Consider the following 71,402-nt stretch of genomic DNA (forward strand, 5'->3'; position numbering starts at 1 on the left):
ATGCACCAAAAGCTTATACAATTTGATTTTCATATGAGACATTTTCATAAACACTTGTGGGCAACTCATATAGAAATTTTATCAAACACCATGGATACAATACTAATCATAGAATTATTATATTTTTTTGACAAATGAAAGGGGAAACATGACAATAGAAAACCCCAAACAGAAAACTAATCAAAACAACACAAAAACTCAACACAAGACTTCAAACATCAAGAAACTCATTTGGTATTATGAAAAACACAAGCAAAAATTACCCAAAATTAAACGAAAATGAATTTCAACATGAAACATGGTGGGTTATGATTCGGACTCCACAAAGAACACAAAGAAACATCAATACTTGAAAACTGATAACTCTACAACAATTAAATGGAAATAACCGAACTACCCATGAAGAACATGATGAACAAAGAACAAAACACCATATGTTCAGTTCAACTAAGAACAAGAAATAGGGCAAATAAAACAACCAAGAACTTATCTCTTTTTTATTTTTGATGAAGAAACCGAAGCTATGAGTACCAACTAATGGAGTTCTCCTTTTCCTTTTTTAAGGTCTTCGATTGTAGATGGATTGAATGTGGAGAAGACATGACAATAAAAGATTTCATTGAAAATGGGTAAGAATATGAATGTGTTTGGGTTTGGAGAATGGTGCTAGAAAGAAAGTTAGACCAACCTTCTAGCTTTTTCTAAGGCTTTTACACTTAGAGAGTGAGAGCAAAAAAAAGTGAGACTTAAGAGGAATTTTGAAAACTATTTAGGCAGAAATTCTTTACTCAATTCAAGTCTTATTTTTACAATAGAAAAACTCTTTATTTATATAGCCAAAAGTGACTAATGAAACTAAAAAAACTCTCCATTCATGGAATGACATGTGGCACCTAAATACTCTCCATTCATGAGTTGTCATGTGGCAATCCTTGCACCTCAAATCTTTCCATTCAATATGTGACAAGTGGTATTAGGAAGAGGAGAAAAAAAGTAGGAGGTGCCTCTTTGCTCCATGTGGAAGAAGACTAGTCACTTTGGGAAAAGGAAGGAAAAGACTCCATGTAGGTGTCCATGTGGTGCCTATATGGATGCCATTTAGACTTCCCTTCAAGTTCTTCTACTTTAATCTAAAAATTGGCCCAAAATACAAGGCTAAAAAAGTTTAATACAAAATTTTATAAGACTGGATTAGAAAATCCTAAATACTCTATACAAATTTACAACACTTCAGAAAGAGAATCTTTTAAAAAAGAATATTCTATTCAACAATTCTTCTCTTCTAAGCCTGATGATTTAGGTAGCTGAGATGATCCTTCATCATAATCTTTCTTATTCATGGAAGGATCTGTAAATGCAGAGATGAGTAAGGGATAGGTTTGTAAGTTGTTTGATATCAGTGTTCTATTACTATGTTTTTCTTTATTCAAAGGGCATAGCCATATGGTTGATATAGAGGAATCCTAGTAATCCAACAAAATTCCAAACAAATTTTAAGGTTATTTATTTTGATTCAGTGTTGGAAAGTTGACCCCAAAGGTATTATATCACATGCAATTGAGTGATTTAGTTGTTGTATAATATCGATTTAGATGGGCTACTCCTTTTAATTCTTAAATGTTACCCCTTTGTGTACTCGGTAATGCTTTAAGCTACACTCATGTCATGCTTATACCTAAAGGCAAGGGAAGGTACTGATGTTTTGTTTTTGCAGGCAAGAAGCGTAAAGGGAGGTAGCAATACCACTTGATGTAAAGGAGATCTATTGTGCAACATAACTCATAGCTAAGGCTGTATATGGGACAACATTAGCAAAGTTTTTAAGGCCACTAGGTTGTGGCTAAGTTATATAAGGCACAACTTATCCAGTGCATGTGTAGTAGGGGTGGTCATGGATTAGATTTTTTCCAAATCCAAATAAATGAATTGGATTTAAAATCCATATTCATTTTAACTGATCAAATTTATTTGGATTTTTTCAAATCCATTTAAAGTGGACTAAATCTAGATTAAATTCACTTTGTCAATTAAATTAAATCCATTTTAATTTGGACATGGGCTAACCTGACTAGACGTAGACCTAAATCGACTCGATCTGGACATCGATCGACTCGGCTAGATCTATACCCGACACCACTCGAATAGACCTGGACCCGGGCCGAATCAGATCAACCTGGACCCGAGCCGACTCGACTCAATATTGTCCCGGACTGACTCAGCTCGACATAGGTACGACCGACTCGGCTCAACATCGGCTCGGTCCAACTCAGCTCGACATCGGCCTGGCCGACACAGCTCGACATCGGCCTGGCCGACACAGCTCGACTTGACTTTGGTCCGGATTGAATCAGCTCAACTTTGGCCTGAACTAACTCGGCTCGACATGAAGTCGAGCTGACGTTGCTCGACTTGAGCCCAGATTGACTCACATCAACCTAGGTCGAGGCCAAGTTAAAATCCAACCCAAAATTCATTTTGGGGAATCCAAAAATTGTATCCAATCCATATCCAATTAAATGGATTGGACTTAAAATCCAAAAATATGGATTTTGATTGAGATAAATCTATTTAAATGAATTAAAAGTAATATGGATTTGGATAATTATGGATTGGATTTAGATAATTATGAATTGGATTTGGAATTTGAATTTTTTTTGCCAAGTATCAAAAAGTTTCCATGGGAGTAAATTTCACTATTTGTCTGCTGCTGCAAATTCGTATGGGTAGAAAGTTGCAAATTGGGCATTGCATATATAGCCATAAAATCAAATGGTTGAGAGTAGCCAGGTGCAGAATTCAACACCTTTTGTTGGACCAAGGAAGGTCAAATTCAATTCTTTGCTGATTGAAAAGTGTTTTAAAAGAAAAAGAAGGTCTTCTAATGGCAAACATAGGTATCGCCCTACAACATTAATTCTGGGTCAATAGGCTTAAGGAAGGTTTTTTGGCCGTTTTATGCAGGAAGCTAAGGAAGTTAATCATTAATCACTTCTATATTGCTATGCTAACAGAGGTATGTTGTGCCATGAGAGAAGGGATGATAAGGTACATTGCACAGCTGATAGCTGAATGGTTGCAAAGGAAACGATGTTTAAACATATGTCTGGTGGGTATGCGTGTGAGGCTCTATGTTGCAATAACAGGAACAAAACAGACTTCATGCTGGAAAGTTTTGACTTACAATGCCAAAGTATAAGGGTTGGAAAAGCTAAAATGTAATTAAAATTCACTTGATATTGACATTCTCAAACAAACTAATACATCAATGAATTAAACAACTTTAGTGGTCCAAAGTGAAACACATAGTGAACATTTATTACTTTGAAGACTCATTTAACCATGATGTGAAGATATAAGATAAAAAGGAAAAACGTGATGAAGTAGATAACTGAATTTTCTTAAAACTTGGGAAATTGAACTTGTTCACCACATTTGCTCCTTGGAAGCAAAGGACACTGAATGAGATCTGAGCCAGAAGTGTCCACGCACAAGTAAACTTGGTAGAGTTGACTGTTATGAGCTGAATCTCTGTTACACTCTATCCCTGGGGTAAACCCAGTGCCCTCTTTTATAGCATTTGTTATGCTATTTAGGCTGTAAAATTCATCATCTGCTTCAATCCCTGAAATTCATCAATTGCTATTACAATTATTGCTCTAATTATATTTTTCTTTTCATCTACTATTTAAAACAAATCATTTCTAACAAATTTGAGTGATAAAATCTATAAAGTGGTGGGAACTCAATTATAAATATACAACAAATTTTTAATGAAAAAAAAATATAAGCAATAGTATAGAGTGTCACATTAGTAAATAAGATGAATGATAGAGTAAAAAATTGTAAATAATTTTAATATAAATTGAGAAGGTTAATTACTTATAAGAATAAGATGTTATAACTAAGAGTCTTAAAAAATTGAATTGAATCAAATTCATACCAAACTGAAATGAAACTATTCTTTTGTTTTAATTTAATTTTAAAACACTGAAATGTTTCTAATATAAAAGTTTGAAATAATTGGGTATGATTCATCTCACACTCAAGTTGTAACATCGGTTTATCTTTTACCATTTAGTTGGGTTGAAGTACTTTTAAAGTTCAATTTAATTTTAAAATATTCCATTTTTGTTCATGCAATTTTTGAAAGTCTAATTATAACTTCAAACAACATATATAAGAAATGAAGAAAAAGGTTGTATATACATGTACCTGCATTCTTGAGGATCTGAAGGAGGTTTACTTTTTGCTTGAGTTTGAGAGTTGCTTCAAAGTACTCACTTTGATCAAGCTCAGATTGTGCACAAGTGCCATGTTTTTCCCATTCGTGTGACCAGAACCTCATTCCATTGCTACTTGGGCAGCTCAGGGATGGCCAATTCTTCTCCATGCTGCTTATAAGGTGTGAGATCTGCATCATATATATGCCATTAATGAGTGCTTCAGTTCAGAAATATTCACTAATCAACACACCATTTAGTAAAATTATCAAATGTATTCTTAGATATATTGATTATTGATTTGGTATTCAATTTGCTGATTCAATTTGACGAGCTGTTTAGTGTTCCATTTCCACCACACTAATGAAGTCGGTTATGTAAAAAAAATGTCTTAACCAGAATAAACTAAGATATTTATAAGGGTCGTGACATGACATGTATATAAACAATGTGGATTAACTCTTGTCATGTCTCTTCCAACACCAATGTTTTCACATGTATGATCTCAGTTTTTAATTAATCTATTGGTTAACGTAGTTATAAACTTTTAAATAAAACGAAAACCTTATAAAACTTCATGATTTCAACTCACCAAATAACTAAATTCATTTTTTATCATCAAACTTTCTATACCTGAGATTTATCAAAGACACTGTCAGGGTCACAGTTTGAGGGCCATGAGCCATCCTTGTAGTTAGGCCAAAGTCCATGGATGCTGAAATCTGCTGTAGGTTTCCCAGTCTTAGGATAACAGCAGCTCTGCTTTGTGTCACAGTATGCTCCTGGCCACTGCATGCAACATACGTCAAGAATATCATAATATGAAAAATGTGAACATTAATTCAAAGAGATGTGTAAATGAATCCAAGTAGAAAAAAAACACATTATATTGCAGAATTCATGACTTACCTGCTGAACAAAGTAGAAGAAATCAAAGTCCTGAGAAAGGCATGGAACTGAAAGACATTGCAGTATCAAAAGCTTGGATAAAATAGAAAAGTTGAGTTTCATCTTTGATGCTTCCTTCAATGAAGGATGTTGACAAAGTAATGTTTTTATAGGGCAGAAAATATTATATGTTTACAATAAAATGATGCTTGAGCTTACAAGGCATGTTATTATGGAATATGCCAATCATATCACACTCTTTCTCTATAACTTCACGTACTTGTATAGTGGATGGAAAGTGTACAAGGGTTTTCCTCCAAAACGTGCCCTCTAAGCTGTCACTTGTTAATTAATCAATCAATTAATTAATTAATTAACATGGTTAAGTTGACCTAATGAAAATATATATATCCACTACTATTTCACTTATACCTACCAATATTTATCAAATGTATTTATCCACAAACTTCCAAACCTAATAAATATTTGATAATTCACTTTGAACCATAATTTATTTTTATATCTAATATTTCATTTTTTATATGTACTTTCTGAAATCACAAAAAGACCATTTTATAATTTCTGAAATTTCCAAACGTTAATCATTTTAGTTTTTATCATATCCAAATACTAAAATAATATTTTTATTACTTTAAATACTAAATTGACCGATATCTAGTGCCAATACCTAACCTATTACATATCCATAAATTCTGTTTACATTTTCAGCCTCAACAAGTAGAAACTATTACATGTAGAAGAAAACATGTTTGAAATTTTTGCAGCAAGCTTAAACTAAGAAGAATTTAGTTATGGATGTAGATTTTTCAATGTTATTTGGTGGTAATGTTAGAGACGTAAAGTGAAGTTTAAAAGGTTTGTTCATGCAAAGCTTTGTGGCAAGGGAAGTTTGGTGGTGTTGCTTGCAAGTAAGTCAATTTGAGGGGCTGCTTTGGCTTCTTCATTATGATTTTAGCAACAAAAGTATACCAACTACTTCAATCCCTTTCACATTGCAATTTCTTATCAGTCCCTTTCACTCACAACTTCTTCTTAGCAATTATTATTTCCTTGTCCAAAGAGATTTCAGATTATATTTTAAACATTTTTCTATTTTCCAATTCTTCATGTTTTAGATGAATCTCATCATTTCGAACTACTTGATGAAAAAAATTAAAAATACAATTTATAAAAATAGCACACTTAATTATTTTGATGCATAGTTGATTGTACAATACATTACTCAATTGTTAATTCACCTTTGAAACTAAAAAATAATAAAGAAAAACTAAAAAAGTTTTGGTTAGATAAAATTTCACTATTTTTTTTATTAAATATCAACTTATTTAAAAACGAAAAATAATTAGTATTATCCAATTAAGTTAAATATTATTTATAAAAAAAAATAGTATCTAAAATAATTTTTATTATAAATAAAAAATTATAAAGTGATTTTAATTTTAGTAGTTAATGTGTGGAGGTGGAATTTGGTGTGGCGAAAAAGTCTCGTTGAGTGGGAGAAGACAACTTGTCAACTACTTGAGGAGGTGCATGGGATGAGTCTTGTCTCGGGTATTGATGACAAGTGGTCTTGGAAATGTGGTGCGTCTATTGAGTTTCCAGTTAATTTTGCTTACGGTTTGTTAAGGGGATAGATTGATAGGGTGCTCTTGAGTTATTACAATTTTTTTGGAACATTAAGGCGTTGTCTGCGACCCAGGTTTTGGTTTGGAGGGTGCTAGAAAACAAGATTGTTACTAAAGTTAATTTGGCTAGACGAAGGGTGGTGATCGAAAGTGTTATTTGTTGTTTATTAAAAGAGGATTCTACTAACCATCTGTTTTTCAGTTGTAGAATAGCATGATTAGTGTGGAATTAGTGTTTCTCGTGTTTAGGGTTGTTGTCAGTTGTTTCTAGTGATCCATTTTTGTAATGCATCTAAATCTATCAACTTAGTTCTGGGGAGTGTGTGGATCTCAGTGGTTAGGGAAATTTGGAGTCATAGGAATAAAGTCATCTTCATTGGCGAAGTGGTGGATCATTTTGAAATCTTCTCTTTGGCCCAATTGAATGTTTGGTCTTGGGTTACTTCTATAGTTCTCTTTGCTTACTTCTCCCTCTCTGACTGGTGTTTTTCTTTCTTGATTTGTCTGAATTCAATTTAAGTTGTATGTTTATGTTTTAGGTAGGCAAGACTTTATTTTGTTGTTGGGCGATTTGGTTGGGTGTATGCTGACTGTCTGTGAAGTTGGGATGAGTTTTACGTTATAGTGGTATCTATTTTGTTTGTTTGGAAAGTTGAACCTATTGGTTTAAGTTGTGGTAGATTAGTTTAGTGCTTTAGTCTCTCGTGTTAGGTGGTGGTTTTTCTCCCTTGTTGAGATAGGTTGTTAGGGGAGATGTGGTTTATTTTCATGTTTTGTATAAAGATTGAACCATCCTTGAAGTGGTTCTATTTATTAATTCTTTATTGCTGATAAAAAATTATAAATTTTTATTAATAATATAAACTATTTTAAATAATATTTTTTTAATTTATAAAATAATATCTAATTTAATCAATATAATGATTAATTGTTTTTATTTTTAAATTAATTGATATTTAATAATTTTATTGAAAAATTATAAATTGAAAAAATTAAAAAAAAAATAGTAAAATCGATCTTATATATGGTTTCAGACGTAGACATTAGAGATTAAAAAAATCAGTTTAGTCGACGGACTTTGACGTGTTCCAATTGAATGGTGTTTTGTTCATATGCAGGTAACACAATGTGGATCCAGATCTAGAACTTCTCAGAGAATGCAACAAACTTTGTTTTCAACCCTATATTAAGTGATAATAATAAACTAATGATCCCAAAAAATCATCTCATTCAACGGCAATTTTTGCATAAATAAATATAGCTACTTACTTTCATCCAAATTGGTGGGAAAAAAATAATCATATATACTACACTAAACTTAAATATTAGAAAATGTTAACTAATTAAATGTACTTCAAGTGATTATTTAAAAAATTCCTTATCTTTAAAGTTCCATATCAGATCTAATGTATTTTTATATAAAATGTTGTACGTTCGATAGGTTATATTATTTAGTAATCGAGGTCAATAAAACTAGAAATACACATTTCTCTCTTAATTCAATGTTTTTTAAGAATAAAATCATAAGAAAATTTGAACTCCAAACGCACAATACTCTAGATACGATAATTAATTTTAATAATATCTTCCAAACGAACTTGAGACTTAAACATTAACATTGTATGTGGTATCGATACTTAAAGTGTTAAATGACTTTAAAAAAATAGCATTGTTGATTAACATAAAAATTAGAATTTTTTTATTTAATTTTAAATCAAGAAATAATTATATTAGTTGATTTAAAGAAAAAAAATCATTAAGAGAAATAAAAAATAAAAAGAATTACTTTGGTTATAAATGACTTAAAAAAAATGGAAAAGCTAATAAAAAAAAAGTAATTTTTATAAATTAAATGATATATAAATTACTTTAGTTTATAAAAAAAAATTCACTTTTTTCATCTCATGTTTTTCTTTTACAAATATTTATGACAGATTTTCTCCAGACAAATTAAAAAGTAAAAAAGTTATAATAAAATAATTCGTATCCACGATAAAGAAAAGTTCGCTAATTATTGCTGCAATTATCAAACATACTAATCTAACATTTAATCAACAAATATTTTACCAGTCATTGTTGCCAACAAATTAATCAATTAATTACCTTAAAAAACTATATTTGGTGTAATGATCTTTGTTTTGTTTTGTAACTAGTAACTAGTTCTAACAAGGATAGTTATCTAACTTTAACCTATTTTTCCATTATTAACTGTATTTGAACGCATTGAACTAGTGAGTCTACGTTTCAAACTTTTTAATCGTTTTCAAAGTATTCTACAGTATTGTTAGTTCGAAAATGTAAAAAAGAGTTACATAGTTTTATTTTACGTCAAGTGTGTGTGAACATTAATTGGGCTCTTTTTTTTTTTCACTTTGCAAGGTTAATTTAATTTAATATATAGATAGTGTACCTTATTGTTCCGTGTATACAAGGGGCAGCATATACATTTTATTATGATGTTTTATTTTGAATTTGAGATCATTTTGTAATTTTTAAAATAGTTGATGTTGCACACTCTTGTAGTAGTATTTATGCTTAACTTTTTAGTACTTATACTATTTCTTAAGCTTCATCACATCTTTCTTTGAACATATTTTTTTTGTTTGAAGTTAAATGGAGATGATAGTTACAAACTAAATTCAAAGGTTAAAGGGATTAATGATGTTTCAAGAGATTAAGAAAGGGATGATTGATAGAAAGAATGACTAATATTAAAAATAATAAGATTATATAAAAATAATAAGTTTGTCTCAATTTAATTAATTGGTATTTTAATTTGTCTGTTTTTTCTTAGATTTTTTTTTATAATAGGTATAACTTCTTATGTATAGTTTTATCTAGGTTATAGAGTTGTTGTGTATTTTTTTACATGAATTTGATTTAATCTTTTATGTTTATTTGATTTTTTTTATTTAATGAAATATTTTATGTGATAATAAATTATTGTTAAATTCTAAAGTGTCAGTTTAATTTAGATGTAAAATTCTTTAATAATATCTACTAGACTAACTTTTATATAAAAAATATTATATTATTTGTGAATCTGAAAATTTTCATCTTTTGATCTCATCAATATTCAAATATGAAGTTGAGTGTATGTATCAATTGCATAACTCTTGTCATATCAAAGATTTCATATGTTTTAGTTTGTCATATTAAAGATTTCACGTTTTTAGAGCTTTAACTGTTAAAAATTTCACGTTTCTAGAGCTTTAACTGTTTTCATATTAAAGATTTCTATGTGTTTTAGGGACTGAAATTATCTTTTAGTGTATATTTTATATTATGATAACTCTTTGAGTAAATTATTATTGGCAAAATCTTCATAATGAAGTCTTGATTACCGTTACACTAGACTTATGTTTAGCTGTGTAATGTTTCATTTCTTTTCTTATTATACCAAAAAAGAAGAAGATACATTTGTTTCTTTAGGTGTGTGATTTTAAAAACTTTTAATTTATTTATCACTTGATTTTATATTTTTAAATTTTTAATTCTTGATAAAGATATAATGTGAAGGCATATGGGATTAAAATAATACTATATTTAAAACATTTTAAAAGAATAATTCAAATTAAAAATGACTAGGTATAATTATTTTTGTAAATTTTTTGACAGTTTGTTCACTTTTATAGTATAATAACCCTGCATTCTTCAGTTTTAAACAACTAGTTCATCTTACATGAATGTCAATTTTAAACAAACAAAAAATAACAGAGGTGATTAATGTATTATATTTGAGTTGAATTTACTAAAAAATTGTGTGTTTTCAACCATTTTTCATTCAATATCTAAAAAAGATAAAATCTCCAATTCTTGAGACTTATTCCCAAAGAGTCTCACCTGCATATTGAAAAAAAGAAGTTGCAGAACTGTTGGCTATAATTGGATACACCATTTTATTGAGTAAAGCACTTTCATATGAAAATGACAAGAGGTATTCAAATTCATGGTAGATTTATTTCAAGAGTAGAAAGATTTTGTATAAAGTTCTACTCATTCTTAGAAGCTAAAAAGATGGGAACTCAATGTTTGAGCCACATTTTCCCCTGGGGAACACAGAGCAGTCAATGAAATCTGAGCCAGAAGTGTTGACACACAAGTAAACTTGGTATAGCTGGCTGTTCCCAGATGAGTCCACATTGCACTCAATGAATGGAGTGAATCCAATTGCATCCTTTATAGCCCCTTTTATGCTGCTCAAACTGTAGGATCCCCCATTTGGTTGAATTCCTGACAACACACAAAGGGCAGGTTTCACAATCAGAATTTGTGATTAGAATAGAACATATGTTATTTATTGACATGTACCTGCAGTTGTAAGAGCTTGGAGGAGGTTGGCTTTTTGTCTAAGGCTCAGAGCTGCTTCAAAATAGTCATGTTGTTTGAGGACTGACTCTGAACAAGTCCCATGTTTGGTCCATTCATGGCTCCAGAATGTCATCCCATCCCCACTTGGACATGCAAGTGTGGGCCAATTACTTTCCAAACTACTAGTCAGATCAGATATCTGTCATCACAATACAGACAAAATTAGTGCCAAATTAATCATCATACAAACAGAATACTGTTCAGGAATAACATATATTGAGATTCTGAGTTGAGGGCTATAAACTTGGAAAAGATTCCATCACAACACGTTCAAATGACATAGGTTTTTAACAATAGTGCAATACACTGTGTTCTTAAGAAAACATTTGTTATTTGGTGGGTTCCACCAAAGAAAAAACATATCATATTCACCAACATAAAGTTGAACACATTTGTATTGTGAGGGGATAAAAGGCAAAACATCTTCTATGGCTTTTAAATTGGATACAATAATTGTGAGCCAAAAGCCCTTTTGATTCAAATGGAATAAGCAGAAGAGGAGACAGGTAAACAGTGCTTACAACTTGCATATTATATTATGAAAAGAGAAAACTTAGAGAACATCAGAGATGTTATTTGTGTTATTTATAGATTAGGATTGAAGTATCATATCTAAATTTTTTTCGTTAACAAATTATGAGATATATAATGAAGTACCTGAGATGGGTTGAAAGGGTTGTTAGGATCACAGTTAGAAGGGAATGAGCCATCATTGGAATTAGGCCACAGACCATGAATCCCAAAATCTGCATTAGGCTTTCCACTAGTGGGGTAGCAACAACTCTTCTCTGTGTCACAGAATGATCCTGGCCACTGAAAAAGAAAAACTTGAAAGAATGATTAATTAAAAAATTCCTTGTAACACAAAGCATGAATGCATGATCTTCCAATGAAATTTACATTACCTGTTGAACAAAGTAGAAGAAATCAAAATCCTGTGAAGCACAGAAAAGGGACAAATAGTGCAGCAGCAGCAGAAGCTTGACCAAAATGGAATTTTTAGACTCCATTTTCACCTCTCTATGTGATTTTTATGGTTTTGATTTTGAGGGAATGCTACAACTATGGAATGTATATCAAAGATTGATGAAAATGAAAGGCAACAAGAAACCAAAAGGCAGAGTATCAGAACAATAAATTTATATTCATTCTCTTGTCTTGTTTGTCTGATATATATATATATGGTTTACGTGTGTAACTGTTGCAGAAAACCAGTAACATGTCGGCACTCTATTTTTTTTCCATTTTATTAATATCATATATCAACTTTCCAAATCTCCATTCTTAAATGTAAGAAATATTTATATTTATTGGAAGCTTAATTTTATTAATTTTTTAAAATAACTTGTGTATTTTTCCTTAATTATATACATCCTATCCAAGCATTTGAATCTAGTAAACTTATTTAGATGCAAAATCATATATTATATTGAATTTTCTATCATTAATTAAGGAAAAATAACTCTACATTGATTTCATGCATCTAATAGTGATTTATTAATTTTAATATTTATTATTATATTGTAAGAGATTTAAAATTATTAATTATTTTTAAAATTTTCCTTTTACTTTATGTTTTCTTTTTTCTCCAATGTCATCGTTAATTACTTTTAGTTTTTTAAAGTAACTATAGATTGATTTCATTCACCTAATAGTGATTTTACTATTTAATTTTACCATTTAAGAGATTTGAAAATATTGCAATTTTAGCTTCTTTTTACTTTTATGTTTTTTTTTTCTCAAACCTTATCTTCGATTACTTTTAGTTTTATTCCATTTTAAAATTTCCTCTTCACGTCTATGCAAATAAAGACATTAAATCCCATAAAATTACATTATACTCTCTTTTCTTATAAAATCACGTATTCTTTTTATGTTATGACATGTATACAAATTTCCACATTAAATCAAATCAAATTTAAATGACTTCATTTGTTAATTAGCTATTTAAGTATATTCTTAATTTCTACAACATGATATTTGCTATTCGTAGTTAAAACCAAATTTTATTGATTGGAATCGCTTCTGAAATTTTATATGTACTATATTATATCTATTTTCCCTAAAATAATTATTTGTTAATTAAATTAATTTGTATGGTAATTTTAATTTATTTTTCACATTTTTATAGTATTTTCATAAAGACGTTAAAACGGGAAAATTCAAATAATGGTTTAAAAAATGAGTTGAATTGGGGTAAATTTATTTTAATATTACATTTAAAATTCAACCTAATTGGAATGGATTGACCCATCCAAATAATAAAAGCACAAATCATAAGACAATTGCTAATTTGCAGAAACACGCAATTTATGGGGCTTCCGTGTTCACATTTATATTATAATATTTTATTTTCGAGTTAAAATTTAATTTTTGTAATAATTTTTATTATTTTACATACTAATTCTAATATGCTTTGAATTCATATTTATTAATATAGTTTATTATTTTTATGTGACTTCTCTAAATTTGGGATATAGTTAGAAAGATTTAAATTTAAGATGAAATGGTTAAGAAATGTGAGAATATATGAAATGTGAGAGAAACAGTTTTAGCTATTATTGAGAAGAGGAGATGAGACAAGGAAAATGAGTCAAGTGATTTATCTAAAATGGGTATAAATTATAGTTATGAAAATTAATATAATATTACGTGTAAAAATATATGAAAAATATCTATACCTTAACTCCAACTAAAAGTATTTAAAAATTTTAAACATGTTATTTTTATTAAATCGTGTATAAAATGTAATTAATTGGCTAAATTAAGAATTTAATTTTAGGAATGCAAATAATTAAAAGTATTTAAAAAATTTAAACATGTTATTTTTATTAAATCGTGTATAAAATGTAATTAATTGCCTAAATTAAGAATTTAATTTTAGGAATGCAAACCACTGAGTTTTAAAATACTGCTTTAAGTTTTTAAAAATAAGAAAACTGTAGCATATTGTAAATGTAATTAATTGGATATAATAAAAAATAATTTCAGGAATGATTAAAATTTGTGAATAAACCTTTAAAATGAGTATAAATTGTTAAAACCTACGTAAATTTGCTGTATAAATTCATTTTATTTTAAGAAAGATTGTTTAAAGGCTACAACTTACAAAAGAAAAAAGTTTGAACCTGAGAGACAGAAAAAACTTGTAGGCTTTGTTTGGATTAGAAAGTGAAAATGAAAGAATGGATTTGAGATGATTTGAAAAGAAATTATAAAGAAAGTTAAGGTCTTTAGATTAAGGTAAATAGAGGGAAAAGTGTATGAAAAGTTTATAAAAGTTTGTGAATGATGTGATGATGTGATTGAAATTGTATTTTTTTTAATTGATAAAAATGTAACTTTACACATTTGTCCTTATATTTAAAAATTGATAAAAAAATTAATTTGATTGATTATTTGTGAAGTTTTATAAAGTTTTTTACTTGATTTTAGAAAAATTTAAATATTTTGTATACTTATAATTATTTTATAAATTTAAACTGATATTTATAAAGTTTTTTACTTTATTTTTAGAAGAAAAAAAATATTATACATAAAAATATCAGAAAAAATTTAAATATTAATAAAAAAATTTAACTACCAGAAAACTCATTCAAACTTTATGCTCAATAATATACTCATGTGATTAAGAAAAAACTTTGAAATTTCAAAAGGCAGCGGCATTCTATTAACATAAATAAAATAAATTACAAATTTCTTCTTCTCCACATTTCATTCTCAGAATATTACAAACTTTTATAAACTCAGCAGATAAGCCTATTTCACATTCTTCGCTTTTCTTTGCTCTTTATTATCCACAAATTCCCAAATACAAACAAGTTATTTCTTTCCTTTTCAATCCGGGTGAACAGTAATCACCTGGATACCAACAGAGGCCTAAAGAATCCGGCTCGCCTGTTTTTAAAATTTAATTTACTTATTTTCAGATAAAAGGTTATTGGTTATTTCTTCTCCGATTTCTTTTAAAAAAAACTCTATTTATCAAAGAAAAATAGTTGATAAAAATTTGTTCTAAACTTATTCTTACATAAATATTATTTTCTCACCTAATTGTTTGTTGGTATAACCTCTTTATCTTTTAGTTAAGAATGTTTTAGTTTAAAAATAATCAATATAAGGAATATTATAGATTGAATGGAAACTATAGAACAGAAATCAACATTTTAATGCAGCATTCACAAAAAATTCACTATTTACAGTAAAATTCTCAGCAGCATCAGAATATATCTGCTATTACAAAGTTAAATGTACATTTTTATTATTATTTACAAAATCAAACTGTCTAGTAAAAAATAACGGAAATACATGTGTTATATTACATGAAAATGAACCTAACCTTCCAAGGTAATAAATTATACAAACATATGTAACTTGGCTAACTGATTATCCCAATTTGACAATCATGACAATTACCATCCCAACATTTCAGAATAGGCCTTGCTTTGTTTTTCTTCCTCGTTGCATACAGTGGCTATTCCTTCCGAGCACAAGTAGTAGCACTTAATTCTGTGGAATGAATAGACCAGTTTTTTTTTTTAATCTTGATAAAAAAAATGGAGTATTGACTCAAGAAACTCCACTACCAGTAATCCCCACAGGAGCATTTCCCATCTTTAAAATGATGAAATCGCTGGACATCTCTTAGAATAATTTGCCTACCAAAGATCAATGATATAAACTTAGCAGCGTTGTGGCAATCCACACAGACTCTAAGATTCTTGACCACACGAATTGTTGTTCCTGGGGGAGTATTCAGAAGACCATAAGTTATGGCCAGTTTCTCACTGTGATATCTAAGAACAATTTCTTTCTCTTCATCTTCTATGTCTGCATAAAAGACCAGAGATGTGTCAGGTACATACCCAGCCAGCTTCAATTCCTTTACCAATTCATCGAGTGCATGGTGCAGTACGGTTGAAGTGGAATGAACTCCATCCCCGGAGAAGAATTCATGCACTACATTGTTGACCTCTATTGAGCTAACCCCAGGGACTTTCAAAGCTCCTTTGTCTGCCATCCTTTTCCTTACGTAATTCACATCATCCCAGCTTCCATTTCTTGCACACAAGTTTGACAAAATGACATAATCCCCACCATGGGAATCATCCAGCTCAAAGATTCTCTGAATTACTTGCTTTGCCATTTCAACATTACCATGACTGCTACAAGAAGATAGCAATGTCCGCCACAGGATTGGCGTCGGCTTGGTCGGTAACTCATCTATGAACTTATAGGCCTCTTCCAAGCGTCCAGCTCGACCAAGCAAATCCACCATACACCCATAATGCTTGATACTTGGAACAATCCCATACTCATGAGTCATACTATGGAAGTGATCATAACCTTCATCTATCAATCCATTGTGACTGCAGGCATACAGTATACCTAAAAAGCTTATCTCATCAGGCTGCACTTTTTCCTTTTTCATTTCCTCCAACATTGATAAGGCTTGGTATCCATGCCCATGTGTTGCATAGCCAACAATCATCGCCGACCACGCTTGTGTGTCTCTCCTAGGCATCTCCCTGAACACAGAAACCGCATCCTCCAAACTCCCACATTTGGCATACATATCTATAAGAGCAGTATTCACCTTGACATATTTATCAAACCCATTCTTCTTGACATACTCATGGATCCACTTCCCTAAGTCCAACGCCCCAAGCAAAGCGCACGAGGAAAGAGCAACAAGCATGGTGACATCAGTAGGCTTGAGGCCACTCTCCTGCAATTCTCTGAACAAAGCCAAGGCCTCATTGGGCTGGCTACTCCGAGCACAGCTTGAGATGATCGCATTATACGCGACGACACACGGTTCGTCGATTTTGTCAAAGACCCTCCTAGCAGCATCCATGTCATTGCAGGCAGTGTACATGTTAATAAGAGTTGGGCAAACATACATGTTACCACTGACCCCAAGTTTAACAGCAAGGCAATGCAGCTGTTTACCTTCCTGAATCGCTTTGAGCCTTGCACAGGCCTTGAAAAGAGAGGAAAAAGTATAGTCATCTGGAAGGAGGCCAGAGAACAAGACCTGAGAAAAAAGAAGAATTGCTCGGAGAGGGTCATCAAACCTCGCATACCCACGTGCCATAGTGTTGAAAAGAACTATGTCTGGTTGGGGAATTTGATCGAACATTTGGTGGGCATAGTCCATGGAAGCGGTTGTTGGGTTGCAAGTGCAGAAATTTATGAGCTTTGTGAGGACGGTGCCGCTGTTGTGGAGGTGGGTTTTGATGGTGTAGGCTTGGATTTGCTTGAGTTCTCTGAGAGAGGTGCATTTGGGTATAAGAGAAAGAAGGGAGGTTGAAGGTTCAAGTTCAACTTCTGTGTTGAGTTTTGTGGGAGAATGTGAAATGCATTGGAGAATGGACACTGCCATTGTTGAGACGCTAATTGCTTACTAACCATAAACTGTGTCTGAAAGTTTTACACATGACATGAAACAGAGGACAATAGAAAACTTGAATGGATAGAGATAACGGATTGAACCGGTCGTTCAATGAAACATTTTTTTTTATGGGGATGATATTTTCACACCTACAATAAAATATTAATATTTATAATAAAAAAAGTTAAAAATTAAAAATGTTTAAATGAAAATATAAATAAAATGTAAAATATTAAAATAATTTTTAAAATTAAAAAATTAAAAATGATTAAAATATTAATATTTAATGAGGTGTAGAATTAAGCAATGAGGGTCAAACAATCATTTTTTTTTTTTACCACTACATCTCTCAATATTATTATTTTAATACTTTTTCATATTATTTAATTCCAAACTTACTCTTTATTATATATATTTATTTTTAAACTCATCACAATAAATATTGTATACAACTTTAAAAGTACACAATTCTAAAAGTTGTAAAAATATATTTCTTTGAATAAATATGTTTGATAATCACCTTTTCAAATACATTTATTTTACAACTATTTTTAATAATAAAATAATATTTTAAATTTTGGTTTTTAAATTAGTTTCTATTATTATTAAATTGTTTTTAAATTGATATCTAATTAGCAACCAATGTTTTTGTTACCGAATTTAGAATCTAAATAATTGGTAGTTAAAATTTTGGTAGCTAATTAGATACCAATTTAGAAACTATTTAACCATAATAGAAACTAATTTAGAAACCAATTTTTTTTTAGTTTCTAAAATAGTATCTAATTTAGTCAATATAGCAACTAATTATTTTTTGTTTTTAAAATTAGTTTCTATTTCATGATTTTCTTGTAGTGTATACCTAGATCTTAAACTTATAATATTTATATATAACCTTTTCATTAGATATGTCGTAAAATTAGGAATTTCAAGGACTTTTTTAATTGTAATCTTAACATGTGCTTAAAATCAAAGTATTTTTGTTAAAAACTAAACTAAATAAACTATAAATTATAAATCATCATATTTACGAAAATGATTGACTTATAAATAGATATATTTCATCATCATCTGAAATAAGTTGTTGCGTAAAATGATGACAATTACAATGACACCAAGCATGCAAATATTATTGTTGCAAGAACAATAATAAACTGTATATTTTGAAAATTTGTGTAGTGTGCAAAAAATTGTTAGTAGGTCACCACATATTTCAACACAAGTCACCACTTATATTCATTGAGATTAGAGAACTTGACCTTCACTAGGACACTTTATACAAACCATGGGTAAACTATGCTTGGAGTTGGGGATAAAGCAGATCTTTGCCTAAGTAGAACACCCTCAAACAGATAATCAAGTTGAATAAGCTAACAGAGTCTTGATAAGGGGGTTGAAGAGCAAGTTGGAGAAGGAAAAGGGAACTTGGTCAGAGGAAGTCCCCAAAATCCTATGGGCCTATCACACCACCCCTCGGTCAACAACCAAAAAGACACCCTTTAGTTTGGTATATGGGTCACATATGCCATGATACCAGTGGAAATCCAGGAGAACTCCCCTCAGTTCCAAGGTTTCATTGTGGAGGAATCCAACAAAGGAAAGAAGGTGAATTTGGACTTGCTAGATGAGGTGCGTGAGCATGTTCGCATTAACTCGAAGGCTCTAAAGAGGGGGGTGGAGCTGAGGCAAAAGACCAAGACGAGACCTCGGCAGTTCGAGGTTGCCAACCTAGTGATGTGAAAGGCTCATCCCTATCAGTTAGAAAACAAGTTATCTCCGAAGTGGACTAGCCCGTTTCGTGTAGTCGAGGTGCTTAAGAATGGAGCATACAGGCTAGAAACCATAGAGGGGGGAGTTATTCCTCGAACGTGGAACGCGACAAACCTCAAGTTTTACTTCAGTTAAGATGTTTTGTTTAATGCTTCCTTTTTTAACAATATGATGTTTAAGGTGATGCTCTTTTTCCCTTGAAGGGGTTTTTTAACGAGGTCATCTAATGATAAGTTTGTTCTTGGAAGATGGTGCATTAGTTTTGTTGATTTACGTGAATGAGCACATGGTAAGACGACCTAGCTCGGAACAAATAGAGTCATATGAGTATAGGCGCCCTGTGAAGGTGAATTTGTTGTTAAGCACATGGTAGTCGACCTAGCTCATAACAGACAAAGTTAACCGAGTATAGGCGCCCTGTGAGATTAATTAACCGAGTTTGTGTGGCAAAGTATTTTTGCATGTATTTATACATCATAAGCAAGTCTGTTAACGCTCTAAAGGCACGGTAAGACGTAACTCGGTCAGCCGGGTAGGCGCACTGCATTGACAAGCAATAAGGTATGGTAAGACGTAACTCGGTTAGCCAAGTAGGCGCACTACATTGGCTAGCAATAAGGCATGGTAAGACGTAGCTCGGTTAGCCGAGTAGGCGCACTGCATCGACAAGCAATAAGGCACGGTAAGACGTAACTCGGTCAGCCGAGTAGGCGCACTACATTGACAAGCAATAAGGCATGGTAAGACGTAACTCGGTCAGCCGAGTAGGCGCACTGCATTGGCCAGCAATGAGGCATGGTAAGACGTAACTCAGTTAGTCGAGTAGGCGCACTTCATTCGTAAACAATAAAGCATGGTAAGACGTCCTAGAGTGAATAGATTCATCTGAGCATAGACGCTCTGTGGAGGTAAGGTTATTGGAATTCGTAAATTGGTAAGTCGACCTAGCTCGGTATCAGTACGACTACCCGAGTATAGGTGCCCTGTGCGTGTAAATGGGTTATTTGGTGTCAGGTAAGTCGATCTAGCTCGGTGTAAGTATGTATGCCCGAGCATAGGCGCCCTGTGAGATTACTTTGTTTGTTGATCCACTTGAGTTAGTGCAGGTAAGACGACCTAGGTCGGTGTAAGTATGATTACCCGACTATAGTGAGATGAATTATTTGGTTTGGTGCTTAGCTCAGAATGAATAGTCATATGAGTATAAGCACCCTGTGAAGATGAGTTATTCAATTTGGTACGTGCTAAGATGATCTAGCTCGGAATGAATAGAGTCATTCGAGTATAGATGCTTTGAGAAGATGAGACTACTTGCTACATATATGATTAAGATGATCGAGCTTGAGATATGTGCAACTACTTGAATGGGCACCCTATGAAGTTAGGCATCAAGAAATCGATGCAGTAATCAGTTGAGGTAGAGAGTTGTTCTAACCACGAAGGCGTCGCTACTTAAGGGTAGACGTTCAATCAAGGTAAATAAGTTATTACTTTGACGCTTAAGTTAACAGAAAGTTGTTATATTACTATAAGAAACTAAATTAAGCATTTCGGCAGGCATTCATAGAGATGTAAGTAAACTCCTCACCTACTCTATGTGGAAGTGTCATGTCAGTTGCCAACGCTGGTAAGACTCTTCGCCTAAACAAGCTTGGCTCGAGCCTGGGAGACTTGTGTATTGGACAAGAGTGCTCGTGTGCTTGGGACCTCGGTCTAAATATTTGGGTATGGTCAGCTCGGCTTTGGGCCCAAAAGCGAGTCATGGGCTCGACCCAGTTTCGTTGGTAAGCCTGGTGGGAGAATAATTAAAATAGAGAAAATAATAAGTTTGGTCATATATTAATATGAAGCTGTTAGTTAAATATATATGTTGGTATTTATTAAGCCGTTAAAATATGTGAATATACACAGAGATGTTAGTTAAATAAATATATGCAAAAGTTGTTAGTTGAATATATAAAGTTGTTAAATAAGTAGAGAGCACCCGAGAATAAAGGTGCATGAAATTCTTTTATGTTGTTAGCACTGTGAGTTAAGGTGTCCGTGGACAAAATGTTTTCCAGTTGTTAGCACCCAAACGTGAAAGGTGCATGTGAGCAGGTGATTTTCTGTTATTATTTTATGCTTTCAGTAGAGATTATATTCTCGTGAGTGGAAGCTGTTAGAGGGATAACTATAAAAGGGCTTGAGACCCCGGTAAAAGAGGTTGTTTCTTTAGAAACTGAAACTGATTATTATTTCGTATGCTCTTATTGACTTGATCGTCAGAGTGTGATCAACAGGTAGAGCCCCCTCTGTCTCAACGTAGTGTTGTTCCAATGCACCAAGAAGAGGCAAATTAGAAGCAGAGCTTACGCATCCAATCAACCCGAAGGTCAACCAACGAGAACACTATATATATTAATAAAAATAAACATAATGATAAACTAACTTTATTAAATAATAATTATTTTATTTTATTTTATTATTATTTTTTATTTGTTAATAAATATTTAACAATATTACTAATAATAATAATTAATAAAAAAATTTAGAATATAACAAAAATAAATATAATTATTTATATGAAAAAATTATATAATAATAATATTAAATTTTTATTTTTAGTTCAAATAAAAAAATTCTAATAATCTTTTACATAGTACTTTTTTCAAAATCAACTCTTACAGTATTAGAAAAATATTTTAATTACAAATAATTAAAATATATAAATAAATAAATAAAATTTTATTTTTAAATATAAAGTTAAATTTGTAATCTTACTCTTTTTATTAATTAAAAAATTTAAAATTAAAATTTCAATCATAACTATCACGAACCATCATAAATTTTCTCTTCATTATAAATTTTCTCTTCATTATGAGTGTATTTAACTTAATACCAATACTCTCTTTTTTCTCACATATTTCCTAAAATTAACTCCCTAAACTTTTCTCCTACACTTCACTCTTTAATCCAATCAAATGAAGTAACCAAGGACCCAAAACTGAAAATATAAAATACTCTCAGAAAGAACAAAAATCTTCTAGCCACTTTTGTAATTTGGAAAATAGCATTTAATATTACATCATATTTAAAACAAGAAAATAAGTACAAGTTTTTTATTATTATATTAATGGCGTCGCTATGGTTGGGGAAGCTTTCTAAAACCCAAACCGTTGAATCTCAACATTAATAATTACTTTTTTTTTATGTCAAATATTTAATTATTATTAAGGACATTCCTTTTAAACCTGCCCAGTTACCCCACTTCTGTTTTTTTTATTTCCTCGGAGTCTGCGTTTAGGGTTGTTTTGTTTCCCTTTATTTATTTATTTTATTTTCAGATATTTATATGTTGTCTTCATCTCAATAACCACCTTCTACCCGTTTTCATTTCACTCCATTTCCCTACCTCAAGAAGACAAGGTACTACACACGACAAAAAAAATGTACTTGTTTTTTCTGGTACTAAGTGTTACTACTCTGCAACTCCCTTGTCCATGTCTCTAGGGTTTTCTCTATTTTTTTTGCTGTCATTTTCATCCGTGTGTCTGCCCTTTTGTTTTGTTGTGTGCTTTGGTCTCCTCATGCATTTTTTTACTGCTTTTCAGAACTTTGCCAAATTTATGGGTGTTGAAGTAGATTAACTGATGCTAAATCCACTGTGGCGAGGTTACAAATTGTGGTATGGTAGTTCAAAAAATGTCACACGAACGTGTTAGCAGAATAAATGTGGATGGTTAGTGATGCTACCTTTATTGAATTTTCTCGTGCTTTGTGCACTTTACCATGCCAATGTTGGAGTAGTTTGATAGTTGTATCTGTATTGCTTCCGTTATTGATCATAGATTATCAACAGTTTGCTATGTAAGTAGTTAAGAGTGTGGGTTTTGTTGTGTAGTTACCAGAACTCGCTTAACTCAAATTCGGAAGCAAGCTAGACGTAAGTACCTTTTATTGGATGAGAAGAGGGGTGACGATAGCCATTCACAAGGAAAAATAATCCGCTTGAACCAAGTAAAGCATCAAGCAAGGTCTAAAAGTAAGAATGCTTTGTCACAGAAAAGAACTATATCCGAGCCTGAAAATGAGCAACCAAATGGTAGAATACTTCGCTTGAGCCAGATCAAACGTCAGGCTCGGTCCAAAAGCAATTCAACAGTGATAGATGTGACAGAGAAGCCTATGGATCAGAGTTTGCTTTGCAACAGCTTTAAAGGTGAATAGTAAGGAAACTAATGGTGTGAAGAGAGGGACAGTTCTTGAACTTTTCACAATTTGATTTTCAATATGTTAGGTACTTATATTCTTATCTTTTATGTTATTTTAAAGTTTAGTTTCTATGGAATAAGCATGAGGAAACTAGTTGAAGAACTTATTTGTACTTGCAGTCAAATTAACTGAGTTTGAACAGTGAGCGAGCATGTTTGCCTTTATAGTTTGCATTGGTTTTGTTTGCAACCTAGGATTAACTGATTCATATCATTGTTACAGATAAAGAAAAAGTGGTTGCAGGGCAAGCTTGGAAGAAAATTATATGTCGAGGGGGTAAGGAATTTCCTTCCATAAATGTCATTAATATATAACAAGACTATGACTCCTTGACTTTGTTCTATCACGGTTACTAATGGAAGGAACATTGGTTGTTGCTCCATACTATGTATTATAGGCTATTTATAGTTCTCTTCAGTCATGTAATTCCTCAATTTAAGCACATGGTGAAACTGTACTGCATAAGTCAGCATCAAATTAATATATAAAGTAAACTTATTAGCTATTAGTTTTTTTTATGAGCTTTATTTTGAAGGTGGTAAATAGGTTGAAGCAGCTTCTGGAAATGTCAAGACAACAACCAGCCTGATGCTGACTTGATTGTTATGTTACTGTAAATTGTAATGATACATTATTATCTTTCAAAGTAGTAATTGATATTGACTTTCATGCTATCTGGATTTATCTTCCAGATTCCAATCTTTCGGTTGAAGGTGTTCCTGCACATAACTTATACAGAGGAGCCAGTCAACCATCTGATGGTATGTTTCATATAGGTTCTGTATATAACATACATGTAAAAAAACATCAGAAATTTGGTTTTAAATGAATTTCATTATAAAGAAATTAGGTTATGAATTGGAAGAGCTATGTTCTCCTTACCTAATGTACAAAGAGTAAGCTACAATCAATTGCATTTGTACTTTAGTTTCTTATTGTACTTGTCATTATCTTATGTAAAGTTGTAGGTCATGGATGTCTGTACGTTTCTAATTTTTAACTTAGTGTAACTATTATATATGTAGTAAGATTGAATTTTTCTAGGGTATTTAGTACTGGCAGTTTTGGGTGGACTACAATCCATAAATAATCTTTCATCAATTTGCTGCAGTATGGTGGGATGTTGAAAATCTTAAGGAGCTTCAACGTACTGCAAGGAGATTAAGGGTATTCAAGACTAAAAGGCTCAGACAACAATTAAGGACGGAGTGTAAAAGAAATCTTTCCAGTGCAAGTTTGCAGGTGCTAACAGCAGGTATGACTAAAGCACAATAGTTGTTACTGAAATGTAATGATTACTTTCATGTTCACATGAACCACCTGAAACTGGTTGATGTATTATGTTGGGATCTAATTGCAAGGTATGGTACTTGAGTCCAACATTGGAATATAGGATTCTTGTGTGATGTTTATTTGGCCTTGGGCTCTCCCACTGGAATGGATAGCCTTTGTAGTGTGGTTTTCCTAAGGTTCTTATCGATTGTTATTAGAGCTTTTCATTATGAATGTTTCTCAATAAGTGGCTCTGATGATGATATTGTTGCAATGTTTGCCCAGAATAGCCTGAGGGCTAGTGCATAGCCAGTCCGCATGGGCATTGTGGCTATGGAACATGGTGAGATGTTAGGCTCCTATAATGGAAAATGGACACACGTCACCTACAATACTGCTACCAAATCTTACTGCTATTGCCTCGACTAGTAGAACTATATCATCTTCCACCATTTCATTTCATGCATCCTCTACCAGCTATCACTTTAGATTGATCCATTGTATCGCCAAAAGTTTATCTCTCCTGTTGAACCACCAAGGAAGAAACACGATTAAAGATGGAATGGGTCCATCAGCATGATTTCTGATTTTATAATAGAATATCTATCATTCGGTCCTCTAAGAAACTTGATCACCTGATCTTGAGTTTTATACTTAGTACATTGACAAAAGCACTACAAGAACATTTGGTTTCACAACTACAAACCGGTAAAGGGTGAAAAATGTTTAGCTCGTCCCAGAGAATTTTCAATTCAGTTAAATAGTTAGTAAAATTGATCTCTCCTTGCTTGAGAGATGAGAGATACTGTCTTGAAGAAAACCTTTCTTCAATATCTGACCAAATACTTGAGGTTGTATCTCTCCATATAACACTTTGTGCAATAAAAGAGATCAAATGAGTCATTATACAACCATCATGTTGGCTCTCTCTCCCAAGTTGGGTATAGAGCACTAGTGCAAGGAGAGGTTCAAATCGTGCCATCAGTGAAGTTGAGCTTGTTTTTGGAAACAAGACCCATATGAAAAGATCGTCATCGGTGATGGTAATTTGGTCCATCAAGAACAAGAGAAACAAGAATCAATGATGGGTTTTTTGATGGACAAAGGTAGAATAGTGAGGTGGGATCTTGAGAAGGATCATTCATTATTGAATGTAGCAACTAGAGCTTTGAGTTTCAGAGCACTCATACCATAATAAAAAAAAGTAGAACTGAGGTAACAAGACTTGTGTGTATTAAAGTTTTCTATATTCGTCCTCTCAAAAAGAGTGTTATGTTCCTCAATATACACAAAAGAGGGACTACCTATACTAACAAAATTGGTTACAAATTAACCAATGGAATTAATGCATTATAGTTGTACAAAAGAAACAATTGTATAACCAAATAACAAAAATGAAAAAAATCTTCAAATGATTGCTAGATGGATTATGAAGCTCAGATACGCTTCTTCAATGGTGTCTCCTTGTGTCCGACATGTATCGGACACCGACATTCATACAACACGTATCCGATTTGCTGAGATGTCTGATTTAAAAAATGTTATTTTGGGTCTTTGACATGGCTATGAGGGAGACAATATTTTCTTTATAAGTTAAAAACTCAAAAACTTATTGTGTAGGTATTTATTATAATTATGGAAACAAGAAGGCCTATATAATCAGCAATATTTAGATTATATGTATTATTAGGATTGTTTTTATTTATTCTCGTATGTGGAATTCTTTGAAGTTGTTAACTTATCTTTAGATGAATCTCGGCTAGAATGTCTTTTTCAATAATGATGATCAAGAAATGAGTGAAATGTTTTAAATGAATTCAATCCACTTTACATTTTTTGAACTTGAGATAAATTAGATTCATTTTTGTATTAGGTAATAACTTTCTTTAGATGATTTTGAAATATAAATCTTGATTAATTCAGAATGATGTTCAATATATATATCCATCCGTGTCAGAGTGTTCAAAATCAGACTGTCCTACATTTTGGAGATTATAAGTGTTGTAGTGTTCATGTTGTATTGTGTCATATGTTTGTATTGGTGTGTCCATGCTAAGTTTATGAGTCCCACATTGGATGTATAGGATTCTAGTGTGAGAATTATATGGCATTGGACTCTAATCACAATAGTTATTTATGGCATGGTTCTCTCAAGGTTCTAATTGCAATGGGTATATTTTGTGGCGGTGGTTCTCTTAAGATTCTTATCTTAGTGAAGAGCAAATTTTAGCAAACAGAAACTTCAAGGATAACCTAGACCAAATCATTCAGATGCAAATCTCTTCACGATACTCCAAATGAACTTCTAGTGCAAACAAACCATATACTCTTCCATTGTTTCATACCAACAATAGAGTTGTTTAGGTACCACTAGAGAAGGACAAGAGTTCAACACTTGTGAGACTGTGATATATTTTTTAATTTCAAATTATTATTTATAATGTTATTCTTGAGAACCATTTGAATGTCCGTGCTGGTTGCTGGCTCAGATGTAAGTGATAATCTTCATGCCCTTTCTGGCAAATCACACATGATTTTTTGTTTTCAGATAATTTGAATATGTGCATCAAAATGTTTTTATCTCAGAAGTTACAAATTATTCATTCCAGTATCAAATCCATGCGTATCTAACAACTTGATGTATCAGCAGCAAACTCAGAAGCACGAAAGGGATTTATACCTATTAAAAGATTAAGCTTAGCTCAATTGAGACGTGAAGCTCGTTTAGGGAATCACTTTCCTTCTATGCAAGGACTGCCAGGAAACTAGAGGTATTTATTCCTTCTGATTGGATGAAAAGTTAGTAATTTAATCTCATGACAGGAAAACTGTAGCAAAAAATCATCTGTGATCATTTGTATTTGTTTCTGTAGCTATAGGAAGTATTTGCTATGTATCATGTGTAATATTTGACAAAATGCTATTTTTAGTAAGTAGATGCTAGAACTATTTAAGATACAATCATATGCATGAGGCTGATTTTTAGAATTGATATTATATATTTTATTTCTCCTCCTTAGACATGCTTAAAATTTACCACTGCATAAACATGTCTGTAAACATATATGAGCATAAATCTTACAATTTACAAAAATCTTTTTTGTTAATCACTAAGACATTTTTGACTTTCAATTGTATAATCCAAAAATGCAAAATGGAAATTTTTATGTTTATGGGGCGCAGAAGAAATATATGGAGGTGCAAGAAGATTAAAAAGCTGGGGGTTACATTAACTGGTGCAGCGGTTCGTACATTTTTTTAAGAAAATATTTTTTTATTAAATTTCCTTTTATCTTTCTTTTAAACTGTTCAACTAATTTCTCATCAGGATCTTGAATAGGTTTTAAAAAAAAAAGTTTACTCAGTACAAGATTCTTAGAACTTTTATTAAGTTTTACAAACCCATCATTGGGTTCATCTACCTTAATCTCGTTAGAAGAAATATTTGTATCCACTTTAACATCAATATTTTTACCCACATATTCATCAAACAAACTATCAAAAGAGTCTATGGTTCAATAATTAAAATTGAAATAATTAAATTAATAATTAACATATCATAAAACTTATAAATTGATTACAAATATTAAATATTTTAATTTGAAAACAGTCAAAGTTAATGTTTTATGTGTCCTTATTTCATCACGTATCCAGTAGCATATTGTTAAACCCGTAAACGAGAAATTATCATAATGTTAATAACTCGAAATAGTCAATAAATTTTCTAAGTTTAACCCTGAAATAGAAGATTATCATACTATTAAAAGCTCAAAATGGTAAATAAGTTTTCCAATTTCAACTCACGAATGGAAAATTAAAGCTCGAAACAACAGTTTTCCTTAGGGCCAAATTTATTTTAAGCAATTTGAAGCTTGTCATATTTACACATTTGAAGTTGGGTTTTTCCATTCATTCCCATAATTTTAAACATACAAGTATGCTAAAAATGTATTGACTAATCTGCCCTGTTTGAATATTAAGTAGCCAAATATATACATATATACATTGCGGTGATCTAACAAATCCAAATACATAATATTTACACAAATTAAAGTCCATTCTACGCATTGAATTTTGATTATAGTAAAGAATCTCTACGGGAGTGATTTTTGTGAGGCTTGAGAGTTCATATATTGGGTCTTATCTTGAGTGTGTGAGCACTTCAAGTGGCGGCTCCTTCACCACTCATCTTGGAGTACCTCCTTCTCCAAATGGTGTGACAACCTTCTTCTTCCAAAAGCTTTCTTCATCCCTTCATCATTTTTATTCTTTTTTTGCGCCACTTTCCATTTCATATATGCCTTTCTCTACTATTTGATTGGTCTTTGCTTTGGTATTGTTCTTTATTTGTTCCTTGTCTTTAATTCCACACCGTTGCATCATCCACATCATATAATTGTATTTTTTCTCTTTGCCCTCTAGAAGTGAACTTTCACACTTACTTAACCACTTGGTTAAGTTCGTGTCTAGTGGGAATCTTCTTTGGGTTTCTCACCATATTTTGCTAATCCCAAAAAGCTAATCAAAAGAGAAACCTCTAAAAATGTGTCAATCTAAAATCAACCAACTCACATCAAATGTGCAATCCTAAAATCAACTCACATCACCCAATTAGTATGAGGTTTGAGAAAAGTTTATCTGAGCTTACTCTATATGCCAAACATGATGGTGCATACATTCTAATAATCTCTCTTTGTGTAGATGATTTGTTACTCACTGGAAATAATCTTGATCAGGTCAATTAGTTCAAGTTAAAAATGAAGAAGGTCTTTGAAATGACAGACCTGGCCTGATGACTTACTTTCTTGGGATGAAAATTTAGCAAAGTCAAGATGAAGTATTTATCTGTCAGAAGAAATGTGAAAAAGAAATACTTAAAAAGTTTTAGATGGAAGATTGCAAGGCAATGGGCACTTCCATGAATCAAAAGGAGAAACTGGTCAAAGAATATGGATCTGCCAAGTCGATGAAGTTGAATTCAGAAGCTTGATAGGATGTCTAATGTATTCGACAACAACCAGACCTGACATTCTAAATGCAGTAAGCATTCTATTTAGATTCATGCATTGCCTAAATGAGACTAACATAAGGGCTGCAAAGAGAGTCATCAAATAAATCAAGGGAACTTGGAACTTTGGAGTTAAGTTCTTGAAGCATAGGGAGTTTAAGTTAATTGGCTTCTTTGAAAGTGATTGGGAAGGTTCAATTGATGACATGAAAAGTACATCTGGATATTGTTTTAGGCTTGGATCAGGGATGTTTTCATGGAGCTCAAAGAAGCAAGAAATCGTAGCTTAATCCACTGTTGAGGCAAAATTTGTTGTTGCATTGGCTACTGTGAATCAAGCTCTCTAGTTAAGGAAGATCCTAACTGATTTGAATCTAGAACAGAAGCAAAGCTTAGAGATTCTTGTTGATAACCAAGTTGTTATTGCAATCTCTAACAATTTGATTTTTCATGGCAAAACTAAGCATTTTAATATCAAGTTATTCTTTGTAAGAGAAGTGCAAAAGAATGGTGATGTGTCTCTTTGTTACAGTAAAAATGAAAATCAAGTTGCAGATATCCTCACCAAACCATTGTCACATAGTAAGGTCGAAAGCTTTAGGAAGAAACTTGGAGTTTGCAGCATCTAAAGAAGGAGGAGTGTTAAGTCATGTGTTTAAGAATGTTGTCACTTATTCTTTTTCTATTTTGTTAATATTTGACTGATTCAAAGTAGTGCTCCTTGATTTCAGGAGTTAGTTATTTTCTTTCTTTAATCATGTATCTGATTTCTTTGCTTATTTTTAGGATCCAATCCTTGTTTCAGTTATGCTTAAGGTTCATGGATATTAGTATTTAATTTTTGAAGTATTTTAAGTAAATTGATTCTTCTAGAGTTCAAGTCTTTACTCGTAAAAACTTTCTTTCTCTTCAATACCTTCTAAAAAGTAACAAACTTTAGTGTGCATTCTCTGTAAAACACCAACACCTGCAACTTGATAATCTCCCAGAACAACCAAGCAGGCTTTGAAGCGTTCAATACTCTCATCGGAGATGTACTTAATGTGATAAATCCTCTTGAACCTAAGGGCTTTCTTTTTAGGGGGCAAGGTGGTGATATGTCAGGTGTCGTTGTCTTGAAGAGCCTTGATTTCATCGTCCATGGCTACTCGCCAGCGTGCGTCACAAATAGCCTCAAAAAAGTGTTGGGGTTCTCGTTCATCCCCGATTGTTGCAAGAAAGGCACGGTGCTTGGTAGAAAATTTGGCATAAGTTACATGATTAACTAAGGGTAGGATGCACCCTCGAGATGTGACGGAGGAGGAGAGCGGAGCGATGGGCTTATCAAGTGGAGGGCATTGGTAACATACTCACAAAGACACACAAAGGGGTGTTTTACTCGATGCCCTCAGCCAAGTGTACCTTCAGATGCGGTTTCATTAACGGTGGAGGAGGACAACACATCATGGGAAGGAGGGGATGAATTGCATATGTCATCTTGCATGGGAGTGGCTATATGAACTTGGTCTTCAGTGGGCATTGTACCGTTATGCACGAGTTGCACATCGTGGGCCATGGAGGAACTCCCCTTGTTACTGAAAGTAGAGGCATCACGCGAGTTGGGCCTAGGTGGAAGGTTGTCGCATGGACTAGGCTCAAAGAAAGTCACCTCAGGAAGGCTTTGTACTTGAATAGTGGGTGCATCTGAATTGGGTAGGGAGACAAGAGGAAATTCACTCTCCACGAACTTGACATCATAAGATATGAAGAAAATATTCTTTTTTAAATCATATAATTTTCATCCTTTTTTCCCAAACGGATTCCTAACAAATACACACTTTCGGCTTCTACTATCAAATTTTTCTCCCTTAGTGAGTTGATTGTGTGCATAACAAAGGGAGCCACATACCCTTAAATGGTCATACCTCGATGGCTTTCCATGTACTATTTCATACAGATGAAGGCGTCAAATTGATCAAGTATCAAGCAGTTAAGATGCATTCTCCCTAAAATATAATGGGTAGTCCCCCTTGAAATTGCAGTGTTCGAGCCACATTAAGAATGTGTCTATCTTTTCTCTTTATCCGTCCATTTTTTTTGTGGCGTGCCAATGCAATAAGTTTAGTGAATGATTCGTGTTGCAATAAATATGAGCTTAAACATATGAACTTCGTTCCATTATCACTTCGCACTCATTTGATTCGTTTGTTGTACTATCGTTCGATGAGATTAAAAAAATTAAGAAGAACTTTAGAGACTTCTTTCTTTTCAGACAACAAATATATTCACACTACTCAAGAATAATCATCCACTATTCTTAAAATAAAATATGAGGTTTCACAAGATGGGGGGTTCTATAAGGTCCCCATAAATCACAGTGTATTAAATCAAAGACAGTTGTGGCACGATAATTACTTAGAGGGAACTTTTCTCTCGTTTGTTTTGACCTCTCACACACTTCACACACCTTGGTCAATTGTTCAAGGTTACAACTACTACTTATTTCAGGCGACATTTGAACTACTTTGTAGGACGAATGTCCAATACACTTGTTCCAAAAATCAACATGTTTCTCCACACTAGTTTGACACACTATTATTTTGCGAGTGCCACAAAACAAGTAAAGCCCACCCGCTCCAATCAACATCCTCAAAGTGAGGTCCTACATCAGACATAGTTTATTAGTAAATAACACTGAATAATTCACATCATCAATTAATTGCAACACTGAGATTAAATTGCATCTCAATTTTGGCACGTATAACACATTCTTCAGTTTGAGCCCGCCTTCAAGGATCATTGCTCCTTCTTTATTTGCAAGAACTTCCTCCCCATTTGGCAATCCCACTATACAAGCTTTTACATCGTGTTGCTTCCTTAAATTCCTTAAGCTCCCTGTCATATGGTTAGAAGTTCCACTACCAATAATCCACAAAACATAACTTCCCTTACCATCTTTTCTACTTCGTTGTCTTTGTGACATTAAGAAATTCGATCAATATCTGCCATTGCTCATAGCTAATTCCAGTCATCATATCGCAAGATTCTCCTTTTTGCTCATTGCATGTTTTAGTTTCGACATGCTCAATATTTGCGCGCATTGTCCCACTTCTCCCACGTGCCCCTTGTTTTTTAGTGCTTATGTTGCTAGTTCCTTCATTGGGGCGGTCACCCCACCATTCCGGGTATCCAACTAGTTGAAATCATCCCTTGTCATCATGTTCAGATCTACCACAATGTGAGCCTAAGAGATGTTTCGATTCTGTTCGTCCCTATTTCTTATATCCCGTTTGCACTGAGAGTCCCATTACAACTTTTCTTTCTTCCTTCGTTCTGACGATCATCTTCATCCTTTCTTCTTGCACCAAGGTTGTGCACACCTTGTTGCCAGAATATTTGGATCACATTGTCCCATTACCCACATCATCCAACCCCATCAGGAATTAATGGACTCTTTCTTCTTCCCTTCCCTTCTCTTCCATTCTCTAAGCGCAATCCAATGTCGCACTTGCATCCTCCACACGTGCACTTTGGAATTTGTTGTAGTTTGCCAACTCATCCCAAAGGTTCTTCATCTTTCCATAGTACGTAACCATTGTTATCTCTTGCTGCTTGCACAATACTAATTCAACTTTTAGTTGCTAAATTCATGGTCCATGCTCTTTGATGTCCTCCCAAAGGTCCTTTGCATTCTCTGCTTACGTGATGGTGGAGTGCAAGTTTGGCTCAATGGTGTTCAATATCCAAGAAATAAGCATGGATTGAACCGTCTACCAATCTATCATCTCTAGCACGTCTTCTTCTGGCATCCTAAGGGTTCCATCAAGGAAACCCCACTTTCGTCGGAAACGTAGTGAGACCTTCACTCCTTGCATCCATTCGTTGTAGTTTTCGCCACGCAATTGCACTTGCGTGATCACATTTCTAGGATTGTTACTTGCATTCAAATCATAAGGTGATAGACCCTTCATGACACCATTCCCTTATGTCTTCACATTCTCCTTAATTTGAGACATATTTCCATCATCTGTCGTTTTAGCAATGGAGGTTTACATATACATGATGTTTATGAGAACCTTGCTATGATACCATGCTAAAAATGTATGGGCTAATTTGCCCTGTTTGAATATTAAGTTACCAAATATATCACACTACAGTCATTTAATAAATCCCGCACAAATATGCTGCAATCTCCTAATAATGGCAAGTACATAATATTTACATAGATTAAAATTCATTCTACGCCAACAAATCATTAAAAATATCAATTAGAATGATTCCAAAATAAAGCCTTGATATGTTGGAGATACAACTGAATTTGTGTCTGATATGAGTTGGATTCTCTTGTTAATGTACCTTCATAAAGAGGTAAAATGGGAAATCTCATGAAGAGGTGAAATGACAAATCTATCTTAATATATATATATATATATATTGGTTCGTACATTATGTAATTTAAAAAATTTCCAGATTCTTATATATCTTCTAGACTATAGAATTTAGACTTATTAACACATTCAACATTGTACATTTCAAAAGGTAGGAGTTATTGATGTTGGATAAGCTAATAAGTGTCATTGCATTTCCCTAAAGCCTTCACATTCAACTTTTTTGTTTGCTTCTACCAATGTGATTTGGTAGTAAGCATTTTAGAGTGCTATAGGACATATACAAGAAGAAATCCTTATGTATTGGTCAGTACTAGCCGAAACCCAGACATTTCGGTACCCGGTTTAGGTCGACCAACATGTTTAAAAAGCATTAAGACCATAAGAGGATTAACGAGCCTAAGCAGTATGGAAACACTAGATAATATGTTCTTAATCATGATCCAAACGCTAATTTGGCCCAATAATAATGGGTCCATAATAAACATATAAATAGTCACAAGTTTTGAGAAAAAGGTACGTCATTATCACACATTAATTGCACTGAGCACTGAATACCGAGCACTTACTTGAGCGTTAGAGCACCTTTTGCAAGTGTCCTCCCGACCGAGAGCCCTCAAAGGAAAAGAGAGCTTGACTGGAGTGAAAGAGCGAGGGTTGACAAAGGTGAATTGAAGTAGTTAATCTGAGTAGAGAAAAGAGAAATGACTGACATACCAAAGGTAGCAGGTAGAAGTTCTCTCAGTCCCTTTTCATATGAGAACACCTTACAAGGTTAATATGAACTTATACTTTTTTTATGAACTTTTATGCATGAACATCCCATGACAAACTTTTGATTGGCTCCATTTGGCAAAAAGAAACCTTGATTAGTTCATATGAATAAAAAATGACTAATATGGAGAATTTATACTACATATACACTTCCCATGACAAACCTTTGATTGAAATCTTGATTAACTCATATTGAACAAATAAAGAATTGCTTCTAGCTTCTAAGCATGCCTTAGAAAAATGTTGTTGAGATATAGTTATTTTTTACACAATCTTCAAAGACATTCTCTTCTCTGCTTAACCAAATACATGCATTATTGAACACCATAGCCTATTATGTTAAGAACAATACAGTTGCTGCAGAGACCAAGAGAAAATGTTTGGTTACCACTTAAAAAAAATACATTGTACTCAATATAATGTTGATGGAAGTGCAATCACTAATCTAGGTTAGTGGTCTTTTAGAGACCAGTTGGGTACATTCTTGAAGTGCTTTTATGGAAATGTTGGTGTATCTAGTGCATTGACGTTGAAATCTTGGTTTCTTAATTGCTCTCTAAAATTATTGAGATTAGGGGTGATAAAATGGGCCACTCGGGCCCGTTTTGGCCAACCTGTCACTGGTTCGACAAAAAGCAGGGTGAGGCAATCTGACCTGCTAAGATTATACGAGTTGAAATTAGTAGTTTGTCCTATCATATGTGTGTTAGGGAGCTGACAACTAGGGATGGAAAAGCGGGGCGGGCCATGCAGGCAGGCCCGCGACCCGCTGGGAAAAACGTGAAGCGCATTGCCTAATCCTGACCCGTAGACCCACGAGTCAACCCTTATATAGGGCGGGCTAGTAAAATAAGCCCACATATTTTACGCGGGACGGGCAACTCGACCCGCATTTTACGGACCAAATGCGGGGTATACCAGTTCGCATTGTCATATCTACTGACAGGTTGGTTCGTTATTTAAAAAAAAATCATTTCTTTCTTTTTTTGTAATTTTTTGTTTTCGGACTAATTTTTTGTAAATATCACTTTTAAGACAATAAAAATGCAAAAAAAAAAGAATCAAACTTTAATATTCTAATCAAAGATGGTTTAATGCTTAACAAAATAAAGTAAATGTCAACAATGCTTAAATAAAGTTCTACTTAAAACATTGACCACCACCAATCTTATTTCCAAAAGTATGAGATTTCTCTTTAAAAGTGTCAAAAAGAAGGGTGCGTTGGAGGACATGCTCTCTTGTGGTTCGTCAGGTTGACGAATAAGGCGAACCAGATCAATACGAGTTGGGGTGTTTCTTCTTGCACCCCTACATTTTCAAAAATACCAAAACAAGCCTTGCCATTTTTATTTGAAAAAGCACTATTAGGTTCCGTGAATTAGGTTTCTGAAAATTAGGTTTCGTGACATCTATGGATTGGTGGATCTGGAATGCTTTTTTTTGACATATGGATTGACCAATTCGGAATGCAATTTTTGACTTATGGATTGTTGGATTCAGATTGTACTTTTTGACTTATGGGTTGATGGATCCAGAATGCATTTTTAACTTATGGATTAGTGGATTTGGAAAACATTTTTTTACTTTTGATGTTTGGTTGTGGTTTTCAATAATTTGTTGGAATTTTATGGTAATTTGTAGAAGTATGGACAATACTAAAAGATTTGTTGAACTTCACTATTAATCAATTTTAAGACTCATTGGAAAACATAAACATAAACATTATTATCCAATCGCTAAAACTTAATCTTTATATGTAGTTTTAAGGTTGTAATCGAATTCATAAATTAATAAGTTGTCAGCAGTAACTCATCCACTAGATTGTAGAATATTGAAGGGGCGCAAGAAGAAACACCCGAAGTATAATATTGAAGTGGATGGGTCACTATTGACAACTTATGAAGATCATGTGGCTCATTTTTATGATGTGTGTGTATGTCTGCAAACAACAACATGACAACGATGATTATTTACATCTTTTATGTTTTTAGTTGTAGTTTTGTTTTGTAATTTGATGAAGCTAAACTTTGCTTACATTATTATTTTAAAGGGTAATGAATCAATTCTTACAAAATTGCGAGTGAATTTGTTCTTCTGCATTTATAGTAGTAGCCAGAATGTATGTTTACATATTGATTTATGAATTCGATTACATCCTCATAACTACATATAAAGACCAAACTTTAGTGATTGGATAAGAATGTTTATGTCTTCCAATGAGTCTTAAAATTGATTAATAGTGAAGTTCAACAAATCATTCGATATTGTCCATACTTCTACAAATTAACTTAAAATTCCAACAAAATATTAAAAACCACAACCAAATATTAAAAGTGAAAAAATGCATTCCGAATCCACCAATCCATAAGTAAAAAAAAATGTATTATGGATCTACCAATTCATAAGTAAAAAAATGCATTCCGAATCTACCAATCCATCAAAAAATACATTTCAGATCCATCAATTCATAAATAAAAAAATGTATTCATATCCGCCAATTCCCAAGTAAAAAAATATAGATGTCGTGGAACCTAATTTTTGGAAACCTCTAATCCTCGTAACGATGCCTTTTTAAATAACCATGAAAAGTCTAGTTTTAATATTTTTAAAAATGTAGGGTAGATGAAAAAAATTATAGGAATGCAGAAAGATACATCTAGCAGTTTTGACGGGTTTAAAAAGTTGATTTATAATATTTAAATGATGACAAATATCAAGAACAAACCACTTTGTCATCTGAATTGACGATGTATAGGAAATTTGTTTGTTTTTTTATTCCAAGAACACGATTCAACTTATGCAAGGGCAAGCTTATTCAAGCTAAAAAAAAAAGCAGGTTTTGAGTTGGAAAGTGGAATAAAATGATGATGAATTCAAGGTAGGAAAGATAATGCAAAACATGACTATTTAGGAGAGGAAATAAGTACATTGACAATTTAACTCTATCATGATTACTATCTACTATTTTTAAATCCAAAACCTTTTTAATCATCTATGAGTATCTTCATCAAAAATAAATTTAGTTGCACCTGATTGGATATCAACGTGAAATACTCAGTAAAATTTCATTTTTCTGATCATTTCTGCTAATGATAACAGTGTTCCTGTAAATTTTACCTCTTTTAAGTTTATTTGGTTATTTCTATTTATGAGTAGTCCAGAAATAAATTAGTATTTTAAGTTTACTAAATTTTTAGAGCAATTAGTATTTCTGTCTGTTTATTCTTTCTATTTTAATTTATTCACCATAATTGTTCCGATTTTAGTTAGAAGTTATGGAAAATCAGTTTTATCTCAAAATCATTCTTACAAATATTAAATTCACCTATAAACTTGTTAAATATTTAATAATCATTCATTTTTTTCCTTACACAAAATTGGACTGTATATTGATTATTATTTTTGTTATCATAATTAATAATGAATAATTATTCTTAACAAAAGTAGTTTAGAAGAAGAAATCGATCCAAAGCCAGGTCCGGAGTCCGAACCCGAGGTTCAGACCAACCCGAACCGAATTTCAGGATCGGCGTGGAAACTATTTGACACAACGCGTGCACTTGGTACGCATCACAATCAAGTTTTCTTCTTCTCTCTCTATCGGCGTCTAGAGAGAGAACCTCGCCGCCGGATAGTATTCCGGCGATAATATGACCGCCGGTTCCCTCCGTCCCTCAGACCTTTGATGCGACGATCGACTGCCCGTACTCCTGCCGGTTCAAATCGCAACGACGAAATGGATCCGATCAAAACACGGTCCACCAACCTCTTCGCTCGCAACCCTAAGTCCGCGCCATCGCGTTCCCTCTCTTCCGTCCTCCTCGTCATTCTCGCGCTCTCGTTCCTCTTCCTCCTCTCCTACTATGCGTTCTCCCCCTCGGAGAGTAGTTTCCGGTACCAAATCATCGTCGACGGCGGGAGCACTGGGACCCGCGTGCACGTGTTTAAGTATCGGTCGGGGGTGGCGTTGCAGTTCGGGAAGGAGGGTTTGGCCTCGATGCGCGTGAATCCGGGGCTGTCGGCGTTCGCGGAGGATCCGGATGGGGCGGGCGGGTCGGTTTCGGAGCTGGTGGAATTCGCGAAAGGGCGGATCCCGAGGGAGAGCTGGGGGGAGACGAGTATTCGGTTGATGGCGACGGCGGGTTTGAGGATGCTGGACGCGGAGGTGCAGGAAAGAATTCTGGAGTCGTGTAGGAAGGTGTTGCGTAACTCTGGATTCAAGTTTATGGACAATTGGGCTTCTGTTATCACAGGTTCTCTTTCTTACGATTTCTCTCTCTCTCTGTTCGAGACCACATCTCAATTTAGTTAAGGCTATTATGAGTGACAATTAAGACTACAGTGAATGGCTATGTTCTCTTTTTGAATAATTAATCAGATGTGTATTCAGCTGCATTTATCCCGTTCTCATTGGGTTAGTATGTGTGGAAATCAATGCTATATACTCTGATTTGTTTTTGTCTAGGTATATTGTAGTTGTAATATTTTCGATGGACCCGAGGGGTTGTCTGCTAGTGGCCAGAAGTAAGGATGTGCAGTTGTGTAGCTAATGAGACAGGCCTTGATTGCAGTAGTGACGCGCTTCTTTTCTTTTGTTTTTACTGTTTTCAGATATTTATATGGGAAATGTTGAAAATGAGTGTGTGTGTGTTATTCTATGCAAATATTTGGAGTTACGAGATTATGGGAATGTAAATAGACTTTTACTTTGCCTGACTGACAAATTTTACCCTCAATGAAGTAAAAGTGTGGGATTTGGTGTTCTTTTTTGTAGTTGGACTGGTATTGAGTTGTGTTAAATGTTTTATGAAAGGGATGGTGATGGAACTTTGCACATGAGATCTTTCTTCTTGATGGAATTGTTTTGTTAGTGTTTGAGAGAGGAGTTTTGATGACTTGAAGCAGAAGGATCCTTTTTCTGGTGTCGTTTTTTTTTTCTTTCTCTCTTGTTTTGTGGAGTTTTTAAGCTTTTCAACTGCAATACTGTTATTCCTCTTAGAATAGACAGGGGAAATAATTGTAGGTGATGGGTATACAAGTTAGGGGACTTTAGGATTTGATGGAGTTTCTGAAAGTTTTGGCTTGATGTTTGTTCAGGTGTTGTAGCTTTATGATGAAATCCACCTGGTGTTCATAATATCTGCATGAAATTGAGTGGTGATATGGTGTCTCAAGATTTCTTATGTAGTGAACCAATTACCTCATCATCTCTTTCACTCATTTACTTTTATGATTTCCAATCATACTTTGGCTTGCAGTCTTGCCAATGTATTCTTGTTAGAAAAGTCATAAAGTAAATGTGATGCTTATTTTGTTTTATCCATCTCCTTAATTTTGTAATAATGCTTTCTTATTTTTCTTGTAGAACCACTGTAATTTCATTACGTCTTTGTTGGCTTCTTATGGTATTATTCTGGTTGTAAAGGTTCTGATGAAGGAGTTTATGCTTGGGTTGTTGCTAATTATGCTCTTGGCACCCTTGGAGGTGATCCTTTGGATACAACTGGGATTGTTGAACTCGGTGGTGCTTCTGCTCAGGTAGAACTTTGTAGTTTATGATTATTTGATATTACAAAATTTTATTTGTAGGATCCACATTATTTTTACAGTCAAATTTATATAATTTGACTGCAATTACTTTGTGAGTTTTAAAGCCAAAATATTAGAAAGAAAGCTCCACCTTTCTGGTTAGGCTCATACATACTGTTGGAAATATGATTAATTGATTTCTACCTTATTTTAGGTGACCTTTGTATCAAGAGAACCGGTGCTTCCTTCTTTCTCAAGAACTATTAAATTTGGGAATATCACTTACAACCTTTACAGCCACAGCTTTCTTCATTTTGGCCTGGTGATGTTTTATCTCTGTCCTGTTCTTTAGGCTTGATGCATGTGTATGTCTGTCAATATTCTGCTTCCTAAATCACACACAACGATTTAACACTGAACGGAAATGTTAAGCCCACATTTTGGTACCATTGCTTGGCATTTCATTTAGTCCCTACATGGAAAAGCCTACAGTTCAATGAAATGGTTTCTACTGTTTGAAAAGTCTTGCTTTAAATAATGTTGTGATCATTCAATTTTTGACAAGACAGAAATTTTATAAGTATGATAACGACAAGGACTGATTACTAACATATTTTCATGTGGGGAACGAATAATAAAATGGTGAATATATAGTATAGGAACCAAAATTTTAATTTAATAAAAAAATCACAAACGAAAGTTATGTTTGGACCAAAACTTTATTTCGTTTATGGTTTTTATTGGTCCCTTTTAATTCAATGCGATTCTCTTTGCCAGTCACATGGCTAATAATGTGTTCTATTTCTATGTACTTGGAATGACACTGTGCTTTACACTTTCTGATAATTTTTCGTTCTGCAGAATGCTGCTCATGACTCATGGAAAGAAGCACTTGGAGCATTTAACTTGGGTAATTACATGGGTCACATTGTTGTACTTTTATATGACATCTTGAAACTTAATTATTATACTTTATTACTGTATGATGGTTGGCAGTGATTTTGACAGTTTTGAACTTTGATGCCTGAAATTCTTCTGACATGTATACTATCAGTAGTGATATTTTTCTTAGAAAGTGAATTTAGGTCTAGCTCAAACCTACACCAGTTTGCAAGATGAGGTTTGCACTTCACTTATATTCTATAATGTGCAGTGATTTTTTCCAATATTTTTGGGATGAAAGTTATTTATGGTTGTAGAACTTTGTATTTAAACTGGGATAATGATATTTCACGTATTCTATGTTCATACTGGACTATTTTCTCATCACATTTTGTTTTTGCAACTCAAATCCTGTATAAGAAGTACTCAGTTTCTTTTATTATTGAACACAACGAAACTTCTTCTTTGAAATGTTAATTTGTCAAATTCTTCTGGCAAGAAACGATTTGAGCTATGTGGTGACTATATTTATATATTCCTTTAGTTTTTCCATTTGTCATGTATTTTTTTTAATAGTCACTTGTTTCACTCGGATTTGGAAACCTGCTTCCCTTCCCCTCTATTTTTAACAACTATTTACAGTCATTCAGTAGAGATAGTAGCTTCAGATGGTAAAATTATTTGGTATTGATTCTTTACTGTCCTCAGTGCAGCTTCTCAATCTGTTCAAGAAAGGTTGCAGATAGATCCTTGTACTCCTACTGGATACTCTTACAATGCTGAGTCATTGAAGTTTCCTCCTAGCTCAGTGAGTGGAAAAACCCACTATCATTCCACTGTCCAAACAAGGGGGAACTTTTCAGAGTGCAGATCAGCAGCACTTATGATGCTACAAAAAGGGAAAGGTCATATTTTCAATAATTTTGTACTGTTAGATTCCCTTTAAAATGAAAGTTTCTTCACTTCTGTTTTGTATTAAAGTTAGTTATTTTATTTTTTTTATTTATGCAGAATCATGCTCCCATCAACATTGTGACCTAGGATCAACTTTCATACCAAATCTTCAGGGGAAATTTTTGGCCACAGAAAATTTCTATCACACATCAAAGGTTTTTTTTGTGCTTATATGCTTCTTTTACTGTTGTCTGTGTTGTATAATTGTGCATTGGAAAAAGGGGATAGCAGTAATGTACTGTTAACTCCTATTATTTCTCGGATTTCTGACATGCTGCATGCTGTGTTATAGTTTTACTATTTTAATTATCCATATGTCATTATGAGCAAGGATTCTTGAATCTCTATGTGTTCAGTTTTTTGGATTGCGGCCAAGGGCATATCTGTCCAAGTTGATGACTGCTGGGAAAGAATTCTGTGGAGAGGATTGGTCATGGCTGAAGGAAAAATATGTTTCCCATAAAGAGGAAGATTTGCTTCGGTATTGCTTCTCTTCAGCATATATTGTTGCTCTGCTTCACGACAGTCTTGGAATTGCTTTGGATGATGAGAGGTATTCTTCTTGTTTTTTCTTTTAAGGTATATGAATATATTGAGGTTGATAATATTATTGGCACTGAACATTTAGTCCCATTTGTACATGAAACAAATATTTTAGAGCAATCCCAATAACTTTCTTTAGTTTGGTGAATTAATACTGCATACACTGGCCACCCTTATCGTAAATTGTATCAACTTATGGAAAAACTTATTTCATTTTTTCTTCGTATTCTCTTCTTTAAAAATTGTTTATGAAGAAGTTTCTTCAAACGTGTTCCTTTCCTTAACATATACTTACGGGCTTATAAGCTTGACGGAAGTTGGAGTTATTTTGGGTTGGCTCAATGAAGGTTTCCACAAGGTGTTTGGGTACTTTTGGAGTGGACAAAAATGGTGATTTTGGTGGTTGAGGCTTGGTTGTTTAACTGCCAAAGTGAGGTTTTCTATGCTGTTTTGGTGGCTGTACGGGGAAGACTTAGTGTAGGTCTGTTGGAGGTTTTCACTATTTTTAGTCTATAATAAATAATTCTTTATGGGTCGTGAAAGTTGACATTACATCACAACTAGTATTTGTCAATTGAAATGATTACTTTCATTAACTAAGTAGCTAACTAGTATCATATAAAACTAAAGACAAAAAATAATGATTTTCTATTTGGGAGGGACGAGAACAAAGATATTTTTAACAGTGATTAATAATATATTTAAGCCAGAAGTTTATCTAATCATTTCACGTAACCTACATTGAAACATGCAATACTTTAACAAGTGCAATGATGTTAGAATACTTGTTAAAGTGTATGCAATGATGTTAGAATACAAAAATTAAACGGAATGCAGAGAACGTGTTGATAGGTTGATGGATGAGAATGTCACAATTAATTCGGTTTGGTACCCAAAAGAAAAGGGAAAAAACATGTTTGTACAACTTACTGCCAGCTTTTGAGCTACAACCGGCAAAATTTGTAGTTCTAGGCAACCATCAACACTGCAAGAAGCAAAAGGAGAGATGAGTGTGACTAAACATAGAAACAAGTCAGTGAGTATTGGTAACTACCAGCCACAACCAAATTTAAAGGTGATAAGAGTTCAACCATAACAGCAGCTGCAAACAAATTTAAACCTGCTACCAGCAATCGATGACCCAATAGTCAGGAATAAGAACCCCTCTCCCCACCATCAAGAAAGATGAACACAAGCCACAGTTGAATCACGAAACAGAGATGATGTCAAAATGACAGGAATCAAAATAGGACTCAGACCTGGGACGGCCCTCATGTGTTTCAGAAAAAAGTTATTGTTTATCAGCATAGTGGGTATGTCCGATTCCACCAATCCAGTGTCAAATTATGATGCTCCCACACAAGCGAACTAGATATTGTTTTGGTTTCAAGATCAGTGGGTGTGGCAAAAGTAAGAATTGTGTGTGATCTTGGGATTAGGTTTGTGATTTTAACTACCTTAGTCGCTTTGAAGTGTAATTTTCCCAAAATTCTCAATATTTTTTTATAGGATTTTGTTGCCCTCTTTAACACCTCATGACTCAGTTACCTCTTGTTTTCCGCTGTCATGTCTTGCACACCCATTAAATATGTTAGATGTGTGTCCTACGATGGCATTTTTTGTTTCTGGATGCCTTTTTTTTCTGGGTTCAATTGGTGATTAATTTTTCATTCATGTTTGTGTGCTTGCGCTTGCCCTTGTCCAGTTCTGTTTGGGATTGCATATATTGTGTTTCTTCATGTCAATGCATTTGTGTTCTAGTTGGCTGCATCTTACTGACTGGAATTGTTGGCCAGGGTCAAGGTTGCTAATCAGGTGGGAAGTATTCCTCTTGATTGGGCTTTGGGAGCTTTTATTATGCAAACAACAGCTGATGCAGATATACAGAACCATAACTGGATTGCCACCATTTTCAGTGATGAATCGCCTACTCTCCTCTCAATTATTGGATTTTTTTTAGTGTTGTTAACGGCATGGTCTATATCTAGGTGGAGGAAACCTCAGTTGAAGACAATATATGATCTAGAAAAAGGACGATATATAATCACGCGGATTGGTAGATAAGGCTTTTGATGCATGGTTCTTGGTTTACGTATGTGGAGGCACTGTTGTGATTATGACGAAAATATTTATCCTTTTCTAACTTGATGGTCAACCATTGAAGGCCATGCCAGTGGAGGCTCAAATAGTATATGATTGGAGTTTGGATGCAGGATATGGAGTCACTCTTGCTGAGGAACTAGGGTAGAGTAGCACGTTTCTTTGTTGTTTAGTGGAATTCAGGAATTGTTTGTTGTGCCACTCGCTTCACTGGTTATAGATAACAGTAAGGCAAGAAGTGGAGCAGGTCAGCCTAGGAATTGCCAGGAGGAACTAAATGCTTCATCCTTCAACACAAAACACCTTCTTCTGTGGTATATTTGTACCAAACTCTATACAAAAGTTTGTTGCCCAATTGCTACATATAAAAAAAATTCATCATTCCCTACCTGGAAAAGCTAGTTGCGGAAGCTGATATACTATATGCTACATCATTTTATTGTATTGGCTTCCAAATTTAATGATTAGATTACGTAAGATAATATCTCAGTAGTTTGTGGTGTAAGCATCTAATACAATGTTTCGTGTAACTACATACACGTTACGTTATATTTTACTATTGGCCAAAACATTAAAATAATTCTCAAAACTCCATTCAAGATCCAATCCAATGCATGGGATCGGCATTCGTAACGAAAATTGTTGATCCAGTTCACTATTTGGAGAATCGCTGATCTAATCGAGGGTTCATTTAGTTCTCACAAGATGCAATTGCACTATTTTTCTAATATCTGATAATAACATACAGGCATGGTTTGGGGTAATTTCCAGTGATATATTGTGTCACTTTTACAAGCTTCACTGATGTCTCCATTTATATTATTGCCATATAAAAAGTGCTAATGTATTTTGAAAATTTTAAGATTTTAGTTCTTTTTAGAAGATGTTTTCATCACATTTATCTTGCAAATATAAAAGGCTTTTAACACATCATATTTTTAAAAAACTTTCAATCAAGTCTGTTATTCGAACAAAATCTCTTTATTTTATCACAAGTCGCATTCCATTAGCGTACGAAAAACAAAAATGGAAGATAAATGTTAAGAGTATATCTCATACTCCATTAGGACCATTAATGTTCTTTCCCTTTTATAGATTTGTTTATGTCCTTCTTGGTTATGGTTATGTTGATATTTATTACGTAAGGTGGTAGGAGAAATGTCTTTATGAACAATTTTTTATCATAATCATACCAATATTTGTCTATGATCTTGTATGGTTGTATTGGGATCCCTTCACTCCCGAAAGCTTTTCGATTAAGCCAATGATTTGATTTAATTCATGTTCTAATTTTACAAAAGAGGTATAGAACAAAATGTTTAAGTAAAATAATCGTGACCGTCCATTTTACTTTGCATAAAATCATTTGTAGTTAGGTTCATAACAGAATAGCTAAATGAGCATCCAAAAGTATATGATGGACGAAGTTTAGTGTATGAAGAGACTTTTTTTTTAGTACGAGGATGTTTTTGGTTTGACAGTACGAGTAATTGTTGGAGATTATTTTATTGTATATAAGTGAGTGTAAATTTTATTTTATAAGTCGATTTTATGAAGTTGAATTAGGTTTAAAGTCCACTTTTGATTTAAAGTCAATTCTAGTATTAGAGATCACATCAACTAGAGATAAACATTTCATTGTGTATCAGTGATGCAAATCTTACTTTATAAGTTGGTTTTTATAAAGTTGAATCAGACTTAAAATTCACTTTACCTAAAGTGCAAATATTTTTTTATTTACATTTTTTTTCCAATACGAATATTTCATGTGTCAATTTTTATTTTTTATTTTGTAGATTGTTCAAGTGTCATACGTATACTGCATAACAAACGTAATAACGAATTTAGATCTTGTCTGATAGAAAAAATAAAATCAAAAGACTTAAAACAAGTAAATTAAAAAATAAAATAAGTTTATTTCGCAAGTTAAAATCTATCTATTCACTTCAAAATTTATAAAAACTCTATTGTTTATTTTTTAAAATAAAAATTATTTAAATTTATGCATATATTAATTGTAACTCACAAGAGAAATTTAATTTATCTTACCTTTTTTTTGTCCTGTAAGTATTTATTAAAAAGTTTATAAAAACACTATTATTTTCTTTTATTTTCCTAATATCATAAAAGAACTTGTAATTTTCTTTTATTTTCTCTATTTTCCTATTGATCTCTGGTGAGTAATTAAAGAAATAGTGAGGCACATGTGGTGTAGGCAGAGAATTCAAAACAAGTTCGAAATGGGTTAGAGGAAATTTTTGAGTTAATGAGTTTTATAATAACCCTCTTATGAAAGTAATATGCATGATACGCAAGTGCAATTTAACAAAACATGTCCCTTACGGTAGTTAGACAATAAATGTTGCATTTGCCTCAACTCCTACAAGATAGGAATCAACTACTCCAACATGATCATAGATTTTGTAGGAAACAAAGAGGCTATAATTGCATGGTACCCATAGTTTACTTCAAAACACCAACCATTTCGTGTGTAATTGCGATAAACTTTCAAAGAAACCCATTTTTGAAACAAGTCATGCAAATAGAAGGTACACAAGTCAATGCAACAACTCCTTGTTAACATGTCCAATTTTATTTGAAGGCACCATGTGTGTGAGTGAGAGTGAAAAAAAAGAAGCATATATAAGAGTTTCTTGGTTCCAACATGCTTGAAGTTTCAAACACCTTACTGTTAGGTTCACAAAATTGAAGGCCATGTTGAATGTTGAGGTGATTGGGAACAATAAAAGGAAGAGGTGTGGGAGGGTTTTCAGGTTCAAGAACTTTGCTGAACCTGGATACCCTGTTATGTTTGGTGGGCCATTTCGAGAGAATGTGAATGCATTGCTTGAATATGCAAATTTGGAGAGTCATCTAAGCATGCCAATGTGGTCTTTTGAGCTTGAAGTTCATCACCACCCACCTCTGCATATCTTCTTGTTTGTGATTGAAGAGCCAATAGAAGCAGTGCTCAATCGTCATTGCAAGCATTGTCAATACGTTGGTAATGTTCATGTTTGGCTTGAACAAGGTTAATTAAAAGCTTATGAATAATAAAGCAACATGTTTATTGGTGACTTGAATTTGAGTTGGATTTTGAATATAGCACAGGCTGGGGAAACCATTTGATCTGCAATAAGAAGTATCACTTTGTGTTACCCTCAAAGGAGACACTTGGTAGCTGCAGGAACTGTGAAGGGTGCTGTGATGCAATTGCAACAATGAACAATGGTAAGTCAAAATTAACTGAATTACAGGGTCATATGATGCATGGTGTTTTTCACTCTAATGGATTCGGCCATTTGCTATGTGTCAATGGATTGGAAATGGGTTCTAATTTGCCTGGAAACCAGATCATGGACTTTTGGAACCGTTTGTGCAAGGCATTGCAAGCAAGGTCAATTCAATTTTCGATCATTTTTCTTACAAATTCTTTTTTATTTATCAACAATTTTCTTTTCTCATTTTTTTCTTCTTCTAAATATCTATTCAAAGTTTATTACCACTGTTCACAAAGTTTGCATGGAAAATACGACTCAAACTTCCACTATTTTAACCAAATCAAGTCACTTCTGTAAATATATGTACTAGCATTTGCTTAAACTCACTCGAAGGGGAAAAGTTACTACCATACTTTTACAAATTTTTATTTGTAATCTTAATACATTTTAATTAATAAAAAACACTGAAATCAGTATCATGTTATTCCTAATTTTTACTAGTAGAATTTTAGAAAATTTGCAAACAACTTATTAATTGGAGTACTATGAATTTGATTTTCTTAAACAACATCTTAAATTCGAGATTAATAATAATAAAAAAATGAAACTTCTACACGTTAACAACATGATTATAAAAAGAAACTCTTGACGACAAATTTAAATTTTTTGAAAAACGTCATCGATCTAACAAGCTCATGCAATAATATTCCGCATTGACTAATTTATTGTTATATATATATTAGTTTTCATATTTTTCTCTCCCCGATGAAAAAATATTAAAATTTCAAATATGACCTTTTATAGTTTTTGAGAGTTTGATAGCTATGTATCAGTCATATTTAGAATTTATAGGTGGTATAATTTTTAAAACATAATTATTGAAGTGAATGATTAATATATATGATCATTATCAATATGAAATAAAAATCAACTTTTCTAAATTAGTTTCTATTATTGTTAAATGGTTTTTTAAATTGATGTCTAATTAGCCATCAAGATTTTTGTTACTAAATATTTTTGGTAGCAAAAACTTTTGGTTGATAATTAAACACCAATCTATAAACTATTTAACAATAATGGAAATTAATTTAGAAAAAAAAATAGTCTTTAAATTGTTCTATAATTTAATCCTATAGCCATTAATTACTTTTTTTTTATCTGAAAATTGATTTTTATTCATAATTGTCTTTTAGTGGAGGAAGAATATTTGAGAAAAGTGAAAACTGATGAATATATATTTTGACATGATAGGAAGGTGAGTTTAAATGATGTTTCAGAGAAGAGAGGAATGGAACTGAGACTTGTGAATGGAATAGCATATAGTGAATCATGGTTTAGTCGTTGGGGTTACAAATTTGGTCGAGGAAGCTTTGGTGTGACTCAATCCATGTACCTGAAGGCCATAGAAGCAATAAGAAGCATGCCATTGTACTTGATCACACACCACATCACCAACTCCAACCATGCCATTCCACTCATCTTCTCAAGGTATCAAACACTTTCAGATCAATCCCTTCTTACCCTTGGTGACCTTTTTTCTTTCATGTTAGACCTCAAATCACGTCTTCCACCAGATCTTTCCATTGCTTCTTATACCACCACTGCCTTGCTTGAGACCAACTCTCGTTGGTCCCCTAAAAGGATTCAGATGGCAACAAGGGTCATTGTTGAGGCCTTGAAAAACACTGAGTTTAGATGGGTTTCAAGGCAAGAAGTTAGAGATGCTGCTCGTGCATACATTGGAGACACTGGTTTGCTAGATTTTGTCTTGAAGTCATTGGGAAACCATGTTGTAGGAAACTACTTGGTTCGTAGAAGCTTGAACCCTGTCACCAAAGTCTTGGAATATTGCTTGGAAGACATTTCTAAACTCTACACTTGTAATCAGAGTTTGGTAATGAGTAACAAAGTGAAGGACAAATTCAAGATCACACGAACTCAACTAATCAAAGACATGCTTTATCTGTACAACTACATTCTCGTAGACCCTAAACCAATCATGGGATCAGAATTTCTCTCTGCTATACCATTAGCAGCTAGGATCATTCTTGACACCAAGTATTTTATAAAAGACTACTTTGGAGATTTTTCTTACCAACTTGATCTAGGTTCACAAGATAAACTCAACCTTTATTGTACAATTTTGATGAGGAATGGTGATGAGTACCTGAACAAGGCCTTTATGCCACCCCATGAGTGCATCACACTCAAAACAACTGCTACTATCAATGACTTGAAGCTGGAGGTTGAAAGAAGCTTTAGAGAAATGTATTGGGGGTTGAGAAGTTTTGTTGTGGAATCAATTCAGAATTTGAGTGTGAATAATGGGACAGATATGGTTTTTGGACTGACCAAAGTGGGTGAAAAAGTTGTAGCTGAAGGTCGTCACACCAACATGATTGAGCAAATATGTGAACGTGATCCAAATAGTGGTGTAGTGGATTGTGGTTGTGGAACCATAGAAGATGATGGTGAAAGGATGGTCTCATGTGATATTTGTGAAATTTTGCAACACACTAGATGTGTTCGAATTCCAAATGACCAAGACATTCCTCATATTTTTCTATGCAAAAAATGTGAACAAGAAATTGTTTTCTTTCCTTCTTTGCCATAATTATACCATTATCAATTTCTTTGATCATGTTCACTCATTCCTTTTTCCATTTCAAGGTTGTCTTTGAGGTTCAACAATAACAATTGTTTTTTTTTTTTTTTGCTACATTTGTTGCAAGGGGGATAATGAAATGGGCCACACCCAAACTATATTGGGCTTACAATCTGATTACATTATTATTATTATTATTTATGGAGAAGTTTAATCATGCATACTTATGATGCTTGAAAACAAGTGTGACCATAATTATTATTATTAATATTATAGAAATGTGATTTGACTCATGCACCCATGATCTCATTTTTGTTGGTAAGGCTTAAAAACTTAACAATTGCATGAGTCTTAGAAAAACCTATTGTTATCTTCAGAACCGAATGTTATTAACTCATACACTCACATAAATGGTGGCTTTGAATAAAAGAAATGTTATGAGAAACAATTGGGTAAAGAATTGAAAGAAGTATTTGAATCACCTTGGTTACATTTTTTAATACTATGCTTCAATTTGCTACCAACCTTTTTTGAACTTGGCTTGTTGGCTTCAATTATTCAAACTGCTAGAAGTTTTCCAAACAAAACAAATACAAATTTGACTTTATCACCTTTTGATCTAACTACTATTCTTTGACCATTGAGAGAGAGAGAGGTAGAGAGAATTTAGTTTGACATTTCATTAAATGTATTTAATGTGATTCGATTTTTTTTCTTTAAATTTAGTATAACATTTAAATTAATATTTTGTGATTCCATTTAGATATTTTTTTTTTATTATAAAAATGTTAAACGTTTTTAAAATAAAATTTATAATTTTTTGAAATGATTAAACATCTTATAATAAAATATTATTGAATAAAAATACATACTATGAATTATTTTTTAATTATTTTTGTGTGATTGTTATCATATTCTTAATTTTAAGTCTTTTTATATTTATAAAGATAATATATAATCTTATAGTTAAAAATAATTATACAAATAAAATAACTATAAAGATATTAATTTTTTAATAATAACTTTTTGAAACATGTTTGATTGACTAATAGCGTAGAACTTTATCCAATAACAAGATATCTATTAAACTCAGATTAAAATATATTTTTTAAGAAGTTGTAAAGAACCGTTCATTCTAATTTATACTATTCGGTACATAATGTATTATAAGAACTATATACACTATTATACATGTATAGAATATATATTATAAAACATTAAACTTAAATTTTTCAAAGGAATATTTACAAATAAACTATTCTTAAGCATAGTTCCTCTCTATTATTTTTGTATAAAATATTATAATAATTCATATATATATATATATATATATATAAAGAATGAAAAAATTAAAAAATATATAATATAACATAATATTATAACATTTATATCAAGCATATCATACTATTAAGATAGGACACATAATACAAATTACAACTAAATTGTTTTCAAGTAAATGTACACGAATTTTCAATCACATAAAATAATGTAATTTATTATACTTAACATATTTTTAGAATATTCATATTAAACATATCTCATTGGAATAAAACATGACTCATCATAAACACAATTGATAAAAATCAATCTAATTTTCTTATGTAAGGGTAGTTATTTTAATCTACTATTGAGAGCGGTGATACATATAACATTTTTTTTATCTTCTCACCACTTAGATACATAAACATAATTTTATGTAAGTGATTAGATAATCAATAAAGCATAAGATATTCATTACTTAGTGAGTTTTGTACTTAATACTATCTTTAGAGCCTAAAATCATTCCATGTATTCTTAGCACACGCTCATGATGAGACCACGAGGGGTAATATAGCCTTATGAAGGCAACATATCATACAAACATCACAATATATATCATCACCACACATCAATACATTATCAAACATGCATCTTTTTACATTAATCATATATTTGTAAACATATACAATTAATCTAACATATAAATCATCAACAACATCATCATCACCACCTAAGTGTTTCTTGAGCTAGTTCATTTCTCTTGAGAAATCTTGCTTCCTACACTACAACAATTATTGCTTTAGGCAACAGCATAAAATCGTGGTCTAAAGCATTAAAACCGTGGCCTAAACTTTAGGCAACGGTTTTTTAGCCGTGGTCCAAGTGAGCGTGGCTGTTGGTAATAGGCCACGGTTTTTATAAAGGCAACATTTTTAAAATCGTTGCCTAAAATCTTTATAACAGCCACAATTTTAAAAGCGTTGCTTAAAGTATTGACAAAAACAATAATACATTTTTTTTTTAATTTGGAAAGAATTACTCATATAAAAGTTCAGGATAGAAATAATAAGTATTGAAAGATAATGTATATTGAAATAGAAGCAGCCTAAGAAAAAATCTCATATTTCAATAGATGTCTTCAAACTACATAATCAAAAAATTTGTCTTATCAAGTCTTCAAAATTAAAACTACAAACTTAGTTAAAAAAAACATAATATATTGTTTCTTTACTACATATCAATAAGTTCATTCTTCTTCAAAATTGCCTTCATAGTCTTCATTGTCCTCAAGCTGCAAAAAAAATACATAAATATATACGGATTAAATCTAATTCAAACAAAATAAATATGACAACTACCAAAATATAATTTTATAAATAATCAATAACATGTTTTAATTAAATCCATTAAACTTTGATGTAACAATAACATGTATATGTTTACAAGATTTACAAGATAACATCAAGAGTACCACATACTCCAATCCATATCAAGTAAAAGAGACAAAAAAGAACTTACTTTAAAACAAATTTTGATGATCAAACTTAAGATGAGATATATTTTCATGGTGCAATCATAGAAGACATCTCAATACATTTTCATACTTGAAAAAGATTGCAAGAAATTTACAGATTTCTTTCTCTCCTTTTAACCACACATTATCTAAGCATAAAAAAACATATATAATTTGGGCCATAAAAAATTCAAGAAAATAAATTATTAAAAATGCTAATTTTATACTTTTGATTTTCTTCAAACAAAATCTGAAGGAGATATGAAAAAAATCATTCTTTATATTTAGCATAAATTTCACTATAAATATAAAAATAGGTATTTTTAATAGATTAATATTTTTTATTTATATTTATTGAAGAATTTTTTTTTTAAAGATAACCTTAAATTTGTTGTACAACTTATTTGAATTTATTTTTTAGAGATTAATTTTATTTGCAATAACATTTTGTGGTACAATTTTATTTGAATTATATTTTTTTTACTAAGACTAGATTACTGGAAAGGGTAGAGCACAAATTTATGATTGGAGTTTTGATTTCAGAAACTACCTAAGTTATTATAACATAAAAGGAATATAAAAGTTCAGCATCAATTCATGATAGAGTTCAATTTGATAGAAAATTTGTAACTGAATTATTATTCTGATAAGTCGGCTACAAGTGGAAGGTTGTCTTTATAAATAGATAGACCTTGGGGGGCAAGGATACAGATAACAATACTACAAAAAAGGAAAATCCTATACATTTATCTATCGTTCCACACCTCTAGTTCAATTGAGTTGTGCCTTTAGCACCTTATTAATAACTGGAAAGAAAATAAAAAGCCTACCATCTAGCTTGCTAACTGGGATTTAGATGGTAAAATGGTCAGAATTATAGAAAAAGCACTAATAATAACTAATGGTCATTCTTGGATCTCTTGGTGACACCCTACACAGACTTAGAAGAACTATAAACTGAACATTTTAAAATTATCAACAACTTCTCAAATTAGACTCGAAATTCTAATACATAGTAACAGACAAGTATATGAGTTTCTTTTGTTGTAGTAAAATATCGCCTATCAGTCATCACCCAAAGCATTGAGCAGTGTAGTGAACTATATACAAAACTAGCTCAAATGAAAATCATTAAAGCAAAAAAGAAGTAAAATACCGCATCACTTTCTCTCTAACTTTTCCTGTGTTGTCCCAGATTTTCTTGGCAAAAAATCAGCATCTTCATCTAACTCATCAAGATTATAAATTGGCCTACGATCTGATCTAACACGAAGCCTCTCCACCAAGCTACTCATGTTCTGTCAAAATGATAGAAATCCTGAAGAAAACAAAAAGAAAGAATTATGAGTATATTCCAAACAAAAAATGAAAGTAGACAAATCAAATGGGACATGAGATGTTTGAATAAAAATAATTCCTTTTCTTCAAGTTCTTGTATTTTTAGAGGACAGGACAACTTGAATGTTTTATTATGCTCTATCAACACATTGAAAAGATTAAACAATATATCTTTGTGGAAGTAGATCAACATTTCCATTGGCAGATAAGGGTTTCCAAGTGCATGTTCAAGTACCTATTACTTATTGGGTTGTAATCGAAAAATAGGTTTATAATCAGGAACCAAAGGGATCAAAATCCCCTAAGCCTCAAGTTGAAGGATAAAAGTTTTATCCTTTAATATAATTTCTTATCAAAAGGATGATTTACCCAGATAAGGCCAACAAAGTTGTTGCTTGAAATATATACATAAGACAAATAAATGTACATGTTTGCAAAGGCCATAAATGCTGCATCATGACAAATATATTTGGGATAAAATTTAAAAGGAATTACCTAAAGCTTGCAGAAATAAAAATATTTTACCCCTTATACAATAAGTGGATTGGAATTTGTTTAAATTAGTGGAAACTTAGATTATTGGTTTCTGTTTCCAGGAGATGAACACATTATTTTGCACGAGTAGTCCCAGAAAGCTCCAAAACCCATCGAAAGGAAAGAGAGGGACTTAGGTTGGTTCTTGTTTCAAAAGTAAGCCCCGTCATAGTTCAAGGCACTCCCCGTCATAGTGAGTCTACATATGAAGTTTGTTTAAACCAAAAACAGCACAGAACATTGCAAATACAACTTAAAAACTGTACAAACAAGAAAACATCGCACTAAAAATGTGCGCAAAATTCCGCACACAGTCCACCACTGAAACGAACAAATTAAAGGAGAAGAATGACGAACCCTAAAACAAAATGCAAGCTAAACAAATCACTAACCTTTAGAGTTTCACCGCAAACGACGAACCCTCTACCTCCTCACCACGAAGAACTTCGTTTGGCTCCAGTGTTCACCGATTTCAATGGAACCCTCTACCTCCTCACCACGAAGAAGAACTTCGTTTGCCTCTAGTGGTCACCGATTTCACCGTCCAACTCGCACCAAATTGCAATGCTCACCTGCTGCGTAGTATGTTTATCAATAGTTCACCGATTCAAACATACATGGAGAACATGCGATACTTACAAACTAGGGTTTCCAACTCACACCACCTGAACTTCGGGTTGGAAAGAAGAAAGCGTGCGAGAAGATTTGCGTAGAAGAAGGCGAGAGGATTTGGGGAGAAGATGGCGCGATGGGATTTTGGGAGAAGAAGCGAAGAACGCGCGAGAGGGAGATTGTGTTTTCTGTGATGAGTTTTTCACGAGAGGGAAAAAGAAAACCTTTTCCCACATTTTATTTCATTTTTTTTAAGTTTTTTCTTAAACCTAAAAGGCCACACAGTTTTACATTTTTTAACCGTGGCTTAAATGTGAACAGGTTAAAAACCGTGGCTTCTTATAATTTTTAAGCCACATTTGTAAAAGTGTTGCCTTTGCTGTGTTTAGGCAACACTTTTGTACCTGTGGCGTATTTTGGCGTTGCCTAAATTAAAAAATGTTGTAGTGCTACAACTAAGAAAACTTATTCGCTTGAGCGGTCTCACATCGCTTGGGCAAGATAACTATAGAAAACATAATTGGTTTTCTCTCTCCCTCACTCCAATGTTCACTCCACACTTGAGTGTCCATTGCTTAAGGGTCTCTTCACAATGCTTGAGCAATGTACCTATTGTGTCATATGCAACAAGTTCCATTCTTGTGTAAATGAACTTCATGTGAAAGTTATGTATCTACTATACGACTTCTATATTGTTTTTTCCCTGATATAGAAATCGTACACCTAAAGCACAACTTTTGTTCTATGATCTTGTGCACATGATACATGTCTTACCTACTATGAGAATTAAAAAAGAAAATTTTCCATTTCATAAATTAACAAAACAAATTGCACCATTTATGTCAAACAAACCTCTTTTGTGGACCGTAGTTTTGGTACCTTCTTTATTAAACTTGTATTTAGGCTATTTAATTCTCTCAATCCATTCATATTACAAAAAAGCACATGCAATAAACATCTTCATCATAATAATGCTTTAAATATTTAATTTTAACAACCTGTCTTTACAATATACAGAGAATGCGTGAATTTGAAATTTTAATATATTCCTATTCCTCCAAGATTTAGATGAAGTTTCTTAAATAACTTTTCTAATTAAAATTTAAGTTTAATTTCATATATTTAAACCAAAAAATGTTATCATTAAAAATCATTATATGTGGTCCTAACATTGTGTTTAGGTCCATTTTGAAACAATATTAAAAAAAAAATAAGAAACTGAAAATATGAATTCCAAACATAAAATTTTATAATAATATAGGACAAAATAAGATGTACTATATGTTCCTCCATTCATAAACTATCATATATATACAAGTAAAAAATTATATATTTTTATGATAATTATTTAAATTTCATTCTAAAATCAAACTCTTTAATATTAACCAACACTGTTTTGTCCCCTCCACGATCCTTCTAAGCCAGAATAAGGGAAAATGAAGAATTGGAAAAACAACCATTGACTTTAACAATAGTTTATGCAATAAGTTGTTATATGCTTTTAACCATATCATTCGGGTCACAAAAATACAAGCAACACCAACACCTGTTTTTTATTGTTTTCTTTTGTACCAGTGAGACCATGTGTATGAGAATCTATGTTCAACATCATTCAAATTCAGATAAGGATTTTCCAACATTGTGATACATTCTTTCTCCCTAACACTTTTTACTTAACTTATTTTCCAAATATAACAACTTTCACATAATTTACTATTATTTTGAATGGCTAAATGCTTTCATTACAAAAATGACATGTTATGGGAAAATATGGGTATTTAACTATGCTTGTATTGAGTTGGATGATCATGTAATTGAATAAAATTAAGGGAAACACTCTGGAGCTTGGCAAAAAACAACTATCTTTCAAAGTTCTGCTTGCAAGGGTGTTTGAAGTGATTTTTTTTTATTAACTTGGCTTGGTCTTATGGAGGATCTAGAGCCACCTCATGTGTGCTTAATTTTGTTTATTATTGAACTTTACTATATTTGTGTGTGAGCATTTGGCCATTAAATTACTGAACATGTTTTCTTTCTTTTCCCCACTTCCTTTTATTTGGTGCAGGCATTTTGTCCCCAATTCAACTATTGGCGCTCCAGTTATTGAAAGTTTTAGAAAGCACACAAAGTAACAGTCTTCCTTTTTCACTGATATAGACTATTTTATTTTATTTTATTTTATTTTTTGCTTATTTACATTATGGGCTTCTGGTTTTACATTCATTTAGAGACATAAAAAAATATGTCCTTATACTTCCTTTGGTTTGTCTTCCTCTTATGCAGTTTTGTTCAACCTACCTTTATATAATATTTTATTGTCTACCTTCTTAAAAGTGGTTCTTGTGGACAAATGACTGGAAGAACTTATCCAAAGAATTAAGTCACATGGTATGGGGCTCGGGCCCCCATTGAAGAGGTATTTCCTTTGGTAAATATTTCCCTTATATGGTTCTCACATGGTCATACCTGTATATATGGATTTCGTTATCATCTTTTCTCTTTTGTGAATATTGTGATTGTGTGCATAAAATAGAGATCATATACAATATCTTTGACCTTAAGTTCTTAGTCTCTAGAGGGTGTTTTTTCTTGTGTATATAATCTTTGTTTTTTTTCACAAGTGGAAGCTAAAAGTCATGTGGAAATGGTTCGTGTGATGACTGTAGACATGAATTTGGAGGACAAAAGTTTATGCTAGAGTCTAGAGATGATGGATAAAGTATTACCCCTCTTTCTTATGTTATGTGATGACTTTTTTACAATGTCAGAAGTAATAATTTGTCTCTAAGGACAAATATCAAATTCACAAGGAACAAATGAATTATCAAGTATAAGATTCACAAAATAGAAAACAAAATAATTAAGTTTGTTGGAAGTTTCTTGTTTATGATTTCAAGAATTGTAAAGAAAGCAAGTTAAAGAGTTTGTTGGTTCAATTGGAAAAATTGGGATTGGGTTCATCCTTCTTACTCTTGTGTATTTTGAAAAGCATATATTCTATCATTTGCTTGATGTTGATGTTCATATAAAATTCATTTATATTGATTCCTCGCATATAAATTTATTAAGAGAGTCTTCTAAATATCGATTCTTTGCATATTTATAAAAACTCTTCAACATTAGGATTAAATGTTGATAGCAATTAACATTTCAAATTTGTTCCTACCATTCAAATATGTTAAGCATTATCATTTGGATCAGAAACTTAGAGATACTTTTCAATCAAATCTAAGGATCTAAATCATGATACACAAGCATTACAACTAAAATGACAATATCAATCATCAATCAATAACAAAATATTATATTAAAATATCACCTCAATACATAAGATTTAGTCACTCATGTTGGCCATTACAAGCATGGAAAGCAAGAAAAGAAGATCCAGGATGTTCCTCGTTGACGGTTGCCTCCTTTAGGGTTTTTTAACATCTAATATTCTCTCAATTGATGTTTAGGGTTGTCCATCACGCCTCATATTTAACCTAGTTGGGCTTGGGCTAAGTGACTTCTTGCCTGAGCGTTATTGGGCTCGCCTGGACGAGTTAGACGAAAACAAGCCCAACGTCTTTAGAATGATCTCACTTGGGGGTAACTAAGCTCGTTTGGGAGAGATCCTCTAGAAGCTTCTTGCTTAGGCGAGTTTGGGTGAGTGTTTGGAGCATTTCAACTTTCTCTTTTTATCTTTTATATTATCTTTTATATTATCTTTTTGCCCTTTCATCTCCATTTTTTCCTAAAATCCTGAAATTAACACAAATTTGAGAATAAATTGTTCTTATTCGTATTATATCACAAAATATGTATAATAATTTAAATTCATAAATTAGGGGTTATATTATAGTTATTTTATCAATTAATATTCATAAGTGTTTGTATTGAAATATGACACTTATCAACCCCCCAACTTAGAATCTTGCTTGACCTCATGCAAAGTAAATGAATATAACCAAATCATATTTGAATTTAAATATCAGAACAACTTTATTTATTAAACAACATATGAGATTAGAAACTTATGTTGTTTCCAAATTCAAATATAACAAAATATAGATATAATCAACTTCCAGGATTCAACTAAAACAATAAAATGTCAATTCATCAAAGAATTTCTTCTCATATGCTCACATGTAAGTGTTTGTATATATTTTTACTGAATCATAACAGATCATAGTTGCTTTTCATTTCATCTTCATATCAAATACATATTAGAAGCATGAATATAATTAGGCTGAGCTTCCAAAAAGTATTGGTTTTTCAAATAACAAAACGCACATTTTAAAGAAGAAAAACATACCTACTATCCAGTTATAATACATATGTGTTATTTAATCACTATTTTCTTTTGACTTCACATTTCTCCTCATTTTCTTTCTACTTATTCATGATTTCAACATGAACTTTTCAACACATTTTTTTTCATCAATAGGAATAGATTCTTCCTATTCTAACTATTTGAACTTTCAACAATTAGAACCAACCATTCCCTTACACACACACACACACACACACACACACACACACATATATATATATATATATCATTTATGTTCTCCTTTCTTAAACATGTTAATGGGTAGGAAAATACATCATTAAGGTTTAGGGTGCAATAATAACAAAACAAGTTGGCTCAAAGGAGAAAATTGGGATTGAGGTTCATCCTTCTCACTCTTTTGTATTTTGAAAAGCATAGTAATATTATATCATTTGATTGATGTTGATGCCCATATAGCAATTAGTATTTCAAATTTATTCATAGCATTCAAATATGTTAAGCATTATCATTTGGGTCATAAATTTGGAGATACTCTTCAGTCAAATCTAAGGATCTAAATCATGATAAACAAGCATTACAACTAAAATGACAATACCAATCATCAATAAAGAACATAATATTATATTTAAATATCACCTCAATACATAAAAGTTTGAACAAATTACTCTCAATCCCAAAGGGTAGAATTAGCCACTCATGTTGGCCATTACAAGCATGAAAAACAAGAAAAGAAGATTTAGGATGTTCCTCCTTGACAGTTGCCCCTTTAGGGTTTTCTAACACCTTTTATTCTTCCAATTGATGTATAAGGTTGTGTCTCATGCCTCATATTTAACCTAGTTGGGTTTGATATAAGTGACTTCTCGTCTGGGCATGTGGTGGTGTCTAAACCAAGTACGTATGCTTAGGAAGAAGTATCCATTGCTTAACATTGAGGTATGTCAGCCTATTCTTTTGACTAACTTCTTTTATTTCTATTTAGATTCATATTTTCTTCATGTTTTTAAACATATTAAATAATTGAGATTTTTTGCTTACTTGATTCTTGAACATGTTAAATATTTCGAATTTTAATTTTTTAAAGAGTACATTTAAGTATCAAATTTTTGTGTTCCTCTATGTAAATTACACTATGGGCATTACTATATCCTTTTGTTAATCTTTTCATACTTATTTATCTCTCTCATCTGTACATTCAAAGTTTTGCAGAGATCCATCCAGACTTTGTATATTTAAAGTTTAGACACCACCACACTCCTAGTGGTATTATAAGACTGGAAACTACAGAGATTCACAACATTGCCACAAAAAGCTTTGGTTCAAACTAGCTGCAAGAGGGTGCCAAAGTAAACACAAACAACATAACCAAAATTGATGCATATTTCAAAAATTTAAAGCAAATCGAAATCTCATTCCATAAAAGCAAACAATAACTTAAAGCAGATTGAAAAGAAAATGAATATCAAAAGAAGTATTACAATTAAAGCAAGAACATACCTCTTTCGATCAATCAAATAAAATGCCACAACGAATTATAAATTAGGATTGCAAGATTGAAACCATAGACATCAAATGCTGCAATGTAAAGGAGTTGAAGATGAAAGCCTTAGAAATCGAATTGGACAACGTGAACGAGTCGAACAACGACAATATGAACGAGCAAAAGAGCGAAACCCTTGAAATGGAACATAAACAAAATCCTTGAAGACTGAAATGTGTAGCGTGAATGAGTAGAAGATGAAATGGAAATAAAGAAAATAGAAAAACGGAAATCAACTTATCCATTTAGAGCAAAGAATGAAACCCTTGAAATGGAACATGAGCAAATAGCAAAAGAATGTGTATTTGGAGTAGAAAATAAAAGATGGTAATCTGAAGAGTGAAGAGAGAAGAAGGTATATTCAATGGGAACTTGTTTTTATCTTCCACACGTTTTTATTAAAGTTCTAAAATTTGAATCATCCATGGTAATTGTTGCATCTTATGGTGAACTATTTAGCGTGTTTTCTTGTATAACATGTGGTCAAATTTTGTGTTGCATATATTTTGTGAGTAGTAGTATTTTTTTAGCTTTCTCCTGAAAATTCATTTCAAATGCTCAAAACGACACACTATGAGATGTACCTACAAGATGCAATGTTCTATTAAGAGTCAAAATTAAGAATTATGAATTAAAATGATATGATAAGATGTTTTCTCACTCTTATTCCACTATTAAATTTATTTAATCTACACCATAAAAACTCAAATATTTTGAGAAGAATCTAATGTGTTGTTAGAGTGTGGCAAGTAAAGGAAAGGTAGCTAGTACAACTTTTCCAACAAAAAAAGTGTGGCGACAGAGGGAATGAAACTCTTCAATAAAACAAATACACAAATTAGAGTTGAAAATCTATGATGGAGGAAAACGAGTTATACTTAATAATTAAGAATGACCAAGGTGTGATAAAGTTCTCATCATGACATTTAACGAATGATTTAAACCTTTCTTAATAGTGTCATTAGCAAAAAAAAACAAAAATATCAACCAATTCTTTATTTTGAACTCCACTACAAAATTAAAATAATTTAAGAACTCATCAACCATTGATTACAACTTCCATAAATATGAATCTGATAGTTAGTAAGTTTGTCAATATAACACTAATTATTCCTATTAACATCATGTCAAGGATGATTGACTTTAATTATTACAATCTCCTTTTTTATAATTGAATTGAATTATGATCAAGCTATATAGTAATTTTTGTACATGAAGTTGTAAAGTTCATATGTGGACTTCAACTAAAATAATTTTTTTTTCAAAATTTTCACAAAATTATATTTTCTTTTGGTTTAAAACAATAAATTTGTATCCCACAAATTTATTTAATATTTTTAAACAACTCAATGAATCATCTTTTAAAACAATTAAATATTTATAATTTATGTTATCACAAATTTTTAACACATTTTAAAAAAAATATCATTTTGATCTTATTAAACAACCCTACCCCTAAAATCCTAAAACATATCATCCTCAATCCAAAACATAAACCCTAACTCAAATCCTAAATCTAAACCATAAACCATGCACATAGACATAAACTAAAATCCTAAACCTAAACCCTACGCCTTCCATAAATATTAAACCCAAATCCTAAACCTAAATCTTTAACCTTATACTTGCATGTCATTTTTACAATATTTTCATTTTTGAATGGACATTTTTTTTATTAATTATTAACACACTTAGACCAATAAAAAAATTAATTTATGTCACCACAATTTTTTAATTTTTTAAACAAAAAAATATAATTTGTAGAAATAAAATAAAATTAAACAAGGTGTCATATCATAAATGTCTTGAGTGTAATTTGTTTACACAAAATTTAGCATACCCTATAACGACTTCAATTCAAATATAACAAAAAAAAAATTAACATTATGGATTAATGGTCAGTGAACACGACTTCTTTCAAATTTTCAAAACGAAAGTTGTGTGAATTGCACTTTTTAGGTGAAATTGTGTCTCTGAGACTTTTTTTTCACAATAAAACACGACTTTATCTCTTTTTATAATAATTTTTAAATCTCCAATTCTCGTAATATCTAATATAAATGACACCATTTACGTAAATTTTTTTTCAAAAAGTAATACATTGACGTTCTTTAAAAAAATGACTTTCCTAACCTATTTTAATAATATATATATATATATATATATATATATATATATTAGGATTTTATGTTAAAATTATGAGACTATTTAAAGATAGGCAACTTCTTCCTGCACCTCTACAAATTTTTTCCTGCACCATCACTTTCAAAAAACACTGTTTTGCCTCCTTTAAAAATGACTTCTTTCCTAAACATGTTTTATGAATTCCGATTTTATAAATCTGAAGAAAAAAAATGTGTTCCAAACAGATATTCTAAAATGAGATTTTGTCTTTTGAATTTTTTATTTCAGAAATATCCTTTTTTATTGAACCATTATTCCGAAAACAGTAAAGGGTTATTTCGGTATTTTTGAAGAATGTAGGGGTTCAGGAAGAAAAGTGTATTGCAGGAAGAAACACCCTTAAACATAGATAGAAATGGGCTTGTAAGCCCAAAATAATGGGCTGAGCAAGGCCAGAATTGGAGAAGCTAGCAAAACCCTCATTCTTCATTTCTATCCTGTGCCTGGTTTTCGTCTCTGTATGTTGTTGTTTTGTCGCACACATTCTCGCCTCGCTCACTCTGTTCTCTGTTTGCAAACTTCGGCTGCACACAGGTTGCATTCATCTCGAAATGCCGTTTTAACTTCCATTTTTTCCATTTCTCCGTTTTGGTTTTCGATCTGAAACTCATTGTTTCGGTGCTTGCAGCTTCCGTTGCCTGACGGAAATGGCGACCGATGGCGGGAAGAGCTTCGCGCGCAGGGACCGTCTGCGCGAGATCGAGGTGAAAGTTCAGAAATGGTGGGAAGAGAAAGAGGTCTTCAGAGCCGAACCGGGCGAGGTAAACCCTAAGCCGGGCGAGAAATTCTTCGGCAACTTCCCCTTCCCTTACATGAACGGTTACCTTCACCTTGGCCACGCCTTCTCCCTCTCCAAACTCGAATTCGCCGCCGCCTTCCACCGCCTCCGTGGTGCCAACGTCCTCCTTCCCTTCGCCTTCCACTGCACCGGCATGCCCATCAAAGCCTCCGCTGACAAACTCGCTCGTGAGATCCGCAATTTCGGTGACCCGCCGGTCTTCCCCACCCTAATCGAAGAAGAACAACAGCAACAAGAAGATGAACCTTCTGGAGATGGTGCTCCACCTGATAAATTCAAAGGGAAAAAGTCAAAAGCTGCTGCGAAGTCAACGGGTCAGGTTTACCAGTGGGAGATTATGCGGAGTGTAGGGATCTCCGATGCTGAGATATCCAAATTTCAGGATCCTTATAAGTGGCTTTCTTACTTTCCACCTTTGGCTGTTGAAGACCTTAAGGCTTTTGGATTAGGTTGTGATTGGAGAAGGTCGTTTATTACTACCGATGTAAACCCTTATTATGATTCCTTTGTGAGGTGGCAGATGAGGAAGTTGAAGTCCATGGGAAAGGTTGTGAAGGATGTGAGGTACACTATTTTTTCTCCATTGGATGGTCAACCTTGTGCAGATCATGATAGAGCTAGCGGTGAGGGAGTTCAGCCTCAAGAGTACACTGTTCTCAAGATGGAATTGGTTTCTCCTTTCCCCGAAAAATTCAAGGTGTTGGAGGGAAAGAAGGTGTTTCTTGCTGCTGCAACTTTGAGACCTGAGACTATGTATGGTCAAACCAATGCTTGGGTGTTACCGGATGGGAAGTATGGGGCTTTTGAAATCAATGATAGTGAAGTATTTGTTCTTGCTCATAGGGCAGCGCTCAACCTTGCCTACCAGAACCACTCGCCGGTTCCGGGTAAACCGTCTTGCTTGCTTGAGCTCACTGGTCGTGACTTAATTGGACTTCCGCTGAAGTCTCCACTTTCCTTTAATGAGGTTATTTATGCGCTTCCCATGTTGTCAATTTTGATGGATAAGGGTACTGGAATTGTGACCAGTGTGCCCAGTGATGCTCCTGATGACTACATGGCTTTGCATGATTTAAAAGCAAAGCCTGCGTTCAGAGAGAAGTACGGAGTTAAGGATGAGTGGGTGATGCCTTTTGAGATTGTACCCATCGTTGAGATTCCACAGTTTGGAAACAAATGTGCAGAAACTATTTGCTTGCAGATGAAAATCAAAAGCCAGAATGATAAGGAAAAGCTTGCAGAAGCCAAGAAGCAAACTTACTTGAAAGGGTTCACTGAAGGGACGATGATTGTTGGGGAATTTGCCGGGAGAAAAGTTCAGGAAGCTAAACCCTTGATTAGGACCAAGCTTTTGGAAACAGGTCAGCATTTACTTTCTATTATTTTTTTAATATTGTGTAATATTGTTGTTCTTGTATAATATTGTGTGTTGACATGCTAAATTTTTTTGGCTCCACCTTCCAGGTCAGGCTATTGTCTATAGTGAACCAGAGAAACGGGTGATGTCAAGATCTGGTGATGAATGTGTTGTAGCCCTTACAGATCAGTGGTACCTTACATACGGAGAATCAGAATGGAAGAAGTTAGCAGAGGAGTGCCTCGCAAATATGAGCCTCTATTCTGATGAGACACGACATGGGTTTGAGCACACTTTAGGCTGGTTGAACCAGTGGGCCTGTTCACGATCGTTTGGTCTTGGGACACGCATCCCTTGGGATGAACAGTTCTTAGTTGAGTCTTTATCAGATTCCACCATTTACATGGCTTATTACACTATTGCTCACTATTTGCAGAATGGTGACATGTATGGATCCAGCGAGTCTATCATTAAACCCCAACAACTTACTGATGATGTATGGGATTATATTTTCTGTGATGGACCATATCCCAAGTTAACCGATATTTCATCATCTCTTTTGAACAAAATGAAGCGGGAGTTTGAGTATTGGTATCCATTTGATCTTCGAGTTTCTGGTAAGGACCTCATCCAGAATCATCTTACCTTCTCCATTTACAACCATACAGCAATTATGGCCAAGCATCACTGGCCTCGCGGGTTTAGATGCAATGGACACATTATGCTCAATTCAGAGAAAATGTCAAAGTCCACAGGAAATTTCAGGACATTGCGTGAGGCAATTGAAGAATTTTCTGCTGATGCTACACGGTTCTCTTTGGCCGATGCTGGTGATGGTGTTGATGATGCAAATTTTGTCTTTGAGACTGCAAATGCTGCAATTCTACGGCTCACCAAAGAGATTGCATGGTATGAAGATAATCTGGCAGCAGAATCTTCCATGAAAACTGGTCCCCCATCTACTTATTCTGATCGTGTATTTGCCAATGAGATTAACATTGCTATCAAGACAACTGAGCAAAATTACTCCAATTATATGTTTCGAGAAGCTCTCAAGACTGGCTTTTATGATCTTCAGGCCGCTAGAGATGAGTATAGGTTCTCGTGTGGGGTCGGGGGTTACAATCGTGACTTGGTGTGGCGCTTTATGGATGTGCAGACACGTCTTTTAGCACCCATCTGTCCGCATTATGCAGAATTTATTTGGAGAGAGCTTTTGAAGAAGGATGGTTTTGTGGTGAATGCTGGCTTGCCGACAGCTGATACTCCTGATCTCACACTGAAGAGTGCTAATAAATATCTGCAGGACTCGATTGTTATGATGAGGAAGTTGCTTCAGAAGCAACTTTCGGGCTCAAAGAAGGGTAATAAGAAAGGTCCTCCGGTTGCATCACTGACAGAAAACAAGGTGACAGGCTTGGTATATGTAAATGAACAGTTTGATGGTTGGAAAGCTGAGTGCCTGAGTATTCTTCAGAACAAATTTAATAGAGATACTCGAACTTTTGCACCAGATTCAGAAATATCGGAGGCTTTACAACAAAGTTCTGTAGGTCAATCTTCTAATTTTAAACAAATCCAAAAGCTTTGTATGCCTTTCTTGAGGTTTAAGAAAGAGGAAGCAATTTCTATTGGGGCACAAGCCCTGGATTTGAGATTGCCATTTGGTGAAATTGAGGTTCTTAAGGAAAACTTGGACTTGATCAAGAGACAGATAGGTCTGGAAGATGTGGAAATTTTATCTGCTGCAGATGCGGATTCCTTGGCCAAAGCGGGAAAATTTTCTACTTTACTAAATCAAAATCCTCCATCCCCTGGAAGTCCAACTGCCATCTTTTTAACTCAGTAGCTACTGGGTGAGTTTCTAGAAATTTTCCCTTAAACCAATTTCATAGTTTTCTCTTTGTCTCTGTAATCTAAACACGAACGTAATTTATTTTTAATTGGAAAATTTAACGTTTCAAGTTATTAAAGTTTGAGTTAGAATTTAATATTCTTTCTATTAAAAAGTATTCTTAAGTATAGTTGGTAGAGAATATTTGTTAGTAACTTGGAATGTTAGCATTCTCGTTATATCTGAAAATATAATTGCTTCACTGATATTGCATTAGTTTCCTGCTTTAGAAATTTTAGTCAAAGTGTTATTATTATTGTCAGGGTTGGGTGCAAGCGTGCTCATTGATGTTATTGTCATTTGTAGGTTGCGATAGTATTCAACTCCACCGAGGAACATGTAGTATGATAACCTGATCTAAATTCTGCTTTGATGGTGGTTGGGGAGCTTGAACCTTTTTTTGTGGATAACAAGATTTTGTTGAAATTGCCGATGTAGAATTCAGTTTTGCTCGTCCTCCTATCCTGGGCCCTCAAAGATATATCTTCTCAGCTTTTAATTCCATTACACACCTCCTTCATTGTTTGCTCTACATCTTTTTGGCCAAGTTGTCAGCTTTCTGATTATTGAGAAAACTACATTTTGTACCATAATCTTCTTATGGTGATGGTTTATTTTATTTGATAATAGCATTAAATCATGCTAAAATGTTTTGATCAAATTATAATCGTTGCTGGATTTCGAAGTTTATTCACAACATTTTACTCTTGAGCTTCAACATAGTTGAAAGTGGCGGACTTAGATTAATTGCTAAAATGCCTTTTTATTTTTAATTTATTTTGATAGTGGATCTATAATAGATTCCAAAACTTGTAAATGATACATAATAATTAAGATTTTCTTATTCAAATTTTGTATTTTGTAGAGAACAGGAAATCAAAGTAATGCATACTCTTGCTAAATCATATTCTATTATTGATTGAAATTTAATTAAAAATTATAGATTTAGGTGAGACTCGTTAAATTTAAATGGGTTGGCATGCTTAGTTTGGGTCTTATTTTTTTATTGCAATATTATCTTATAATTCATTCTCGTTACTGAAGTGTTAAATTTAACATAAGTATTTGTTATGGATTATCTAATCTGTAATTTATAAGGGTCTTCCTTTTTACTACGAAAAGGTTAATTTGGGATTAATGTTTTACATTCTGAATTATAGGCTAAGATTGTTGGGATATCGGAAGAATTAGACAGTTTAGTTCAAATTCTCCTGTTAGAGCAGCTGGAAGAATGGAGCAAAAATGTGGATCAAACAAAACATTTTCTGTTACTTAAAACAAATATATAATTAATATACTTTTGTTGAGATCATATGATGAATTCGTCATTACCGGAAGGATTGAAACAATTTTTTAAGAAAATAAGTGTAAGTTATATGAGAAATCACAAAATTAATAAATAATAGAATAATATAGGGTTTAAAATAGGATAGGGTTCCTTAAGATTCTAAAACAAAAACAATACTCATTTCTTGTCAACCAAGCCTCAACTAATGGTATCTTAAAATCAACTCTTTACTTAAAAACGCTAATAAATAACAGGATTCAAAATAAGAATAAGAATTTTACAAAAGATCAAAATGCGAAATAAATGATTGAAAACTAAATGTAAAATATAACAATTTATCGGAGATAAAAAAAACATGTAAGCCGTACTTAATCACTAATATGTCATTTAATAAATATATTATCGATGTCAGATAATACAAATTAAAATAAATAAACTTTATAAGATCCAAAATATTTTTTTTAGAATCATATGAAAATATAGAAATGTCCAAGAAATCATAAAGTTATTTAAGTAAATATTCTCTTTTATTTAAATATAAGGATTAAAATACATGGTCTATGCAATTAGAATTTAGGACAAAGATTACATATCTGTGGAAAAGTTTTGTTACTAGTTATGTTTCAGATTTTTTTATTTTTTTTTATCAGGAACGATTAAGATTGTAGACATAATAAAGCTGAAAAAATTACACAAATGGTGTAATTTCATACCAATTTTACAAGAATTGATAATTTCAGAAAATATTTCAAATTTGAAAAATTTGTGTTTAAAGAAACATGACTTCATATGTTTTCAATAGAAGATTTCAACTTGATTAAAATAGATATACCGAAGTTGTTATTATATCGTACAATTTTGGTTGAAAAAAAATTATTGTTGAAGTTGTGTTATATAAAAACGATTTTGATTAACAATTAAAACGTGACTAACTTTTTACAAGTGAAGTAGTTATATTTTATAACGATTTCAGTTCACTAACTTTTTTTTTTCTTAAAATGATAATATTTTAAAAGAAACTGGATTAAAAATAGGTTACGGAATAATTAAAAACATTTTATTCTTTTATAAAGTATTTTGAAGAATTAAAAATATTTGAGTTTTTTTAAAATAAAATAAAGTGAGTGAATTAGATTTTATAGAATTGTTAATAAATGAGGCAGTGTTTATAGAATTATAAATAAATAAAAAAGTGCAAGTTAGAGATTTATTAAAAAAAACAAATGTAACAAAAATTTTAAAAATAACAAAATCTGAAGATAATGGGAGACTTAAATTTTTTTTATACAGAACATACTTGTTTGTCCACCACTCTTTCTAAAAATGATGTTAATTTGGACTCAACTTATATTGTGTCCATGACGCTAACTTTGGTTAAAATAAAATTGTCCATCCTAATCAAAAGCTTAAATACATAAATTAAAAATTTAATTGCAAAAATAAAAAATCTCCATGATTATACTATCACATATAAAAAAACATGGCTAGGAAAATAAAAAAACTCTTGTTATGACCATTTAAGTAATTTTATTTACTTCTTTATCACAACTTATAAAATGAAATAGTTCACTATACAAGCAAAGCTATCAGTTATGTGATATGAGTTCAAGCAAGCAGTTTCCTAGACAAATCGCATTTTGCTAGAAAAGGGCGTACTATGGGGACAAGGGGTATGGTCATATGACTACAAATGTAGCGGAATGCAAGAACTTCATTCATAAGAGAGCTCGTTCCTTGCCAATTTCTGCTTTGGTCAAGGTCACCTTTGAAAGAAAAAAAAACATGGTTTGTGGAGCGAGGGCTGGAGATGATGTTCCACGTAGGTCATTATTATTCAAAAGATATCACAACCTTACTCTGAAAAAATCAACAACATTCAACTATGTGTTTTATGCAAAGGTTTAATAGAGAGAATTCAAAATTTGATGTCCAATAATTAGTCACCCCCTAACATGGTCGACGATTAGTGTCATATACAGTTAGATTAAATGATTGGTGGTATGATTGTG

At 32.6% G+C, this 71,402-nt stretch overlaps 7 protein-coding genes across 10 annotated transcripts; 4 read left to right on the forward strand and 3 right to left on the reverse strand.

Moving 5' to 3' along the window:
• Window positions 1–3,216: 3,216 nt before the first annotated feature.
• On the reverse strand, window positions 3,217–5,426 carry LOC137810747 (ribonuclease 3). Its single transcript, XM_068612165.1, has 4 exons — window positions 5,130–5,426; window positions 4,854–5,009; window positions 4,213–4,411; window positions 3,217–3,622 (listed from the first exon to the last, which is right to left on the reverse strand). Exons 1-4 carry the CDS (start codon window positions 5,229–5,231, stop codon window positions 3,399–3,401), a joined length of 681 nt encoding a protein of 226 aa, XP_068468266.1. The 5' UTR covers window positions 5,232–5,426; the 3' UTR covers window positions 3,217–3,398.
• A 5,201-nt stretch (window positions 5,427–10,627) lies between these two features.
• On the reverse strand, window positions 10,628–12,252 carry LOC137809626 (extracellular ribonuclease LE). The gene is made up of 4 exons (XM_068610732.2): window positions 12,031–12,252; window positions 11,783–11,938; window positions 11,066–11,264; window positions 10,628–10,987 (listed from the first exon to the last, which is right to left on the reverse strand). The coding sequence occupies exons 1-4, from the start codon at window positions 12,133–12,135 to the stop codon at window positions 10,764–10,766; spliced, it is 684 nt and encodes a 227-aa protein (XP_068466833.1). The 5' UTR covers window positions 12,136–12,252; the 3' UTR covers window positions 10,628–10,763.
• Window positions 12,253–15,289: 3,037 nt separating this feature from the next.
• On the reverse strand, window positions 15,290–17,636 carry OTP85 (Pentatricopeptide repeat (PPR) superfamily protein). The gene has a single exon (XM_068612166.2). It carries the CDS (start codon window positions 17,508–17,510, stop codon window positions 15,708–15,710), a length of 1,803 nt encoding a protein of 600 aa, XP_068468267.1. The 5' UTR covers window positions 17,511–17,636; the 3' UTR covers window positions 15,290–15,707.
• Window positions 17,637–22,556: 4,920 nt separating this feature from the next.
• Window positions 22,557–27,803, forward strand: LOC137810750 (uncharacterized). 3 transcript variants are annotated; one of them, XM_068612167.2, is made up of 7 exons: window positions 22,557–22,697; window positions 22,883–23,010; window positions 23,173–23,490; window positions 23,766–23,819; window positions 24,236–24,304; window positions 24,655–24,798; window positions 27,463–27,803. In XM_068612167.2, exons 2-7 carry the CDS (start codon window positions 22,959–22,961, stop codon window positions 27,582–27,584), a joined length of 759 nt encoding a protein of 252 aa, XP_068468268.1. In that variant the 5' UTR covers window positions 22,557–22,697; window positions 22,883–22,958; the 3' UTR covers window positions 27,585–27,803. The 3 variants fall into 3 exon arrangements, with proteins under 3 accessions (XP_068468268.1, XP_068468269.1, XP_090154431.1); XM_068612168.2 differs by having other exon boundaries at window positions 27,466–27,803; XM_090298305.1 differs by lacking the exons at window positions 22,557–22,697; window positions 22,883–23,010 and having other exon boundaries at window positions 23,452–23,568.
• A 10,591-nt stretch (window positions 27,804–38,394) lies between these two features.
• On the forward strand, window positions 38,395–45,416 carry LOC137810751 (GDA1/CD39 nucleoside phosphatase family protein). Of its 2 annotated transcripts, none has more exons than XM_068612170.2 (8): window positions 38,395–39,217; window positions 40,390–40,502; window positions 40,708–40,815; window positions 41,355–41,403; window positions 42,089–42,280; window positions 42,387–42,484; window positions 42,686–42,882; window positions 44,669–45,416. In XM_068612170.2, exons 1-8 carry the CDS (start codon window positions 38,650–38,652, stop codon window positions 44,934–44,936), a joined length of 1,593 nt encoding a protein of 530 aa, XP_068468271.1. In that variant the 5' UTR covers window positions 38,395–38,649; the 3' UTR covers window positions 44,937–45,416. The 2 variants fall into 2 exon arrangements, 1 of the variants encoding a protein (XP_068468271.1); XR_016518460.1 differs by having other exon boundaries at window positions 38,521–39,217; window positions 42,084–42,280.
• Window positions 45,417–47,662: 2,246 nt separating this feature from the next.
• MS1 (RING/FYVE/PHD zinc finger superfamily protein) lies at window positions 47,663–50,958 on the forward strand. The gene is made up of 3 exons (XM_068610733.2): window positions 47,663–47,976; window positions 48,084–48,369; window positions 49,445–50,958. Exons 1-3 carry the CDS (start codon window positions 47,688–47,690, stop codon window positions 50,805–50,807), a joined length of 1,938 nt encoding a protein of 645 aa, XP_068466834.1. The 5' UTR covers window positions 47,663–47,687; the 3' UTR covers window positions 50,808–50,958.
• A 13,485-nt stretch (window positions 50,959–64,443) lies between these two features.
• Window positions 64,444–68,766, forward strand: LOC137810752 (ATP binding/leucine-tRNA ligases/aminoacyl-tRNA ligase). Its single transcript, XM_068612171.2, has 4 exons — window positions 64,444–64,589; window positions 64,684–66,215; window positions 66,319–68,067; window positions 68,412–68,766. The coding sequence occupies exons 1-3, from the start codon at window positions 64,516–64,518 to the stop codon at window positions 68,058–68,060; spliced, it is 3,348 nt and encodes a 1,115-aa protein (XP_068468272.1). The 5' UTR covers window positions 64,444–64,515; the 3' UTR covers window positions 68,061–68,067; window positions 68,412–68,766.
• Window positions 68,767–71,402: the final 2,636 nt, after the last annotated feature.

Source organism: Phaseolus vulgaris, chromosome 2 (assembly GCF_051622355.1).
Source record: "Phaseolus vulgaris cultivar YP4 chromosome 2, ASM5162235v1, whole genome shotgun sequence".
Taxonomy (NCBI): domain Eukaryota; kingdom Viridiplantae; phylum Streptophyta; class Magnoliopsida; order Fabales; family Fabaceae; genus Phaseolus; species Phaseolus vulgaris.

Bases quoted from the DNA above. Each gene is read 5' to 3' on its own strand.
- OTP85 (XM_068612166.2), bottom strand. From the start codon at position 17,510: ATGGCAGTGTCCATTCTCCAATGCATTTCACATTCTCCCACAAAACTC.
- MS1 (XM_068610733.2), top strand. From the start codon at position 47,688: ATGTTGAATGTTGAGGTGATTGGGAACAATAAAAGGAAGAGGTGTGGG. The intron at 47,977-48,083 runs GTAATGTTCATG...AATATAGCACAG, and splicing joins CAAGCATTGTCAATACGTTG to GCTGGGGAAACCATTTGATC. The intron at 48,370-49,444 runs GTCAATTCAATT...TTGACATGATAG, and splicing joins TGCAAGGCATTGCAAGCAAG to GAAGGTGAGTTTAAATGATG.
- LOC137810747 (XM_068612165.1), bottom strand. From the start codon at position 5,231: ATGAAACTCAACTTTTCTATTTTATCCAAGCTTTTGATACTGCAATGT. The intron at 4,412-4,853 runs GTATAGAAAGTT...TATATGATGCAG, and splicing joins GTGTCTTTGATAAATCTCAG to ATCTCACACCTTATAAGCAG. The intron at 3,623-4,212 runs GTACATGTATAT...GATGAATTTCAG, and splicing joins TCAGATCCTCAAGAATGCAG to GGATTGAAGCAGATGATGAA.
- LOC137810750 (XM_068612167.2), top strand. From the start codon at position 22,959: ATGGTAGTTCAAAAAATGTCACACGAACGTGTTAGCAGAATAAATGTG. The intron at 23,011-23,172 runs GTTAGTGATGCT...TTTGTTGTGTAG, and splicing joins TAGCAGAATAAATGTGGATG to TTACCAGAACTCGCTTAACT. The intron at 24,799-27,462 runs GTATGACTAAAG...TTGATGTATCAG, and splicing joins TTTGCAGGTGCTAACAGCAG to CAGCAAACTCAGAAGCACGA.
- LOC137810752 (XM_068612171.2), top strand. From the start codon at position 64,516: ATGTTGTTGTTTTGTCGCACACATTCTCGCCTCGCTCACTCTGTTCTC. The intron at 64,590-64,683 runs GTTGCATTCATC...CGGTGCTTGCAG, and splicing joins CAAACTTCGGCTGCACACAG to CTTCCGTTGCCTGACGGAAA. The intron at 66,216-66,318 runs GTCAGCATTTAC...TCCACCTTCCAG, and splicing joins GACCAAGCTTTTGGAAACAG to GTCAGGCTATTGTCTATAGT.
- LOC137809626 (XM_068610732.2), bottom strand. From the start codon at position 12,135: ATGGAGTCTAAAAATTCCATTTTGGTCAAGCTTCTGCTGCTGCTGCAC. The intron at 11,939-12,030 runs GTAATGTAAATT...TTTCTTTTTCAG, and splicing joins TCTTCTACTTTGTTCAACAG to TGGCCAGGATCATTCTGTGA. The intron at 10,988-11,065 runs GTACATGTCAAT...GTGTGTTGTCAG, and splicing joins CCAAGCTCTTACAACTGCAG to GAATTCAACCAAATGGGGGA.
- LOC137810751 (XM_068612170.2), top strand. From the start codon at position 38,650: ATGCGACGATCGACTGCCCGTACTCCTGCCGGTTCAAATCGCAACGAC. The intron at 40,503-40,707 runs GTAGAACTTTGT...ACCTTATTTTAG, and splicing joins TCGGTGGTGCTTCTGCTCAG to GTGACCTTTGTATCAAGAGA. The intron at 42,281-42,386 runs GTCATATTTTCA...TTATTTATGCAG, and splicing joins GATGCTACAAAAAGGGAAAG to AATCATGCTCCCATCAACAT.